Source organism: Ptychodera flava, chromosome 9 (genome assembly GCF_041260155.1).
Source record: "Ptychodera flava strain L36383 chromosome 9, AS_Pfla_20210202, whole genome shotgun sequence".
Classification (NCBI taxonomy): Eukaryota; Metazoa; Hemichordata; class Enteropneusta; family Ptychoderidae; genus Ptychodera; species Ptychodera flava.
Window position 1 is genome coordinate 27,699,229 of NC_091936.1, and position 52,295 is coordinate 27,751,523.

At 39.3% G+C, this 52,295-nt stretch overlaps 3 protein-coding genes across 8 annotated transcripts; 1 reads left to right on the top strand and 2 right to left on the bottom strand.

Annotated features, from left to right (window-relative positions):
* Positions 1-2,931: 2,931 nt before the first annotated feature.
* Positions 2,932-15,041, bottom strand: LOC139140530 (inositol hexakisphosphate kinase 1-like). 2 transcript variants are annotated; one of them, XR_011554010.1, is made up of 7 exons: positions 14,975-15,041; positions 13,036-13,341; positions 11,260-11,470; positions 10,077-10,249; positions 9,482-9,657; positions 6,831-7,815; positions 2,932-6,540 (listed from the first exon to the last, which is right to left on the bottom strand). XR_011554010.1 is itself a non-coding variant. In XM_070709862.1 (6 exons), exons 2-6 carry the CDS (start codon positions 13,229-13,231, stop codon positions 7,378-7,380), a joined length of 1,194 nt encoding a protein of 397 aa, XP_070565963.1. In that variant the 5' UTR covers positions 13,232-13,341; positions 14,975-15,041; the 3' UTR covers positions 6,734-7,377. The 2 variants fall into 2 exon arrangements, 1 of the variants encoding a protein (XP_070565963.1); XM_070709862.1 differs by lacking the exon at positions 2,932-6,540 and having other exon boundaries at positions 6,734-7,815.
* A 2,556-nt stretch (positions 15,042-17,597) lies between these two features.
* LOC139140534 (oxidoreductase NAD-binding domain-containing protein 1-like) lies at positions 17,598-30,915 on the bottom strand. Of its 5 annotated transcripts, none has more exons than XR_011554012.1 (8): positions 30,682-30,915; positions 28,428-28,500; positions 27,180-27,286; positions 26,644-26,785; positions 23,605-23,847; positions 22,702-22,801; positions 17,899-18,783; positions 17,598-17,789 (listed from the first exon to the last, which is right to left on the bottom strand). XR_011554012.1 is itself a non-coding variant. In XM_070709868.1 (7 exons), exons 1-7 carry the CDS (start codon positions 30,801-30,803, stop codon positions 18,617-18,619), a joined length of 954 nt encoding a protein of 317 aa, XP_070565969.1. In that variant the 5' UTR covers positions 30,804-30,915; the 3' UTR covers positions 17,598-18,616. The 5 variants fall into 5 exon arrangements, 3 of the variants coding, with proteins under 3 accessions (XP_070565969.1, XP_070565967.1, XP_070565970.1); XR_011554013.1 differs by having other exon boundaries at positions 30,585-30,902; XM_070709868.1 differs by lacking the exon at positions 26,644-26,785 and adding an exon at positions 26,477-26,618 and having other exon boundaries at positions 17,598-18,783.
* A 20-nt stretch (positions 30,916-30,935) lies between these two features.
* On the top strand, positions 30,936-51,347 carry LOC139140531 (corepressor interacting with RBPJ 1-like). Its single transcript, XM_070709863.1, has 6 exons — positions 30,936-31,127; positions 34,305-34,399; positions 35,761-36,007; positions 36,593-36,739; positions 46,579-46,664; positions 47,300-51,347. Exons 1-6 carry the CDS (start codon positions 31,056-31,058, stop codon positions 48,117-48,119), a joined length of 1,467 nt encoding a protein of 488 aa, XP_070565964.1. The 5' UTR covers positions 30,936-31,055; the 3' UTR covers positions 48,120-51,347.
* The last annotated feature ends 948 nt before the right edge of the window (positions 51,348-52,295 follow it).

Consider the following 52,295-nt stretch of genomic DNA (forward strand, 5'->3'; position numbering starts at 1 on the left):
TTCCGCTGTGGACCTATGCGCCCAGGCATACACTATATGTACATACGTCTATGGGGTGCATAGGCCCAGAGCGGAATAGATCACGGTTGACTGTGTTCGAAGATATAACTTGGTTGCACAAGTTCGAAATTTCGAAATGGACCGTTGTAAGGTCATGTGACGCATTCATAGCGAAAACAAATTTGTCCATGTGATGTTGTGAATTGTATTAACGGAAGTGCATATGAAAACATCGCACGTGCCCACAGATTCCCATCATGACTAACTCGAACACTCCAAAATCCATCCGATCGTTGAGGGCGCTCAGTAAATTGAACGTACGACCTAATCTACCACCATGCATCATGGAGGAGTTTGAATGTGGTCTGACTTATTATATAAGAGTAAAAAATTGTATTGCTGTACAATACCAGAGTCATTCCACTCAAAGTCTCAAAAATTCAAAAAATCTTTCTTTAAGCGTCCTTTTAGAAGAAAATGTAATTTTCCAGGAGTTACAATGGAGTATGTCTATATATGGATATCTTGCATTCTGCATTCATTGTAATTAATAGTTTTGACACCAGATCAATTTTCCACAACTATCCAGGAAGATCACATATATTACAATGAACTTTAAAGCCAGACAAACCTTACTATACTATCTGTGATTGTTTTTACTCACCCTTTTCAATTCAAAAATTGTTATTCAGTATTTGATGATATCAATGCGTATGACAGTATGGGAAAAATGTTGAAAATGTGTTCATAAGAAATGTTGTTTGCCAATATGTGCCAAACTTCAAGAATAATGAATATGTTAATGATCAAAAGTTATAGTATAAAGTAACAATAAAGTATAAAAATCTCACCAAGGAGTGATCAGACCGGTAGAATTTTACTTCCCACATAGATCGCTGTGATGACGGTGATGGGTTGGTCATGCTGATCACAGCAATAATGTTGCTATCTTTAAATATTCTTATATCATTCTATTATGAGCTTCATTGTAGTTTCCGCCTTGAAACAGGAAGTTTGACACTTTCGCTCAAACTTTGTTCAGGAAATTTTTAGTCTCTTTTATAATCAAGAATAAAAAAGAGGGAACAGAATGCGAATTTTGGGATTAGAGAAACAAGTTACCTAAAACTCCCTACATTTGACACTCAAGACGCAAAAATGACCCTGACTTTCACACAACAAGACAGTGTAAACTTCACCTGCTTCATAGGCTTCAAACCCAGTCCACACACACAGCATACAAACGAAGTATTGTAAAAAAATATTGGTCTTTTATTTGTGTTTTTGATCTTTAAAATGAAACTTTATTTCTATTTGTGTTATTGGTTACTGAAAATTAGATTAGAAAAGGGCAAACACACCTATCAGGGTTTTTTAGAAGACACCTATCAGATTTTTTTTTTCAGATTGTCATCGGAAGATGGTGAAAGTGCGCCCCCTAGAGCTTGTATATAATTCTCCTATCAATGTTTTCTGCCTGGCGATTGTGGGGAGGGGAGGAGTGCGCTGGGGAAATTGATCCACAAATCCTGTGCCAGGTCTGGAGAATTTTATCACTACGATACACCCGAAAGGGAAGAATTGGACAACGATGCAAAATGGTATCAGGGCAGGGACACTGAAACATGTGTAGTGTGTTCTGGTTGCCATGACTATCAACATGCCAGATGTGTTGACCAATCAGAAGTTCAGATATATTTGGCCATTTTGTTCCTTTCATGGCTGTATGAAATTCAGCAGGTAGTCACACATTGATTTTTGTGATGTTGATCATTACATTGAAGGTAACTGAGTGTCCTTCAGAAGTATTGTGACAGATTTCAGACACGGTATTTACTGTTGCATAATAGAGTGATGACCTTCATTTGGAATAGGCTACACACGTGAACTTATATACACGTGTACTAAAACACATTGTATATATATCAATAAACATGTGTTACTTGCTTTTCCCATTAACAATACACTATTATAACTTTTCTGATCGCTTTTTTTAGAAATCATAACTGAGTTGGAGTTCCTCTTGATTGCATTTCATGAGACCAATGCCAAGTATTTCACACATTTACACAACACAAGATAAAAGCCACTGGCTTACACTGATCTCAGCTGGCAAGTTGTAACATGTTGACATACAAAATAAAAGCTACTATATTACAGCTAGGGTGTCTCTGTTGACAGTTACAAAAGGCAAAACTATGAAAAAAGTGACATGTATTTGTGAAATAATCTACATCTGCAGAGTGCATCAGATGTAATGCAGATGTGTGCATGGTTCAATGCTTGCATTACTTTTTTCTATTTAGCGTTTAAAGTCTGCTAGATGTCCTTGCCACTCAAGTCAGTTGAGGATGAGCAACCATCATCCTAATTGCAAGGTTTCTTTAAATTATTTGAAAAATATTCGGAAACAAACCCCCTCCAAGAAATAGCTGCCTCCAATTCAATACGGTATAAATTCAGAATTGTACCCATCTTTGAATGCAAAAGGGTGTTTCAGGGATCAGGGACCCTCCTCTACACATCTTGACCTTGCAGGACACCTACATTAAGCTGTGTAACAATTTGCACACTGATTTATACCAATATGTTACAATGAAATAATTTGACAGGAATTGCACACAGATTTATACTTATATCAAATGAAATCATTTTCAGTAAATTCATGGGGACTTGACTGGCCAGACAGAAAAACCAGATGACATGATAATACCGATCAAGTCCCGTCCCTGCACAAATCAAATTAAATATAGTATACACACACATGCGTCATTTATTACCCACAACTGTAGCCAATTCCACAAGTGATCATCACTACATTATTGTTACGCGCACAACAGTACATATTTACTGCCTAACAAACTGGTTACAGTAAATGATGCATGTAACTTTGTGTACAAGGGCTAACAGACAAGCATCATACACAGGATATAGATTTCTACATAATCTTTTAATATACCTGTTTACAGTAGACCATTTACATAATATAAAGCTTTGAACATTCAAAAGGACAGCTGTACACCACAATGTCCACAATTATGGAAAATAAGTGTAATGATAATGAAAAAAAGAAAATCGGCCAAAAGTTTTTGCAATAAAGTTACAGGTAAGTTTTATACATTAATGGCAAGTAGTGAGCACTTTGAACAAGACTCAGTAAAAATAAATGGTTTCATGCGATATACAAGCTCTTCCTAAACTGACCAATTTGATATCAGCATTGTCTGCAAGGTAAAGGAACTCAGAACACTGTAGACACATTGGCCTAGCTTACACTTAAAATCAAAGAATATGGTGATAAATTACAGAGAACGTCAAGAAATGCCCAGCGCTAGTCTGATTGGAATTCTACTGTGAGTTTGCTAAAGATACGTGATCAACATAGTGTCTGCAGACACCACTATATACAGATATTGAGATGCTTAACTGCATGGCCAGCTAGAATATCTATATTATTAGCAACTATTTCCTACTTGCGATGTACTTGACATTTACAGAAAATCATGTAACTGGTTGGTCATTTTGAATTGGTGAGTTTGTAATGAAATATTTCAAATAAATTGTGTCAATTGCAGGTTGTCTTTGCAGCAGACACACAAAAAAAACTTTGCACAAAACTTGCCCTTTTGAAGTGTACATGCACTAGTGCAATTATCTACATCTATACAACAGCTTGGACAAAGCATCTTGAAATGAGTAATTTTACATGCTTGCTAAGATCATTACAATTACAGAGACTCCCATAGACTCTCATTGGTTGGTTAATTGTATAGATTAAATTTTCCTATCACAGAGTTTCTTGAGTATCAGAGTGGAAAGCACATCCACATGGGAATAAATACTATGATAAATAAATCTTTTCATCACATATCACATCCTACCACACTTACTTTCTCTCAGATTTTCTCTTGTATCAACAGTACTTTTTTAAAAATTCATATCACTGTAGGGTTATGAACACAGAAGAATAACCCTTTTCAGTCAGTATTTCATCACAGCATTTCTTACACTTCTACACCTGTCACTGCATACCACTTTACTAAGTTACACACATTTCTGTAAGGTGTAACTAGTGAAGTTCAGGGTACATCAGTTTTTTTTTAACACAATTACCATGCCATTGTTTTAATCCATGTGAGTTCATATGGTACTTCCAAAACTGTTGAAGTAAAATCCATAATTTATGAGTCAACATTTCATAATCATTTCCTTATGTATGAGGAGGTCAGGTGGGCTACGGTATAGGTGGGATTAATGCATTGACTGCAAGTCTTTTGTCTTGAAATATCGAATCTTGCACTGCTGTGTATCATATAAGTGACACATTTGTACTTTAAGACACATGCAGACAGAAAATGTCCTAATGGAATGCATACAACAAATATCCAGGCCGTCATTTATGAATTAAAACATGCATACATATCAAGAATCAGCTTATATTACACAAACAGTGCTGTAATAATAATGCATATTAGAATTATTTCACAATTGTGCAAATCTAATGCACAGTCTCTGGTAAAATTACAAATTTACAAGTTCTTGGTCACAGAAGTTCATGGCGAGTACCAGAAAAGAGATATGGTGACAATTTCTACTATCTGGGATTTGTATGAAATCATGCGTGACCGCAAAATCACAAGACTGGTCTTCTTCTATTATGACACTTTGTAGCAATTACACACCCTTGCACAGTTTAACATCAGACAGGGGATAAGCCATGGCAAAGGCCAAACAGTGCCTGTCAGGGGCCAATGGCTGTATTGACAAAATTCAAGCTCTCTTGCTTGCCTGAACGAAACAGTAGTAGTGATCAAATACTATTTTCAACAATTGTTCGTCACTCAATCAAGTATTTCACATCTCTTGGTTCTTTGATATGTGACTCTGACAAAATGCCAACCCATCTTTTGAAGAACACCTACCGAAGTGGTGGTGGTGGGAGGAGGGAAGGTGAGAGACCATGACAAGCATAGAAAACTATTAAGCAGCCAGATTGATGAAAAGTACCACGATGTAAAACGAAAAGATACTCACTATCTTCGAGTTGTTACAGTTAAAAACGGATAAATTTCATGAGACATTAAAATACAATTATAACAAGTCACGAGACAAATGGAAAGCTTTGCTACAAAGACATTTCAAATCTTAGGGGAAAAGTCTTGGATGTACAGGTATGAAACACAGGCAAGACGTTTCAGAGAGTCAGATAAAAAATACTCAACAAGGATTGATAGATGTCTTTCCCATATTGCACTGAGGTTTCCAAAATAAAAATGTATTCTTTTATCACATGGCAGAGTTGTCTTCAATGCCATGTTTGAAAATGCTTTGAAATTCTTAAATGTGACCGCAAGCATGGTCAGGATTGCATTGGGGATGAAACGTACGCACATGTACACACAGACAAAAATTTAAAAGTACTTCCATATCCTCAACCTGAAACATTTCCTACATCACGTAATGCATTTAAGGAGAAAAATGTACAAAATAACCAACACCTGCACTACTTTCTGAACACTATAACATGCATACTGCAATGACAAGACACTTTGTACAGGTATACATCAGAGATCATGTCATACTCTAGTAACTGTTTGGTCACAGTTTTGTGTTGCACCCCAGGTGTCCATTTTGAGAAGAAAATGTTTACAGAACATGAAGTTTGCAGGATGTAAACAGCCGTTAGCTTCATGCAAATCCATTCTCCTTTCATAACAAAAGGTGTCACATCACATCGGAATAGGAATCTAGGCTGATCACGGACTATTACAAGTCTCAACAGACCTTCTTCCTATTGGAACCTCTCCATACTAAATAATAGTCTACAATTTGGCTTTTTCTTTAACAACTACACGTATGGATCCATGAACAGTTTCAATATGCCTGAAGTGCAGCAATTTGCGGTAACAATGGCAAATTTCCATCCCACATGATTATTCAGTGTTTAAAACACTTCTGCAGGTTTGTAGCTGGTTGAATCAGCTATCCATTACAACTGATTGTGTCATCTAAATAAACTGAAAAGCAATAACCTTCTCAAACTTCTTGTTTACGATTGTTCTGCTGAAAAGAGGGCACACACAGGTTACCTTTTGTGTTCAATATCAGACGATGGCTTTCCCCTTAATAATTTGTAGACTAATCAGCAGTGAGAGCATCTTTGTACTATTCATTTTTAAATATGATTGGTCCCACCATAATACAGTATCAGGATTTCCCGGTGTCTTTGGCGATATGTTTACATCATGATATCACCATATAATTGGTGATGCTCAGAATTTTAGTAGACTATGGTATGCACCAAATTACATGCATAAACGAGCATTTGAAACAAATAAATATTTGTGAACATTTCTGTGGGGTTTCTGTATTGCCATATATCTGTAAGAACACATAAGTAGCCAGTGTGTGCCATGTTATTCCACAGTGGGCATACATTTCGACCAAGCTATTGTTCATTTGACACTGTGTAATACCACTTGTATGGGACTGAAATTCATGTAATATCACTTGTATGGGACTGACAGTCATGTAATAACACTTGCATGGGACTGACGGTAATGTAATATCATATGGGATTGACAGTCATGTAATAACACTTGTATGGGATTGACAGTCAGTATTCAAATATAGCTCTATGTCCTCACAGTTCTGCAAATATGCTACCTAAGCTCTGGCTTTAATGTGAACATTATTTACCACAGATAACATGAGTACTCACAGCTGGGGGAACCAAGCTATTGTTCATTTGACACTGTGTAATACCACTTGTATGGGACTGAAATTCATGTAATATCACTTGTATGGGACTGACAGTCATGTAATAACACTTGCATGGGACTGACGGTAATGTAATATCATATGGGATTGACAGTCATGTAATAACACTTGTATGGGATTGACAGTCAGTATTCAAATATAGCTCTATGTCCTCACAGTTCTGCAAATATGCTACCTAAGCTCTGGCTTAATGTGAACATTATTTACCACAGATAACATGAGTACTCACAGCTGGGGGAATGCAAGTGTCCGGGGGACTCTTCCCTCATAATCACACGATTCAAAAAGAAGCTTTAGAAGCATTTTGCAGAGAAGACAAATATTGAAGGGGAACGTTACCTGGCAATGTTTACAAGTATCAACATCGTTCGTTTCCTTAAATGTTGCATGCTTCAGAAACATGCAACACAGAGATCACTTTAGACATATAAAATTGAAATAAATACCAAAGCTCAAACATAAATACGCTCATTTCATGTTTCACTCTTGTTCCTATAAATGTAGGAATGTAACACTTTGATGACACAAATCTGCAAAGATTTCAAGGACCGACGACATTCTCACAATCATGCTGACTTTTGGATCACATCCTAGATCTTAGGAATGTTCGTCCTCAATTTCTTGGAAAAGTCGGATGAGGTTTTCCAGCCCATACAGGTATCCCGTGTCTGGTCCTGAATGTATGTTGTTGTCCCCACGAAAGCCTTTGTGAGTGGAGTGAGCAAAGTCAATCATGCGCACATCTAGCTTTGGTCCTACTTCCCCTAACCAATCGCCGTCGCTGCTCAGGTACTGTCCGTCTTGCCCGTCATACATGATCAGCAAAGAACTACTGTAAAATCGGAACGAATGTTTGTTTTCCAAAATGTTTTTCAGTTCTATAAGTCGTTCAATGATGGCTGATATCACATCTCTCCGCACTTGGATACCGCTGTACAAAAATTCCAGAAGAGCCTGCTTGACTCCCTCCGCAGAAAGGCGCCTGCCATGGTACTTGTTCCGACAGTGGAATCTTCCAGAGTTCAGTCTGTACACCTGTTGAACATGAGAAATGCAATAATGTCATCAGAATTCTCACTCTAGACTTTGAAACTTGTAACGATAGATATTTAAGCAATAAAGCACACCCAGCGATGGTATACCACGAGATTTTGACCAGTTCACGACATATGTGCAGGAGCGATAGCGAGTGCATATATGAAATGAAATGGTCAAAATCGAGTGGTATACCGTCGCTGGGTGTGATTTATTGCTATTATATCATAACATTATATTGAAATTTTGGCATTGAACGTCATAAAAGGACTTTTCCTCAAGCCGAGAGCTAGTGCGCATGCCAGCCGTGGTATATCGCCAATATACCAAGGTTCTTTTTGCGTCTCGACCAATCAGATCGCTGTATTTGCACAATCAATATACTGGTATGATATACTTTGAGATAATGCTTTCTGCAATTAATTTAATAGACTCTGATTGACGTGTTGTATCTGATGGGGAACGATACATTATCAATGGACCTGTTAGTGAGAAACAAGAAGTATCAATAAACCCCTTAGATGATTGGTTTGGAAATATAGCCCACTTCACTTTAACAATACTGATCAATCAACTTGTGGCCTGAAATTGATAAGACATATCTCAGGTTCATCAAGGCTGTCTATTAGCTTCAATTGTAAGACACATTAATTGCTTTGCATTGATTTCTCAAGTGTAATTTATCACTGTACACTGTTCCAATCAGATCTGCATTGTCTGTCAATCACTGATAATTGGAACTGCAGGCTATTTTTGGCTTCACTTCTGTCAATCAACAAAAGACCATTGTACTGCGTCAGTTGTCATGTTCTACAGATTTTAGACTACAGAAATAAATCTGTGAATGTCTTTTTAAGGGTCGGGATTTAGCCAAGCAGTTTTGACTGTGATGTCTCCGATGGGTGACTGGGTGCTGTACATTGTGAGTTTGACTTTGAATCCAATCAAGAATTTACAGAGTCGATACCATTGGGCTCATAGGTCTAAGATTTGTTAGAGAAAACTTTCTCATGTGACAAACCTAGTCAAACAGATAGCACATTAATTGTTACACAACTTGTCTGTGGAAGAGAGTACATCCAAAAGAAACACGCATGTCTTACATTGGCTTACAGAGACCAGCAGGGCAGATTGAGGATTTCAAAAACATACACCTGGCTACTTTTTGCTCCGTCACAGGTACATTGCTGCAAATCATCAAACTGCAAGTCACAGTGCGCCAGACGGCAATATAAATCAACCCATTTTTATCACGCTATCAGCTGAGGTGAGTGACTTGGATATCAGACCATCGTGCCACAAGAATTAATGACCTCTCTAAGCTGTCAATTTAACAGCTTGACAACCTGTGGTTGATTGCCCTCCTCAGCATGTTGAGTTACCTTGCGAACACCAAAAATACGTACACAATGGACGCTATATGATCAGAATTTGGGTAAATACTACTTAAAATAAACATCATTGGTGCAACTTACTTGCGACATAAATTTTGTGAGTAACTAGAACAAAGTACACAAACTAAATATTTCTAAGCATGTCACTTTAGTTTACAATGACCAACAAAGCTAAAAGAAGTGTGTCCTATGGAGATGATCATTGTCTGTGTCCTGATAAAGGCAAGTACTGTGTGACTGAGATGATATTGCACACTAGACCTGTTATATACCTGCATGCCACAAACTCTTATTCCTAGGGTACTTGACGTTGTGGCTAGACATTTAGCCATTTGCCGCTCTCGCTTCTCTTCTGACGCGTCATCTCCATGGACCCGCGTACCCATTTTCAAATCTAACACACACGGATACACAAACTTGGACGCTACATTTTCAAGCAAAATGAATTCTGTGATCTCTGTTAAGGCAAATGACAAATTGACAAACATTCTGATGCTCTCTTGTATGTAATACTTTACACTAAATGTCACTGAAAATTTCTGGGATTTAAGCTACTGATAATTTTTGCACATCAGACTATGAGGTTTAATTTTCTTTCTGGTGTCTGCATGTGTTAGAAATGTATGCCAATGAGTAAATAACTGCTTTCAAAACAGCAAACTTAAGACATGGTGCAGAGTTGTTTTGTGACACTGAAGTCATACAGTGTGTAAATAATTTTAGTTTGTTGTTGACTTTGACAGCTTATTTCAAAGCAGAAAGAGCAGCAATTTGAAAAAAATTATGAGTATTTACATTCACTAAAGATCTATGTTATAAAACCAATACTGACATTCAATACGCCAATTTGACTGACTGGAAGGATACTGTAAAGTGTGTTATTTGCAGAGTTGTTCCGCATTTTGGCAACTTCTATTTTGTGGCAGTGTAGACTCCATGGGTTGTGAGCATCGCTTCGATGTAAGTTCTCCGACTGGTCTTCAAAGTAATTGTCACAGGCCTTGCTCATATCCATGCTACCACTGTGTAACAGACGTACTCTGTGTATCAGATATAAAAAACAAAGACAACAGTGTGAGATTCACCTGAAAGTAGTTTCACAAAGACGTACAGTACTTTTGGAAAGCTGGGATGGTTTAAAGTAGATACGCCTTAATAACAGTAATTTGGAGTCAGAATCTTGCAAATCATTGCCAGTCTACACCTTGTGGAAACATATACCTGCAGTGTCAGCTGCCTTGTTTTGTACAGGAAATTAAAACTAACCGTCACCCACTAAGATTAGTAAGAATCACATTAAAAATAGGGGCCAACTTCTTAATTCCAAATATATAGGTCAATGTGTCATAATTTACATTTCTAATCCAAAAATTCACATGGTAATGCCTGATGTCTTTACTTTGTTGTTCAACACAATTCTTTTGGGTCTGTAAGGTAAAATTTAGAACTCATTTTGAGTGGGGAATTTTACCTTATATACAATTTTTAATTACTCCATCAACTATGAAAGGATGATGTACACAATACCCACTACCTGGTGAAGCAATGAGGAGTAAAGTGTGTAGCTCGCGGGCTCAACACCATGCACAAGTCTCGAATTCATTATCCTCTGATAGTGAGTTTACTACTCTGGCCATACCAGGGTCTCAAACTCTCCATCGTAGACCTGTTACACTACCGACCGGGTCAAAACGCCTTCTGAACTACATGTAATACTACACTCAACCAGGGTCATTAAGGTTTATTTTCTGTCTATAAAAAGAACTATGATAGTAAGTGTCTTCAATGGCAATGCAGTGCAATAGATCTTGCAGGTCAAGGTTATAGAACTTAGAAGGTATTTATTCTCATCTCTTACTGGATGTTGGAGTTCAATGACACTTGTCAGTCACATGTAATGATAAGGTGAACACATTCTTAGCTGCGACACAAGATTCCATGGCAGGTCCAGAAACATTATGTCAACAGACCTCCACAGAACAGCATTATCAAGTGCCGTCATTGACTTGTCTAGACCCAAGTTAACACATGCAAATACTGATATACTCACCTATTGCGTGATTTTTTACTGTGTTCATCTCTTCTTTTTGACCGCCTCTTTGGGTTGCTTTGTGGTGAATCACTGTCCTCGCTTGACTCTGCACCTTCTCCTCCTGAACCTGAAGAATTTCCGCTAACATCTTTCACTTTTTTATGTGCAGGATATGCCAAAATGTTCAATGACCCATCTTGACTTTCCTCAAATGTAACTTGCACTAAACCTGTTAAGAGATGAGGAGTATTTGCATTTAACTTATTGTAAATATGCACTGGTTTGTAAAGCCTTAATTTTCAGACACACATTTATCACTGCTTAAAATTTTGTCAACAGAATTCTTGTGACAGATGAAAGTTAACTATTTGCTGACTGATTTACTATTTTTTTACTTTTTAATTATCAAAACTTTTCATGGGCAGAGATGCTTTAGAGAAATATTCAACATTCCTGTGAAACCTACTTCATGTTTGCAATATTTGTTTAGTATTTCATATGTTTACAATTAAGACACTGTGTTCCGCAAATCTACTTCATATATGTGATGTAACGATTCTAACAATATTGCCACTGTATTCCGCATTTCATATGATACAAGATAATACTGTGTGTTCTGCATTTCATAAAATTGATGTCATCAAATGACCTCAGATGTACAGATGCTGTTCCTGTTCTCTAACATTCTAAACACTGTATGAAACCGACTTTGGAGAAAAAAAACCAACTTCCAAAGGATAATATCGAACATGAATTATCTACAACAGTGAATTATGGTTCTCTATATCGGTTAATTAAAGTGCCATATGTACGAATATCTTCCAAGGAGGAACAGGACACTTGCAGAAATTCTTAAGTAATGAAAATAGATTTGAGCATTCTCAGAAGTAGCAAATTTACATTTTTACATAAAAAGATTTATATACTCACAAACCAATGAGTATTTCATAATATAACTGTCTTGAAGAACAGTAAACTATTATGTGAGCCACCATAATCTAATTCTATCTATCAGGAATAAATTACTGGATTTCAATAAAGTACATCTTACAATAAACCATTTAACAAAACTGAATAGTTTGTTGTTGTGGATTCAGATTAATAACAGAAGGTCAAAAATTGACCATGCTGTCAATAGTCTAATGTACAATCAAAGTTAAAAACAGGTATTTTGATGCAAACTATACATTTCTCTTCAGAAATGAAATTAAAGAAGATTATTAAATCAAATAACAATGCTGCTTTAAACGATCTGCCTTATGCTTTACCTACAAACATATAAAATTTTTACCTAGAAAGCACAATATTCCAACTTTACCGCTGGTATGAAATTAAAGCCAAGTTTATGGTCTGAATACAACTGTTGTTTATATATAGATTTCCTTAGACAATGTCAATGACGTCTGTGGCCATACAAAAAACTGTTTTCAATCAATAAAAATTCCATTGGCCATACATCACTTGAACTGTGTGACACACACACCATTGGCAACAGCAGAAGTCACTGAATCATTCACTGATGTTAAAAGGTTTACATCCATCCATTACATGATAAACATAGTGTCAACTTTTGAAACATTGTTTGACTTGAGCCACAATTGTAAAACGGAAAAATACATGATATTTCACCGACAATGGGTTTTTTCAAGTGTGAACAATTTATTCATGGTTTATTAGAGCATAATCACAATCTACTCCAAGATTTCTTTATGAAGTTTTGTCAAAAATGTAAATCTGGCAATTCGATATTGTATGGTAATTTAGTGTCAATTAGACAATATGATGTCAACTTACCTCTATATTGGGGAGTGAACCTCCTTATGTCATTCGGCAGTGACTCGTAAAAATAACGTTCCCTTGAAATCAGGGGTTTACAAATTGTATGTTCATCAAATTTCATCATACTGCAGTGTCCACCAACTTGGTGGACAAAAGGTTCTAATGGCACACCTCCTTCCAATTCCATACGGTCCATATCTTCTTTGCACATGGATGACAAATACTTGACACAGGCACACCGAAGAATAGTCTCCTTTACATTAGTGCACACTTCACGAAATATGTATCCTCTCACTTCCTCGGCAATTTTGGCTGTGTGTTCTAAAAATAAATACAGAACAAGATGGAAATGTCGGTTGTTTGACATAAGGTAAGTTTCTCTCAGTAGTGTTTAGGGGAAGACGATAGTGCGTGCACTGGAAAGGTTACAGTTGTTTACTTTCCCTAGAATCTAACATTGAACGTGGACAATGGAGCAGAAGATACTCCACTATTGATTGTTGATGTGGAAGGATAACTGTAAATCTAATTTACATAAAATACTAGACTATGGCCATGACACTGGCAAAATTTACATTTATGGCTGAAAAACACCAACAAGGCTAAGGAACAAAGACTTGTACTTCACTTTCTGTGTGGCAGGAAAACATTTTTGTTTAAAAACCAAATGGGAAATGCCTTTCGAAAGTTATATCTCTCAATTACCAATGACAATGACTGGTACCCTGAATCAAGTATTTTTTTCTTTTGAGACTGTAAATAAATCTACTTTGTTAAGGATAACCAGTCTGCATGAAGAACATGATCTATTAACAATTTTTACCGTATCTTTGGAATCTGTGGAAGAAATTTAGTAAACAAACCTAGATTACAACTTATACAAGTACTCTGCACGAACCAATGTTAGAATGTGGGCCATTCTGGGAAAGACTCCAGAAGTCGGGCGAGTTCAACTCTATATCATATACATTGCATATTTATGGGAGGTGTTTTTCACCTTGGAGAGCAAACTTGCATTTACACCACAGAAGTAGTTCTCTGATTTGCCAAACTGTGCCTAAAAATGATACTCCGTAGGCAGTACCCTGGGCACTGACCGAACGAACATTCTTGCGTAATGACACTCAGATAAACACCACAGTGTTTGTGAGCATAAGTTTGGCCTAACATCGCTAAGAACTATTTCCTTTTTATAATATTGGAATCCCTATATACACAGCATAGTTCCACGGATTAATACCAAATCTTTTAATAACGTCAATTACAAAATAAACACCCAATAGTATTTATCTGTACCTAGATTTAATAATTTTGAATTTGTCGTTTTGTGGGAACAGAGTTTAAAGGGAAAATCTAATTTCAGTGATACAGGCATCTGTTTCTGCAACGGCTGGCAATTCTGATGAACTATTTATAACGATAAAAACGACTAAACAACGATACTGAAAGGGTCCCTTCGAAATTAAGCATAAATCTGATCAATGTAACGAAAACAAAATTTCACTCGCGTGCAAATGGACGTGAGTAAAACGTCCTTTGCTTCACTGTTTACAATTTTCTTGCGACAAAGTGAGCTTCGGAGAATTCATGTGAAATACTAAACATTTACAATTTTCACGAAAAACGAAATTATTTTAACGACTGACTGCTTATCTGTGCAAGATTCCATCGAAATATCATATATTTTGGTCAAGGAAATTTCCGTCAACTGTCCAGTCCACTTGAATGTCGTCAGCAGCAGCTTTGTCACCGCCGGCTGGATTATCGTCGTTCGACGACGGTACGGCACTCGGTGTGACGCATAAATCACGCACGTGAACACAAAAAATCAACTGGCATGTTGTTAAAACTATTGCGGTTGATCCCATACTAGGATTTGTGGGTACGTAATACGACAAAGTTAACAGTCGCTGTATTTGTTCACTCAGAAAAACAGACCGGCAATCCCACTTACCTTCTCGAGAAATACAAAATGGCTGCACAACGTAACTGTCACCTGATATCCCGATTTAACACCCGTGATGCACTGCGCTATTTTCTCACAGTTAGAGCTATTTGCACGATTTGTACACAATGGGGGAAGCGGTGACTTTACTACGTCATCAATTCATGTTCTGGTTTGTCTGCTACATGAGTTTGAAGGACTTTATGAATACGAGTATGAGAGAAGAGTACGATGAGAACACTTAAAAAAACCCGTAAGGTTGTCCTAAAACTACTTTCCTTTTTTTCGTGGAATGTTCGTTTTTTATTCACTTTTTCCTGATTTTTTTCTTACATGTGCTACTATCGGATTTCGCTATGGAAAATAACCAAACACGTACACTGACACACTCCCGTGGTTTGTTATTGATTGATTGGCGAAACTTTCAGAAATCCGGTTTCCTCGTCTTCCGCGCCTGGGGGGCTGTGCCGACTGAAAAGAAATGTCGCGCGCCTGGGCCGAAGTGAGTGCCGCATGCCGCAATGTTCAGGACTTTGGTTGCTGTAAAAACCCACTGGATGACAGTGGATGTTGTGGATTGGGCTAGATATATGTGTTGCGTAAATTACAATAATAAAGAAATATGAAAAATAATATTACTATTGTTGTTAATATAAAGAAATAGGAAATATATGAAAATTGTTGTTGTTGTTGTTGTTATTATTTTCATCATTATCATCATCATCATTATGAAGCACCATTGGCAATGTTGAAATATAAAAGTTCGCTCGGGTGTATGTCAATAGAGTACTTTTCGCTAGGCTGACAAACTTTGGTAGGAGTTCATTAAAACTTTGGTAGGAGTTCATTGTTGCCAATGGTGCTTAATAATGATGGTGATGATAGTGAAAATAATAACAACAACAATAATTTTTATATTTTTCATATTTCTTTAATAATTTCATATTTTCCATATTTCTTTATAATAACAATGATAATAAGAATATTTTTTTCATATTTCTTTATTATCATTAATGACTACTGAAATACCCTATGGTCAGCCAAGGTGACAGTTAGTCAATTCGAGATACTAGTATGAATATGGGAACATTTTAAAGTGCATTGATTAATTTTTCAGATGTCTAGGCTATACATACAATAGATAAAAAAGCTGGTAACATCATTGGTGTTTGCCTTGAAGAAATGGCTCTTCTTTGCAGAACTTCCGATAAGCATGTACTGTTTTATTTCCCCATTTCCTGAGTAGATATGTCAGTGGTGCTGTGGGTGACGTTACATTTAACTTTACAAATTTGAATATTCAGCTAGTATACCAAAAAATGCCTTGAACACTTCAAAGTTATCTAACGAAGCAATACAACTGGACCTGTATTTATTTCCACTTGACTTTGAGTTTTGACATGTGGGCAGGTAAATGCTAGTTGCTTCAATTAGGCATTTATGCATGAAGAGATGAAAACCAACTGCTGGTGCAAACAATTGTAATTCTCTTCTAAGTGGAATTTTTCAAAGTTAGAGTATTGTTACTGGCAGATAGGATGTTATTGCTATACATGTAGTTTCAATGCCTTGGTCTTTGTAAGGGAGGCTATAAGCACACCTCAATGGCCTTTGTATGTGCCCTCACATCATTACAATGAAGTAACGGGAATTATCCATGACAATGACGGCAGATATTGTCCCAAGACAAAAGCCAATCTGTTCATTCATTTACAGATGCTGTCAGGGAATGAAAGTGTTGAAACATGTTTAAACGTGGAGGGTATAGTGGCCCAGCTGATACAAATGTCATGAATAATTATCAAGTAAAAAAAGAAAGGGGGTCATCTTCATATTCGGGATTTTACACAATTAACAGGGAGTAACTCTTTCCTTCAGTATGAACACATAAATGTGATGAAAAGTATGAGCATTCTATTTTAGGATCATAGCTGTATTCATGGTGTAATTTCACTTACTGTAAACCTTCACTATTATAATGTATATTACCAACATTGTAATATTCAGTGCCTTATCATTTCTTATATTACCACTTGTATAGACCTCCGATAATACAATCCGGCAGTTATATTAGACGCTGGTTGAAAAACTTCCATTACAAAATGGTACTTCGCTGGATGTCCTACCTGATAGATTTGTTCTCGGCAAATAGGGAATATTAGTGCTAATAAATGGTGGTACCGACCACAGTCCCCCTAGCGAGGGACCATGTACCTACCCTGAACAGATCATAGTAGTAAATGTCTATGAACAGATGAACTTTTCAGATTTTCTCACTCCAAGCACTGGCTGATCTAAATATTGCTTGAGGTGAGACTATAGCACTAGACCTAAATATATACACATACTGGCACTCGCTGGCCTTGATCAGGTATTGTAGTAATTTGTACCAAGCAGGGCATGTTCCTATTATTATTGAGATAGCATTGTTCATCAACAGTTGTTTCCAGCATGTTGACACATGCAAATAGACTAGTGGGGAATATTGTCAACCAGCAGATGATCTGGGTATGAAGGTAGAAAGAAGGGGTAAGCTTGAAGTGCATAGAGTGTAAATAGTAGAAAAAGGGCAAATATGGCAACAATGCCTAAGATGTAATGGAAAACACTGACAACTAACACTATAGAGGCGTATATTGATACCCAATTTAATTATTATTAAAAACCATAAAAACCAAAAGATAGTCAGCCTGGATGCCTCGAAAAAACAAATGCTCCCAGTGTTTTTGTTATTATGGCAGGCAGGTAAACATTTAATATATTGACACTGGGGAGAGTTAAAATTGCAACATTGTTCCTAAAGGAGCTGCATATATTTCTTACCCTTACCAAAACATTGACTCTTTATTCCATTATTTTCTTTCATACACTGGTCTCATTGCTGTATCTGAGATAAGAATATCAATGACAGGTTATAAAAAGTTAAATGACACATTGAAATGTTTTTTCCTTCCATCAAATATTGATATACGGTTTAAAAGTGATACATCTTCTATATTATTTCTCTTTTTTTGATATTATTGCATATTGCAAGCAGTCTTTCACACACATTCAACAGACACAGACAAATACTTTCTCTGAGAATTGCCACAGATTGAGAAATACCTGACTTGGCCTGAAGGGCCGTTGTAACTATCTGAAGGCGGAATACAGACTTTGACAAACTTCACCATTGTCATTTGATAAAACTATTCAAAAGTAACAAAATTCAAGTGCGAGGCAGAAAAAAGCAAAATTGAAGTAAAAAAATAGAATAATGTTCATGATTGGTCTAGAGTACCCCTTGATTCTTATAATATTAATAGAATTTCTAGTGCAGATCACTATGAACAAAAACACACAACGAACACATGAACACCTGAGCATTAAGTTGGTGATAAGGTCGTGTTTTGCTCAATGACAATCTTGATTGTGTACATTTGAGCAACAACTGAAATACACAGAGGCTAAATAGTTATCAAAAGGGAATGGCCGTTGTGTTTGCTCACTGACAATCTAATCTTGACCAAGGAGACAAAACTTGTGAATCTCCTTGAGGACTCTGCAAGGACACAATATTTATCTTTAGATTTGAACTGTAAACACATTGCTGACTGCTATGAACTTTGCATTTCACCCAGAAAGATCCGTTTGTATATGTGTACACATCGATCACCACCATTTTTCATATGCAATTTGTGTTTTGGTGACTCCCAATGTGACCAGATATTCTTCCATGCTACTTATCATCGGCGGTGGTCCACATATGTAGCATTTCAGGTTCTCTTTGTTCATGTCTGCCAGCGCGGACTTCAGTTTTGACTCGTTGATGCGACCAACTGAAAATTAGAAAGATGGTAGAAGACTGTGATTATTAAAGAAATGTTTAAAGGGCCAGTAATGCTAACTTGTGATGCTTTTTTCACTATTTTTGTTTTTTCAGTCAACCATAATTTCTTGTTCTACTTTCCACAGCATGTTGATATACACAGTGTTCACCTTGTTAACTCAGCCTGTGCATGTGTGAACTGCATTGTTATTGTTGAAATGAATTCTCGTCAGGACTAGAATTCAAATGTAAACAATAACAGTGCATTTTACACATATTAACACTATGTTGAGAACTTAAATAGTGTGTGTCTCAGAATTCTTCTGGAAGCTAAGAATGAGACATTGCAATTGACATAAAAAATAAAATTATGAAAAAATTATCAAAAGTTAGCATTATTGGCCCTTCAAGCTTTTTCATTATTTGTCATCGACAAGGGTTTATTTTCAAGTCTAAAAGGTTACTTCTTTGTATAAACCATATGGTAGTATATTTTGGAATTCATGGAGATAATTTCTCATCTGTTCTTTACAGGTAAGACAGAATGCGCCTCATAGAAAGATTTCCTATTCATGAAAATAAACACAGTTTGTGCTACAGAATACTGTGAGTGTGGATTCATTCCAAAACCTGACAAAAAATAAGAATTTTGCTGTCACATGTTAACAAAGAAAGTGATGATATTTTGCTCACTGAATTTGCATGGTTATAAAGTCTTTTGCACTCTGACCTTCTGGCTACTTAAACAAGTCAAGATTTACATCCCAACATGATATAAAGAGTTAAAGTCCCAGTAATTGTAACTTTTTGACAATTTTTGTCAGGTTTTCATGCAGAAGTCGCCGATAATTTCTAGGTCTACTTCCCACATTGTGTTGAAATACCCAGTAATCAGCTTGTCATCAGTGACTTTGTATGTGTGTCCTGCATACACAGTGTTGATATAGTTGAACTTGGGGCCGGACCCCCAGACAATGTCTGTCACAAACAGACCAGCAACATGGACAAACTGAAAAAAAAACTGAGTATTACAAAATGCTGTGGGAAGTTTACAATGAAAGTACATACATTTTCAAGGTGGCCGTTACTCAGAAACATCTGGCACATCACTTTCCGAATAATTACATGACTGGAAGGGTCAAAGGTCAGCAGCAGTTGCATGAAGTTGGCAGTCAGGTCTTTAAAATAACTGGGACATGTGTATCTTGGACACAATTTACAGAGTTTGTTTTTTCAAGAATTTTGAATTTGTCTTTGATCACAAAAAACCAGCTTCATATTTTACTTGACTCTCACACTGCATCAATGGCTGGCTGTGCAGTGATCTGAATTTGGGACTAGATGGCGTTTGATCAAAAATTTCTCATTACATCCTGCTTTCATTTCAAAAGCGTAGAGGACAAGAATTACATAGTTCCTACAGAGCTAGCGATAAAAGAATGTATACAGCATTGTAGAGTAACACTAATAGAAAGCAGAGCATAGTTGTTATTGCAAACAGATCTCCGGTGGAATGTATTTAAGATACAATAACTGTTACATCAAAAATATTATGAATATATACATAATATATGAAGTATGCTTGTATCAATACAAAATAAATTGGGAAGTTCTGAAAACATGCCACTTTATTTTATTTCACATTATGATTTTGTCATTGGTATTTTGGGAAATGTAGGTCATTGTATTGTTGAGTTCTTTGTTTCTGACACATTCATGAAGTTCTCACTTTTAGACCGCCACTCAGTTTGACCGTTTGTTCTGCATGATTTTTTTTACCGCTAGAATGTGGGCGTAGGGCTGAGAGCTGGAAAGGGGAAAAATGCCACCAAAGCAGAATATGAGACCTGCTGTACTAGCTGCATACTGAAGTGTGCAGCCGTCCAGCATGTGGGCAAACAACTTGGTGACGAGGTCATCAGAGGTCACACGCAACGCTGGAAACAATTGGCGTGGGTGAAAATGACGCAATGCTTTGAGTACACACACTGTTAAAAATAAACTCTGTTGCATGGGCTTGGAATGTTTCATTTCCCACACAATGTGTCCTATATTTCATGTGTAGTTGCATAGTTCTTTCATTGTAGAAATGACGGGACTTTACGGTGATTAAGCACTTATCACTATGTCAGAAAAGTATGATGGGGCAAGTATGCTCAGGTTGTCTATACTTATTTGGTGACAGAACTGAGCTCAGAAAGATCACCTTGTGCAAAAAAGCTCCTTGGAAACGCTGATTTTTTTAAAAGTTGCAACTAAGCAAAAGTCAAAGCACTGTAGAACACGTAGGAGTATTTGAAGTGAAATCTTTACTGTAGAAGAAGTTGAAAATTCAATCATAATCCTTGGCGGAAGAATGGTAGTACCATAATGAGACAATGAAAAAAATTTGACTTAATAATGATGGAAATACACAGGTTTGTTTAATCCCTGGGTTTAAACCATACAGTAATAGGACCATATGGTCACACTTATTTTCTGCTAAGATTGTTGGCTAGGTGTTAAGAAGGTTTTTGGTTGGAGTATTTTAACTCCTTGAATGCCAAAGTAAATTTTTGTGGCCTTTATAGAATAATTTGCCAACAACTTTTTCAGATCTAGACAATTTTTTTTCTTCAGATTTTCCCCCAAATTTTGCTCAAAAGTTGTAGCCAATGAAAAGTTATGTCAATTTGGTCTAAAACTATCAAAACAATTACAGAAAGTTCATAAAAACTGCTGAAACGTTACACAGAAATTTTGATGGGGAAAAATTACAGCACTCAAAGGGTCCATTTAAATGTATCCCAGCTACGGTTGACTGAAAATTTCATCCAGGGGAGGACAGGCCCATTGTTTGTGCAGCATGGTGCCTGACAGTAGGGCTTTGTATCAATGATTCATGACTCACTGTGTCTGAAGAAAATGAGCTCAGTTACCTAGATCTTTTCATGATTTATGGGTTCAGTAAACTTTGGTAGATTTAAAGGACACCGGTTCATGTAAAATTTCCCTGTGATCAGATGACTGTCTTAAACGGTACTCTCCACCTTTTGGAAAATTTGAGCCGCATTGTCTTGTTACTATTCCAGATATCCTGTTGTTCAATGACTCAACCTGCTTTCAAATTTTACAATATTGCAAATTAAACATAAAATAAAAAGATTTTACTAATAATGGTTATGCATCTCCAAATCCTGTGACTAAAAATTCATAAAAGTTTGAAGGCTGGTGTCCTAGGTTAATGAAGACAATGACAGTATGAATAAATTACAAAGTATGAAATTTTAGGCAGAATAATGAGTTTAGTCTCCTAAAAAATATAAATGCCAAGCAAAAGAATATGATTGTATGTAAAATGTATGAAAAATATTAAGCAACAAAATATTACGTCAGATAGACAAAAGTATATTTTACAACAGCAATATATATATTGTCACAATTTCCAATACTTTTGTACAGATTCCACAGATGTCAAAGGGATGTATGCGGATGTCTGAAATGATGATGGAGCAGGACTTGTGTCATTGAGAAATCAATGGGTGGGATTCTAGGGGTAGGCCATACCACTAGGTATAATCTGCACAATGAAGGCCCCAACTACCTGTACATTAATTGTTTTAAAAATATATTTGTGTCATGTGTCAGCTATATTTTTTGGGAGTACTCCTCAAAGCATGTTGAAACACTCAATATTTGCCTAGTCTACATAGTGCAGATGTTTGTAAGGAGCACTGTTATATCGGCAATTGAATTCAACTCTGGATGCTAACTCAATTGTCAACATTGATAATACATCTGACAGGTATAAAAGCTCATGTTGGCAAGCTGAATACTGGGTGTCTCTGTATGATGTAGGCAGCAAATCAACAGTATAGTTGATATTAAAACAATATTGAAAACATTTTTTTAAGTCACAGTTACTGAGGCTTCCAAACTCATACTGTACCTGATACATCTTGTACGCTGGATAGTGACTGTGTTTCCTTGGTGACAAAGAACTCGCAATGTATATTTGGTACATTTTGACAAAGCTTCACTATATCATCCTGAAAAGAGAAAGTAAAATATGGGCTATTATTATTATTTACAATAACTATTGCAGGATTATTTTAGAATAGTAAACAGTTATACAATGCAAACATTGATATCGCACTACTGTATTCAAATCAAGTCTTTTTTGCTTTCAACGGTGTACATAATATGCTTACGTATATACTTTTACATTTTCAAACCGAGACTATTCTTAAGAATATCTTTCTCATCCAATTTGTCATTGCATCTCATGTTCCCGTCTAGCGAATACGTTCTCACACTGAAATCTATGTTTTCTTTTTGTAATCTGAGCTTAGATACAGCATATAACATGCCAACTGGCTAGCTATCACATTCGTTGTCAGCAAGGGTCTTCATTAAAATCCTTGAGTTGTGAGGTGTCTGGAATCACCTCTTATAGTGCACTTGAAATTTGATGCTTGGATCTCAAAGTTTTGCCATGAAAAACTTCACCAGAAAAAGTAAAAAATGTCAGTATCAAACAGACATTCTGTGAGCACAGTATCATGGAAGAGAATCTAGAATAACCATTAAAATGGTGTAAAAAAATCTGGATCTTTTCACAATTGCAATAGGGAACCGTATTTATTATATAGACACTGAGGGCGCTGTTTGAACTTCTAAAGATATCTGAGCTGATTTTGTTGGTTACCTGAGTTGGGTATTGGATTTTGAAATGCAAAAAACAAGGACAGTGTAAATGGGATTTTTAACCTAAAGATGTCAATCTCTTGGAGATCTACCCATTACACTTACATAGTCAGACATTTTGAAAGGCAAACTGTCTTATATTTACCTTGAAGATAAGTTCTGCCTCTGAACGTGCACTGTACAGCATGGTCACCTTTCCTGGTTTGTGGACATTCTCACCCTTTGCGAGTGCCTCATGTAGGTCAGCAACATGTAACAGCATTGCATAGAGTGGATTGATCCCAACGCCACCAGCAATCAACAGAATATCGGCAGTAGGATCACTGGGTTTCGGGTCGTAGTAAAAGTTACCGCCAACTCTGATTGATACCTGGCTGTCTACTTTGCACTGTAAAAGATGAGTTCATACTGAAAATCAGCATCTGGTATAAAATTCAACTTTCAAAGTTACAACAAACTTTCAAGTGGAACAATAACTCATTGTATGAAAAAATACTCTTGCTTGTTATGACATATGAATTTTGCAAATCTTGATGTCAAATTTTTTTTTCTGTAAATTGAATGCTAGAAAATAAGTGAATACTGCCGGCATGTCTGTATTCACTTCAAACATGTTCTTAAACCTGCATTGCATATATCATTTGAAATCCATAGGAAAGAAAAGGAAGCAAGTTTTAAGATTGCACCTGATTTGATCATTTAAATGACAGCTGGTTCACAATCTTTATTACAAGGGAAAAAAACGGCCAATGCATGTTGCATAGTTTCTACTCTATTAGATTTCTGAATCAATGTGTAGAATTTTGAAAATTTAGTTATGTCTACTTTTTACCTACTACCGGTAATGCATGAAAAATCAAACCCAAGGAAAGTCCAACTACAAGTACACATGCGCTGTTGCCTTCTGTGGAGTTTAAGGGAGCTTGCATTGAAAGGTAAATGTATGTGTAATTCACCAGGAACGCTCTTACATAAATAAATGAACAGATATCAACTCTATCTTGTGTGGCCGTTTCAAAAATTTGAATACATTGCACTCTATTTGTCTGTTTGGCGCCCTCATGAGACTGTTGAAAGTATTCTGCGTGAACTATTGCATGGGGTGAAAAAAATGGTTTCATAACTACTTGTATTATTTATTTGATGATTACAGTTACACTTGGGCCAGTCATATGGGAAATCAAAAGCGCATAACTGTAGATTCAAAATCTGTTACATGTATGGCTACCCATTTATCACATCTCTTTTTGGACAGCAATCACATGGGCCATATACAGAGTGAGCTGAGCACTTGTGCAGGTCAGCCTGGGATCTGGACCACTCCAAAAATACGGTGTCATCATCATGTGCTACAGGGATGTTAGGAAATCATCACGGAGTGATCAACAGTAATCAAGGTCACCACTATGAATGTTAATTGCTGCTACTGGGAGGGCTGCAGAGAATCACTGTGATATTGAAAAGTTGAATAATTTTGAAACAACAGTGCTCTCAAAATGCTAATTTTTGTGGATTTGACAAGGATTTCTGAAGGTACCACCCTTTACAATACAGACTTTGTGCTGTGATCAGTCAGTTACACATAACAAGCAGTACCATGACCAAGAGGAAACTAGTGATTGTGTGAAGTCGTAGCTTAGTGCGATCTTCAAAACAACATCTGAAATCATTGTATATGAGTATATCAACACACAAGTATTCCCAACTACTGAATAGGCTTGGTCCCTCAAAACCTGCATGTTGCCCTCTCTTGATTCCACCAATCATGAACTTTCATATGCTGCATCCTAATTTAGCTTTGCCCTGCCTTTCTCTTATATAAAAATGTCCAGAGGAACAGTCATTGACCCATCTTTCATTTGATATGTCCCATAAATACACAGTTACTGTCCAGTACGTGACAACTACGGTGCATGGCGTATCATTGGCCAACGTCATCTGAGTTGACTACTTGCATGACTGCTTGTCCTTCAAGCTCCAGCTAAGCATTTCATGACTGATATGCTTAGTATACTGGGAGTGAATGCACATGTTTTATGATGTTATGTTAGATGTTCACCCAGCGCTTGTATACAAATCATTAGGCAGCAAGTAAATGATGATTGCGTGAAGCATGCCATTTAGCTACAGCATTATATTTGTTTGCAGTAAGCCATACAGCTTTAGCATGCAACATGATTTTCATATCTGATATTCACCTTCTTTTGTTGCTTCTAAGTTTATGACATTAACATTGTGCCTTTCAAACTTCTGAAATGACCTTTGGTAAGAGTATTAATTGGGTATAATTGGGTAAAGGATTGGTTTTTCATCATGATCATACAAAAACATGAAGGCAGTGACATTTAGGTACTTGATCAGAGTTTCAGGATTCAATTTATAACTAAATGGTGCATGCCTGTACGTTTGGCCTAGATTGTTGATGTTGATTGTTGATTTCCTGCGAAACGGCAGGAAGTGAAGTTGTTGGAACATCAATGTGAAATTGTTACTGTAGACATCTAAGATAACAATAGAGTTGTGACTTGTCAGACGACTTGAGAAGTGGTAGTTTTGACTCTGACAAGTGGAAGTAAAGAAACCAACCAACTTGACAGTGCAGCTTGCCAAGGCAGGGTGATATGTCTTGACATCAAGCATTCCAGTGCCATAAAGTACAACATTTCCACCAACATAACAATATTTCCTGTCGATGTTATCTTACTGTCTACACTCTTTGCAATTACCAGTTTCTAGCTTTTGTTCATTAAAATTACTATTTTGTTACATTAAGTTCTTCTGGTGTGTATCATGTATTGCTCCTCAGACTGTAGCCCAGACTGTCTATGCCAATGCTGTGTCTATAATTCAAGGGTCATTTGAGTGAAATTAATAATGACCTTCTTGTGCACTACTTTGGTGCTGGATTTGACTCAGAATGGAGAACAGTTTTATGATGAGGCTGATATTTTGTGCATGATTAAAAATCTATACACAACACCACCATTGCTCACACCAAGGATTTTAAGTGAAAGTACCTTTTTATGAACCCAGAATGCTGGTGGATGCCGAGAGAATTTAACAGCCAGTGTTAGCATTTTGTGTGATGTCAATAGCTTGGGTGTGGAGCACATTGAGAATCCACCCACTGTTGTGACGGTTGGGATGAAAAAGTCTACCCTGTAAAAGAATGGCAAACATCTACCTTAGTGTGAACCCATTCAGTGGGAGGGTAGTCACTGAATTGAATAGCAAGGTCAAGCTGTCCTTTCTCAGTGAGAGTTTTAGGTGCTGAACACATTGAGTAGCCTGTGAATATTTCAACACCAGGGATGAAATAGTCTACCCTGAAAGAACATAAAACCAGAGTCAGTTAAACGTCGTATGCATCTTTTTATCCCGGTGTGTTATGTCTTTATAGAAATGATCTCAAGAATATTTTTACAGCAGTGATATATTGCCTAATGTGGTCATGTTAAGTTTCGCAAAATTTTTTTTATTAATTTCTGTCACGCCCCCTATGGCATATATCTTGACCAAGAAAAGTCACAGCTGGTTTTATGAATAGTGAGAGAAATGAGATAAATATTTAATATACAGTGGCAGGGACATTTTAGATGTCAGTCTTTGGTTGCAATAAAGGCCAACATAATTTCATATTTTCAGGTATCATAACATCAAACACTTGGCCTCTTTTGAGTTTTACTGGTGAAACATGTACATGTACATCTCGATACTCACCATTGCCCTGCTTTGAATGATACATTGCTGTCATTTACTTTCAAAGTCAAACCCTTGACAGTGTCTGATATCTGTGTTATAGAACTGACAACAGCTGGAGTGACGGTCTGAGGAGAGAAAATAAATAAATATGTAGGCATTTAGATAAAGGTAAGAATGCACCTGGAGGATAGATATCCGGATTCTTAACTTTCTACAAATACTCTGATCTACCGCTGTGGGAGCTCATTTTGAAGCTTGTGGAAAAATTACATTTTTACTAAAAATTTAATTTGTCCTTGTAGAGTTAACACAGAGACAGCAGCCATTTTCAATGTCAAATATCAGTAAAGTTAAGGTAATCTGTTCATCTGGTGCCAAAAATTGCACAGTGATCCCATATCTTTAAAAGCTAAAGGTTGTCAGTTGTAAATGTTCCAAGTTTATAGTTTAGGAAATATGATTTTTTTTATGACAGATAATTTTTCAATTTATAGAAGATTCGTAAGATATTATCTAATAGTTACCTCCACTACACAGGGTCAGTATGATGGCAAGTTTTGATTTTACAGATACCAAAATAACTCCATTTACTTTGATGAATGTCTGACAATCCAGTTCATACAATCATGAGAACTTACATCCAAAAACGGAAAAAGAGGAAAGTTATTGTGTACTTTTCTCTTGTTTTGGGCTTGTCAGTTACTGATATTTTCATCAAACATGAAACTATCTGTACCAGCTTGCCAATTCAACAGTGAAGTTGGTCATCTGTTGTGCCAGTGTGTTAAAACAACTTTCAAGACATTTTTTTAAATGATATACATGTAGACTTTTATATTGTGGAATACCACCACCAAGGACAGACAAACATTACAAATTCTCACATGAGATGTACATCCCTTTCTTTCCAACATTACAGTGACAATAACAATGACAATCTCATATAACAACACAGAAATGCTTTTATAGCAAAAGGTTCATACACATACATGAATGTGACAACAACAACTATTTCAACTCATTAGTTCTCATGTGATAGACAAACTGAGCACCAATCTACTGGTACTACTATTGGACTAGATTACAGATCTATTTGTATATATTGAAAATAACAAGTTGTAGAGGCTACATTTTCTACAGATGTCATATTTGAAATAGTGCACTGCTATGCTGACTATAAATATTACAATCTTACTGTTCAACTTTTGTCTCCCTTTTTTAAGTTGATACAACTCATATAAACCTTACAATCTTTGCAATACTTACATTCTGCCTGAAATCATCCTGAGTCCTGTGAAGATGGTCATCCTTGCTGGAATCTGATACGGATGACATCTTTCTGAAAATTGTCAATAAACAAGTATATTTGACAAAACTGTGTGATGAAAATGTAGGAACAAAGGGCACAATATTTCCACTTGCAAGATATATGATAATAGCATCTGATATCTGATTGTTATAATGAGCACTAATGGATTTTCATGACTTTGATTGATGGTATTGTGGTAACGAGATTTTAAAAATTTCTTTCAATTTTTTATTTGAGACTTGGTTTGCATACAGTAAAACAACAGAACTGTTCTTGGTAAAAAGATTTCATGAAGTGCGTAGGTACTTTGATACCAGTGAAAATTAACTAAAAATGAACAAATTTCACATTTGAAATTGAATGGAAAATTGCATAGCATATACAAGCTTACAACAGTTGGCAATAATATTTGATGTTTTTAAGTTGATGTGATTATTTTTGATATTTGCATATGTGAAGTACTTTTAGGAATATTATTCAATTTTTTTACCATTTCTGATCTATTCTTTGCTGTTTTGTGGTATTGTTAACAGGCAAATAAACATAAGAACAAGATAATAAATAAATCAATCGACAAATTATCTATCTAAACATTCGAATATATCATAACACACATAGACATACATACGTATACAAAAACACATAATTTGTTTATGAAAAAAAGAGGGGACAAATGTCAGGACAAAAATATGGTTAACAAATAAAATGCAACAACTTAACTAAACTACTTCAGATAAATTGAAGTGATCGAAATGCCACTCAAATGTGCAACTTATTTAAAATTTAGCTGGCGCCCTCTGTGTCAGAGTTGGAACTGCTCAACGAAGTTTTCTAAATTTGGCTGGCGCAGCTATGCTGTAAACTCCTGTTCAAATTAATAGCCTGTGCGTTTTTTCATGAAATCGTCCACAAAATCATCACACACTAAAAACTTTTCTACCTTATTTTGGACTGGTAATGACAAACCCAACTGCTTGCCAGTTTTTCTTTCCTCATCTAAGAGCAGGACCATTTGATATCCAAGGACAACAGGTGATCATATTATGAAATGGTGACAAATTTTGGAAAGTAATATTTTTGATCAGATTTTCCTTTACTCAAAGGAAAAAAACACAACCTTTTCACTCCACTATTACTAATATAGACCCAACAAAAATGTGATTATTTGCCAGTGTCAGCCATATGTGGTGTTAGTGTCCCAGGGGTTAGTGTCCCCTTTGAAATTTGTATCCAGTTTGTAAATTTGTATAGGAATAAAGTTGACAACCTACCACATATACCCCTTTGTAGGTCTCTGATCTCATTTAGATATATTCATATCATGATAAAATTATTACAACTGTGTCATTCTATCATTTTCTTTCTTATTTGGGATGAGATATCAAAGTAGAGCTTTACAGTGTATTGGTCTCAAGGTTGCATGTAATGCGTCAACATTATTTTTTCACCCCAATTATGGCAGTACAAGATAAAATAACCAATCATACGACAGCTAAGCTTATGAGCAGTAAATGTTTGCCTGGTAAATTTTACAGCAGGCTGTACAACAATGGGGTGAAACTTAGTTTAATTTATGACCACAATTGTTTTGTACTATCACAGCAGCGAAAGTAAACTTGGTTTTCCATCTCTTTTGTATTACAGAAATTCAACTATTGTATATATATATATATATATATATATATATATATATATATATATATATATATATATATATATATATATATATATATATATATATATATACTATACACACACACACACACACACACACAAACACATATGATATACACTTAAGTTTCTTGCATCTATCCTCATGCTGTTGGGATGGAGCACAGAAAGTTTTTGAATTTTTACATTGAAAGTTTACAGCTTCTTCAGCATTCCGTTACTTACACAACTGCCAGTTTCACTGTGTTTTAACCATGGACGTAAAAAACGTGACCTGCTTCAAAACACACTATTTTACCGCCTATAATATGAATAATTCTGAGCCATTCGTTTCTATTTTTATGTACTGATTCTTTCGGTAAGTAAACTACTGCTTTTAATGTCCGCTGCCAGTTCAAAATGACGGGGCTCTCATACATGTATACCCGTTGTTACATACTCACCTTCAAAGCTGACGATGGTGGCCTTCCAAAGTTATCTAAGTGACAATAGTGGGATAGTACTAGTGGCCTGCCTGCTTGGTGAACAACTTATACTTACTTGCTGGCAGCTGAAAATCTGTCTGATAATGGCGTTAAGGTCCCTCGAAAGATTTGTTTGATTTCGCTAATCATTCGCATCTCGTGCAATGACCTGAATGTTGACACGACATACTTTGTCATTTTAATAAACGGGTAACGTCACTGGGTTCGACATCAGTCAGCGGGCATGCAGAGTTTCCAGTATCCGTGCTGTTTACCAGTCCGCTCTGACCAGACCCTCTAGGGTCATATGTCATAGGTCGAGAGTAATTTCCCAGCGTGCAATACTATAAAATGGCGTATATTCTGTGATCGCTAAAATCGAACCAAAACGTATCACCTCTGTTTTCCCCCGTCAATCTGATTTCAGTAGTGGAATAATCAGTAAAAAACATGGGGAAGTCCTTCGCAAACTTCATGTGCAAGAAAGATTTCCATCCCGCCTCCTACGCGAACGTAAAACGGGTAAGTCCGCATAACCCTTTCTTAAGTTCTTGTCAACACATAGCTGCAGTACAGTAGCTCAAGGTTTCGCCTGGGTATTTGGGTCGCTGGGTATTTGGGTCGTCCGACCCAAATACCCAGGCAAAACCTCGAGCTACTGTACTGCAGCTAGTCAACACACTGAATGTATGTACGTACGCACATACATCATCCGTGCACCGGCGCTCGGAATGTTTGCAGGACAAGACTGAATATTAGTGGACCCTAAGAGATTTGTTTCAATTGTTGGTAACCTGAAGGAGTCCACCATTACCATCACTCCCATCAGAGCCTCTTAAAAAATACCATTTTATTCGTAACCAAAGGTGTGTCCACTAATCTGCAGTCATACTAGCCTCGCCCTGCATACAGCCTACAGGTCTGTGTGTTCCCGGCGTTACAGGGCCTCCACCACAGCCCTGCAACTGTCCATGGAGATAACTGGGGAGTCTGCGGTCCGGATCCGGACCGCAACGAAAACATGGTCTTTTAGGCTGAAATTCTGCTCTATCGGGGCAAAATCCTCTCCCTGCCTACCTTTACCTCCTAACCGACCCCAGCAAAGATGTGATTAACTTCTCCTAACGTCCAAAACTGCTCGTTTTCTGAAACATATCGTACTGATACCCATGGAGATCGCCATTTTGAATCTTGCTGCAGAGTCCCCAGTTTCTCTGTGGACCATTGCAGGGCTGTGGTGGAGGCCGTATAGCGCTGGGAACACACAGACCTGTACGCAGGGCTATTTGCTATACTCATAAACAATGCTTTGCCGTGATTGGATTACAATCAACTCGCACCTTTTCCAACCCGCCCAAAACCAACTCGCCCGATACCATCTCATCCAATAACAGTTCGCCCGATACCAACTCACCTAATACCAACTCGCCCGTTGTTTGAGATGTACAAGTAATATAATAATATATCTGGTGTTATAGATACCAGTGTTCTCCCCAGAGGGTTTTAGCGTATCGGGGCCGATACGCTTTAATTTTGGCTGATACGCTTTCACACCAGCCGATACGCTATCCGATACCCTATATTTGAACCAACCGCCGTGTACAAATGACCTGCTAATGGGTAGCTGATTACCGTGCACCAGCAAGTTTATTGTCAGTGACGGACAAAAAGTGTACTTCACAAGTTTATTTTTAAATAATTCACAACAAAAAAAGGTGTCAAACGTGATTTGATGTTGCATATGGGACAAAGAGATCGACATTTGGTAACAGACAGACGGTCGTCCGTAACTTTATCAAGAATGTTGACAGCTGCGTCCGGGCAGCTAGGTTTGAATTATGGTAAACACAAACCATCGACCGTTGACAAGTTTGTTTCCTGTGGCAGACATGCTAAAATAGACTCTAGGGCCTACAGTCACTATTAATTTGTAACTGAAGAAGTAAATCAAGGTTGTAGGGCCTCAGAAATTCAGTGGTAAAAGCATAACGACATCTCTGAAGTGTCAGTGTCTCTTGTATGTCAATTACTATTACACGCGTACGCTGTACTCAGTCTCAATTGAACGATACGTGCACACCGTCTTTCAGTCAATGATAATATACAAACCAGCCATTTACAAACCTTTTGTTCAAAGAATTCATCGTTTTTTGGTCCAAAACAATATAAAATGGATAAATGTGGCATTTTAAGTCTCAAAGTTTGACAAGAAATCTCAACGGCATCCAAACAACAACACTGCAGCCGACATATTGACAGGCCATATTGCTGCGTCACAAAGGTAGACACCCTAAGATGCCGGTTTGTGATTAGACTCCACAAGTCCTTCGGAATATGTACAGTTCAACACGAACACAGAGGAAATGACACTATACAATATATCATCTTCAGGTTTAAATTTTTTTCATAAATTTTAACGAAAATAATTAATTAAAATATTCATGACTTATTGTTATGTAAATTTATGCTAATTAGCCGATACTCTATGATTTTTTTCTGGGGAGAACACTGGATACTGTGCACCTTATGTTTTAAAATTTACAAACACTGACAGGCGATTGCCCAAAATTGGGAGCCTGAAATTGGCTATTGACAAACAGGACTTTTTTCGCTAATATTCACCACATTTCAGCTAAATAAACTGCTCTTCTTCCACTTGAATGAAGAAAACAATGCTCTACCATGTGACAATTACAAGATAGTTCCAATACGTCACAAATTCAACATATTGTACACAGTAGCAAAAGCCGTCATATGCGGTACCAGGGTATCGCTTGAGCAATAGCATTGCGTTAGCCACAGTCCTGAACGTGTATTTTGGTCAACTGTTTGTCGATTTTAAGTATCGTACGTCTTAAAGCCTTCCTTTAACTGGTTGGACGTTATTTAAAGTCGATGATTTGTCAGGGGGAGGTTACTCATTGAAAATTACAAATTGATTTTGTGCGAGTTGGTATCAGGCGAGTTGGTATTGGATGAGTTGGTATCAGGTGAGTTAGAATCGGGCGAGTTTGTTCTGGGCGGGTTGAAAAAGGTTCGAGTTAACTGGAACCCGCCTTGATTGACGTATACAAAGCAACAATTTGTTGATTCTTGTCCGTGTACTTTACAGCTTCTCTATAGGGCTTCGGTCACTGTTTAGTTTCATATCGACTTGGTTGCGAGATTCTTCACACAAAACCAAGTTGCACCTTGTCCCATACTACTTTGCTCCCAGAGTCACTTCTCACCAAAATCATTTTGCCCAAAACAACTCCATTTCGCTCCAAACTGACACCAACCGATAAAGCTGAAAATTACCCAACAGTGCCCTTGAACATTTCATCACCTGTCTAGCCCGCTACTAAAGTCTTCAAAGTGGACATATTTTGAGAAACGAACATTGCGCAATTCCACGCCAGATACATCAAGGCACACTAGACCAAACCTAATCGGGAGAAAATCTCCTGATTGGGACACTTCATAGAAATGTTACATGTATACAGCTAATTGAGTTCGATCGGCAGCAGCTTTGCACTGACCACTTGGCAGTCTGTCTGCGTTTTTGCAGTCGGAAAAAACTAAAAAATGGCATTTTCTGGAGCGTGCACCCGCATTTTGCCTGTTTGGTGTCCACTTACACAATGAACCCTGCCATAGCTTTGCTCCTTTTTATAGGGAGGCTCCACCTTTAACATTTTTTCAATATATACTGAACAGGTATGGATGGCGGAACAGAAACTAGAACATGAGAGGAAAAAGCAAGAAGATCTGAAAAAGGAAATGGAAAAAGAACAAGAGCTTTACAAGAACAGGTGGGAGATAATGTAATGAATGACAAAAATATGTTAAGATTGCTTGTAAAGTTCAGTGTTCTCCCTGAATAAGGTAACAGGGGCGTGGCGCCCTCTTGTAAATTCCGAGCGCCCCCTTGCCAGAAATGAAAAAGATTTATTTTTTTTGAAAAATAAAACAATAAAATGTACGGGAAAAAAAGTTGACAGTGATTTACAAGCAAAATGCGAGCGTGAGCGTCGATCCTGCAGACTGCAAACGTAATTCTCATCGATCTTGCAAATCTCGCGAGTTTGTGATGTCATCCGAGATCATAAGCCCATGTGCAACTCATCGAAGGCAGCCATATTTGCATGGCTCAGTCCGTAACGTTACGTTAGCCACGGTCCCTCCATAGGGACCGTGCATTAGGTAACCGACTTAGCTGAGTAAACATGGCAAGGAGCTGGAGGGTAACAAGGACAGCAGAGTACACTGAAGTTTTTATAGGAGGTTAGAATTTCGTTTGTGTATTCCTTCCCAAAGCAAAACAACCTAATTTTAGGCTCGGTCGGTCGTGTATCAGGATGAGAACACGTGAGTGTTATGGTGATAATTTTGACATCGATGAATAAATGTATGTCTCTAGACTCGCTATGTTTTCGTTTTCAAAAAATGTAGTCTTCATTGAAATCCGTGAACTGTAATAAAAGTTATGGAACACTGTTTCAGATCTCTTTTATACGAAAAAAATCTGAAAAAATGCTCCCCAAGCCTGAGTTTTATGGTCACCGTGATCATTTTGACATCGATGAATAAATGTATGTCTCTCGCTATGTTTTCGTTTTCAAAAAATGTAATGTTCATAATTGAAATCAGTGAACTGTAATAAAAGTTATGAAACACTGTCTCAGATCTCCTTTCCTTTGAATTTTTTATACGAAAAAAATCTGAAAAAATACTCCCCAAGTGCCACCAAATAACACCATTTTAATCTCTGTTTTTCAAAAGCTCCAAGGCAGGAGGGGGGACACCCCCCTCCTGACCTCCCCCCGCGACCGCTTGCGCGGTCGCTTGTGGTGCTTTGCACCACGTCTTCGCCCTCTTCTAAAAAATTCCTGGGGAGAACACTGAAGTTCTAATGCACAGTATTCAATTTAACGAAATTAACACGGATTCTGGTCACTTTCCTTTCTGACCTCTTTTTTTTATATTTCTATTTCAAACGTGTAAATTTGAAGTAGTTTACTTCTTAAGTCTAAAATCTAGTGAAGTGACCCAGATATTATTTTTGATGATGATAGGCAAACTCAAGTTTCTGAAAGTGACATTTTCTAACAACTGAAAGACATTCTCTTTTGAGGCGTGCTTTACCATATTTTCTATATATGCTGCCCAATAGGTTGTTGATGGGAGACAAAAAGGTGAAGCAGGGCTTGAATTTTATGTATGAACCCCCTAAGGGAGTGAAGAAGGAGAAACTGAAGGAAGATGGCGAACCAGAGTACAAGTTTGAGTGGCAGAGAGGAGCCCCTAGGCAGGCATATGCTAAGGAGTTAGACATTCGGGATCAGCCGTTTGGCATTGCCGTGAGGAATGTGAGATGTATCAAGTGTCACAAATGGGGACACATCAACACAGACAGAGAGGTAGGCATGGTAGAACTCATCTCATTTACATCTTTTTGACACAAAGGAGCATCAAATTATTGAATATTTTCTGCTATTTTTCGTGGGGCATGTTTCAAATCTTGGAAGATTGCAGAAGATGATGGTTGCTGCGTGACAGGAGAACTAATAACCTATCTCTTTCTTGTGTATTTTTCCAAAAGATGATGTCCAAAGGTTGTTTTGATCAGACAAGCTCTGTAAATGCTTATTTCAAATTGCTACGTAATTCAGAAAGTTATCTTTAAAGATATCAACAAAGATATCAATCACAACAGCATTATGCTCATTACATTATGCAAATGTGTTATTGTCTACATAAAATGCTTGTTTTCCTCGTTGTACATAGAAGACTGTGAAACAGTGTGTGGCACTGAATTCTTGAATACGCATGTGCAGAAAAAATACTTTTACATTAAAAAATTGTGAGCCCGTGACTAGTTGTTACTTAAGCTTTCATTGTACCAAATGGTCTATTAGTTATACATGTAGCTTGAGTTATTGAATTGCTATTCGTACAGGACTTTGGCAACTTTTTAAGTCATTAACTTTTGTTCTTTTTGCCAGTGTCCATTGTTCAACAAGTCTGCTACCTATGATGTGAGTGGCCCGTCTGCTAACCCAGCTGAGTTGATTGACGGGATGGAGAAAGATGGACTGAAACTGAAACAGAGTGTGCTTGGGAGGAGAGTTGATCCAGGGGATAAAAATCAGGTGAGACAATAATATGCATATGGTGATCAACAAAATCCACGGAAGTGTAGCAATATAGGATGATTAGTAATACTGTTGAAGTAGCTTTAACCCTTTTCCTGCCAAGTCGGTGAAAATCCGCTTGAAATTCGGTGTAGCTAGAATCTGAGCAGCCACGGCCGTTATCCTGCCAAGGCGGTGGAAATCGGGCTACTTTTTGGTACCCCCTTTCCTGCCTAGTCGACGGAACTACGTGTAGCAAATCCTTGCTCACGCTAGGGGTCGTTCGAGGACAGGTTTTGGGCGAGGAACGGCGTTTGCTCTCGAAATGGGTTCACAGAGAGTCCAACGACAGGGAAAGGTGCAGAAGCTACCCAGCCAGTCCCCACCCCGTTGGGGGACTGGTTTTTTTGGGGGGGGACGAGTAGCGTACTTGGCAGGTTAGCACGGTGACGTATCCTAGCGGAGTTTGGGCTAACTTGGCTCTGAGGCACTACATAGATTGCGGCCGAAATTGACCGTCTCGGCAACGCTAATCTGTAAGGCAACCGCCTAAGACCGCCTCAGCTGGCGGTGCAATTTTTGCCAATGGTGCGAGACGAAAATCACGGACTTAGTCCTGATTGACGGGAAGTGCGGACGGATTTGACGGACTCGGCTGGATTAGTCCCTGACATGGAACTGATCCGAACGGACTTGAGCTACATTTGTGAAGGGTAACCACCGCTTTTAACCGACTTGTTACCTTCTCGAAAAGACTACCCACTCAGATGTCGTACGTTGTTGGCTGCACTTGGCTCTAGACGTTCAAGCCGTGCAACGAAACACACCGCCTCAGCCTTGCCATTCACGAACATGGCCTCAAAATTTGATACCATTGTTCACCGACTTGGCGGCTGCGGTTAGGTGCGTGAACCGTTGTTCACCGACTTGTTACGCCTATGTTGTCCCTGTGAGGTTCGGCTAACGGCCGAGTCTAACGGGAGTTGGCAGACCTGTGTTTGGTTTATACCGTAGTATGACCGACTCAGGTAGAGGTACCTGTCGGTATATTCCGAGTTTTACGCACTCGGGCGTCAATGACGGGTCGTCATCACCGCTGATGACGTAGACGTGCCGGCCACGTTATTTGAAGGAGCCATGTTTGCCCAACGGATGAGGCCGAGACAGCTGTTGACAATTTTGGCATCCTTCATCTTTGACCGCCTTAGTTGGGTAAGCCGCTCGGCAGGCGACGGTTATGACCTAAACAAGCCGCTGAAGCACTGTTCGTTGCCGTACAAGAACGAGACGGCCAGTCCATTACTGCTTAATGGGCGATCTGTCGGGTTGGCTTGTCACCGACTTGGATGACAATACGCCCTGCGCAGGCGTACTTAGAAGGGACATGAGGTTAAAGATACGGGTTTCCCACCCGTACTAAACATGGGCTTGGGCCAACGTCCTTGGGTGGCAGGTGCGCATGCCACGTACCCAGCTGGACGGAATGTCAAGTTGAGATGCTAATGACATTGACTATGTTATGCTAAGTGCTCGAGGGATTTGCATTGCAAATGAGTATTATTAGCATATCAAATGGTACGGACAGGCAATTTACATGACGGGTAGGAATGTCAGCGCCGGTTGGTGGACTGATTGCCGTAGGTCCATTATAATAACAGGTGGCTGCATATATAAACACCCCTGCGTCCAATCATGTCCAGGGCTTTGTTTCCCTGTGGCTTTAACCCTTTTCCTGCCGAGCGCCCCTGTCCGTTATCCTGCCAAGTCGGTCAAAACCGGCCCCCTTTTCCGTGTCTACAGAAGGTAGGCTCTCCTGCACGCTTTCCTGCCAGGCATTTGGCGGGAAAATACCGCATTTTCGGGGTACGATTACCGACCATATACGTGTTAGACTTCAAAAATTTTTGCATGCCCGTATAGAGGGGCAACCGCTGATGAGGTTGTGTCGAGAAAATGACGAGGTCTTGGGCGTTGTTTGCCCCGGGGGACGTGCACTTTTATGCCCTTTTCTAGCTTACTTTTGCGGAAGTAAAGCTCGTTCGCTGGCACGCACGTCCACACCGGGGAAACATCACCTCGCTCGTGGGTTAGTAGAAGACCCAGGGGTTAGTGCTATGGGTGCGGCAGCACCCTCAAACCTGTCCTATTTCCCCTGGGTTGTGTCACTTGGCCACGTACTTTGAACGACTTGGAAGAGTCGCACAGTGCAGTCTGCTTTGACGTAGTGTCAACGACATAGCTTCGCCATTGAAGGAAGGCGTGTACGTAGTTTGGCCAGTTCAGTGCACACTTAGCTCGTTAGTGTTACCGTTTCCTAACAGGTTAGTTGTGCAGTTGTTACTAAGGTGCAGTTTTGTACCACCTTAGCTCTGGACAGTGCAACTGCTCTATGCACTAACCCAAACGACAGATGGTTGGTACAACGTCTACGTCGCACGAGCACAGCCTCCGTTGGGCTGTGCCCCTCCCACGTGATACAACGCACGCTCATCCATTACTATAGCGTCCTTACGGATCTGCCAAAAACGAAAGTGGGGGTAAAAACAAAACAAACGAAAATATGCGATCATAGATAGTATTTTATTCGGGAATAATTTACATTATGCCGAACAATAAATCTCGGAGTCTGTCTCGACGTCCGAGTGCATGGTCCGTGTTTCAAAAATTACAATCGGGGTGGCAGATCCGTGTTTCAAAAATTATAATAGGGGGAATTGTACAAAATAATCCGTCTAAACAAAACAAACGAAAATATGCGATCCATAGATAGTATTTTATTCGGGAATAATTTACATTATGCCGAATAATAAATCTCAGAGTCTGTCTCGACGTCCGAGTGCATGGTCCGTGTTACAAAGATTACAATCGGGGGGGATTGTACAAAATAATCCGTGTTTCAATTTACAATCAGCGGGATCGTAAAGCACAAACAAACGGCACAACCGTGCTCAAAATGTGATCATGGTCCGTGTTAAGAATACAGTCAAGCCACTGTTAGGCGAAGCTGTCCCCTGTCCGTTATTTACGTCGGGTTCTCTTGCTGATGGGTGTCGTCGGGGCTGTGTGAGTAGAGGTCTGCACGCCAACGCTCCTCTTACCTCGTAGCATCATGCGATGATGAAAAGCCGCAAAACACTCGCCCTCGTGAAGATGAACCCCACACAGACTACATCCTTTGGACGTCTCAGACAGTCGTCCGCTCGCAGTGGTCTTACCCTCTCTGCTGCATACTTTACAGCATTTCTGCGGCCCCTCCAAACGGCTGACAACGTGCATCGGCTGATTTTGTGGATTTATGTACGAGGCAAGAGAAACGGTGGCCTCGACCTCTCTCACACTGGGCTGCGATCGCCCACAATAACCGCCAATGAGTTGTTTCCCGACACGCAGATGAAACATCTTATGGGTCAGCTTACTATCAGGGTGTACATGCTTGAAGCATATATATGCATTTACCAGGGCAACATCAATCAGGTAACATGCCAGATATGTCCACCATCTGTGGTTCTTGCGCCCAGTGTGAAAGTACTTGCGCTTCTGGTTGGCTCGGTCGACGCCTCCCATGTACAGGCGATAATTATACAGCGACAGAGCAGTGTTCTCCCTAGGATCAAGGGCAAGCATGTCGGAAATTTGCATAAAATTTACATAATTAATTTGCATACATTAACATATATTTAAATACATATACACACATAAAACAGTCACTGCAAATTGTTGTCATTTAATATGCCTTTTATTTACTTACACATTGCTTCATGAACATACATATCAGGGGAATAAACAATTAAGTTTACAGGTGGCACCATGAACTGCAATGAATTCATACATGAAAACTGAACGGTCACATCTTGCTTTCTTCAGCAGTCCAACTTCAGTTGTAAAAATTCAACTCGTACTCTCATTGCATGGAGAAACATTGCGTCACTTGTTTACGAAATTATACAGAGCAACGAAGCCACACAATCAGGGCTGTGTACCCCAGCGAGTTTTTGAGCACATTACGGTCACGGTCCCAATGAATAGAGGGACTGTTACGGTTTACCATAACAGAAAATTCAGACGTATTTACACGAATGATCGTCACCAAAATTTATGGAACCCCTGTCGTTTCAGTAACTTTCCTCCTTAGCGAACCTGAAACGAGACCTTAACTTGAAAACAGCGCGAAACGCTCAAAGCCCAAACTTCGACCGCCATCTTGGAAATCGCCTGACCTGTTTACGTCACATGGCACTGTAGACATCATTTCGCGACCAAAAAGTTAATCCAAACTCATATTTTTAAAAACTTTGCGCGAAATAAAAAAAAGACGACAAGAATGCAAAAGAACGATTGCACGATTAGCCAAAAAACTTGTAAAATGACAGTGACCCCCAACATCGAGAAACTAGGTCAAGTCAGCGTAGCGTAATATGACGCACACGTGACGTGTGCTAGCCCACGAACTCTACCGTTCTCCTGCTCTGATACTTTCACCGTTTGTCTCAACAACAAGAACAGAAAAATAATTAAAACACAAATGCGCATTCGTAATACTGCCATGGAGATTTCATGTAGACTAACCGTCATCAGGTATAGACGCCTTATAAACCTTTTTTGAGGGTCGCAATTTTGACCGATAGCTTTGACCACCAGCATTTTCACGGCGTCGACGTCACTGTAATCCCCCACGTAACTTGATAAACGGCCATTGACACGGCGCTCGAACCACATGATCAAAGTCGCGGCCACACCGATGTGCCGCTCGGCCGCTGTTTTTCAACACCTATGTACGTGTCAATTGGTTAATGTAAACTCGTCAATCGACACGAAAAAGTCTATTCAGGACTAAAAACGATGTTGATAAGGCTAGTTTTGGCAGATGTCCCATGCCAATGAATACACTGAGCTGTCAAGCGGGGCTGTCAATCAAGGGTGTCGGGAAAAATCTGAAGCGTCACGGCATTGTAGCAAGCGTCACGGCGATCAAGGTAAGCGTCACGGAGACGTGATGCTTGAAGGGCCTAGGGAGAACACTGCAGAGGCACTTGTCGCTGCTCGTCTCCCTCCCCCACTGGCACGCACTCCAAGGGTGGATAGACCGTATTCAAGATCAGCACCTGAGCGTTACTATCCTGATAAGCAGTGATGTTAAGACGAGAGTCCGTTCTGGTCGTGGCTTTCATATCCCCAACAGACAGAGGAAGGCGCTTCCTCTTACCCGGCGGAATTAATTGAGGGGGCATGGTGCGACGATTACGGCGGTTAAAACTCCCGACCATGTAGATCCCGGTCTCCATCAGCTCTCTAGCAGTAACGACCGTGCTAAACAGGCTATCACAAATAGGCTGTGATTATATCCACAGAATGGCTGGACCAGCTCCATCGTAATTCTTTTCACCACACCTCGCTCCTGCCGTCTCCCATCAGTCCGATCCCGAAATTTCACACCTAGGTACGGTGCAAAGTTAGCGATGTATGCAGTGCTGGAGTCGCACAGCTGCCATATCTTGAAACCGTCTCGATCAGGCTTATGCGGTAATCTCTGCTTAAATTTAGAACGGCCCTTAAATCGCACCATGCCCTCGTCGATGGAGATCTCTCTACCCATCTTATAATTATTTACGCACCTGTCAACTATGGGCTCCATCCATGGATTGATTTTATAAAGGGGATCCTCCTGACACCGACGTCGGCGGCGTGCCTCATCAGGATCACGACGTGGATCGTTCTCTGGGTCTGCCAGATGAAAGTATCGCATAAGCTGCTGAAAGCGACTGCGGGTAATCACAGTAGAAATACCCTGGTTTCTCAGAAAGGGATCGCTAGACCAATAATCCTCCACTGATGATTTACGGTCGATACCCATACAGACTAAGACGCCAATGAACGCCTGCACCTCTCGGTAGTCAGCGTTACGCCAGTATTTATCTATTTTCCTAGCGATATATCGCTGGTGGAATTTGGCGTATTTATTAGTCTCGTCCTTGGCCAATCTGATCAGTGTAGCTGGAATAAACTTAAAAAAGTAATCGATCTCACGGGAGTGGCTGGGCAAGGTGAAAGTCGGTCCTCTCTCATGGTCAAAATCGGTCTCCTCAAATATATTAGCATCGGTAGTTTCCGACATACGCCAGACAGGAGGGGTGTCGTCCTCCGCCAACACAGCAGCAACGTCATCATCGTCGTCAGAGCTTGCCTCACCTACATACTGCCTGTCATAAAAGTCATCGTCCTCTGCCGCATCCTCGTCAACCTCCGAGTCGGACTCAGCGGTGATATCACCGTCGTCTGGGCGTCTGGGCCTGAACTCGCCCGTAGCGGCATCAAGGATCATATCTGGCTCAAAATCAGGTGGGCTATCCTGATAACGAACCCTCCGCACTATCTTTTTCGGCGGGGACATCGCAGCACACGAAACTATGGCAGGAGCGGGCTGGGCAGCCTCTGCTGATGACGAGGACTCAAGCTCTTTCGCACTGGGCACAGGAACCTCTCCTGACGCAGGATGAGGGCTCATGGTGCACGCAACAGGTGGTGTCTCTCCCGGAGCAGCCGGGGGAGAACCAATGGCATCAGCCGTCTCGTTACTAACTGTCTCACTAGCAGCAGCAGACGTAGTCTGTGCAGGTGAAGTATCTCCCACAAGAGCAGATGTAGTCTCTGCAGGTGAAGTAGTCTCTCCCGGAGCAGCCGGGTGAGAACCACTGGCAACCGGTGACCCATCATCATCCTCATCGGCAGAACGATCAGTCTTACGTTTACGCTTACCACTGGGTTTTTCAGCCGGAGATAGCTTCGCCTTACGGGAGCGTTTCTTGCGCGACTTCTTAGAACGTTTACTAGGGACATCACAACGATCGCTACCACTACCGCCCGGAGACTCTGCATCTTTGAGCTTCAGTCGTCTGCTCGCCTTCAGAAAACTTTTGCGGTCCGTCAAGCTCATGTCTGGAACAGTGTCGACAGACTAGCAGGTCCCACCCTTTTAACCCTTTTCCTGCCAAGTCGGTGAAAATCCGCTTGAAATTCGGTGTAGCTAGATATAATCACAGCCTATTTTGTGATAGCCTGTTTAGCACGGTCGTTACTGCTAGAGAGCTGATGGAGACCGGGATCTACATGGTCGGGAGTTTTAACCGCCGTAATCGTCGCACCATGCCCCTTCAATTAATTCCGCCGGGTAAGAGGAAGCGCCTTCCTCTGTCTGTTGGGGATTTTAAAGCCACGACCAGAACGGACTCTCGTCTTAACATCACTGCTTATCAGGATAGTAACACTCAGGTGCTGATCTTGAATACGGTCTATCCACCCTTGGAGTGCGTGCCAGTGGGGGAGGGAGACGAGCAGCGACAAGTGCCTCTGTCGCTGTATAATTATCGCCGGTGCATGGGAGGCGTCGACCGAGCCAACCAGAAGCGCAAGTACTTTCACACTGGGCGCAAGAATCACAGATGGTGGACATATCTGGCATGTTACCTGATTGATGTTGCCCTGGTAAATGCATATATATGCTTCAAGCATGTACACCCTGATAGTAAGCTGACCCATAAGATGTTTCATCTGCGTGTCGGGAAACAACTCATTGGCGGTTATTGTGGGCGATCGCAGCCCAGTGTGAGAGAGGTCGAGGCCACCGTTTCTCTTGCCTCGCTTATAAATCCACAAAATCAGCCGATGCACGTTGTCAGCCGTTTGGAGGGGCGGCAGAAATGCTGTAAAGTATGCAGCAGAGAGGGTAAGACCACTGCGAGCGGACGACTGTCTGAGACGTCCAAAGGATGTAGTCTGTGTGGGGTTCATCTTCACGAGGGCGAGTGTTTTGCGGCTTTTCATCATCGCATGATGCTACGAGGTAAGAGGAGCGTTGGCGTGCAGACCTCTACTCACACAGCCCCGACGACACCCATCAGCAAGAGAACCCGACGTAAATAACGGACAGGGGATAGCTTCGCCTCACAGTGGCTTGACTGTATTCTTAACACGGACCATGATCACATTTTGAGCACGGTTGTGCCGTTTGTTTGTGCTTTACGATCCCGCTGATTGTAAATTGAAACACGGATTATTTTGTACAATCCCCCGATTGTAATCTTTGTAACACGGACCATGCACTCGGACGTCGAGACAGACTCTGAGATTTATTATTCGGCATAATGTAAATTATTCCCGAATAAAATACTATCTATGGATCGCATATTTTCGTTTGTTTTGTTTAGACGGATTATTTTGTACAATCCCCCTATTATAATTTTTGTAACATGGATCTGCCACCCCGATTGTAATTTTTGAAACACGGACCATGCACTCGGACGTCGAGACAGACTCCGAGATTTATTGTTCGGCATAATGTAAATTATTCCCGAATAAAATACTATCTATGATCGCATATTTTCGTTTGTTTTGTTTTTACCCCCACTTTCGTTTTTGGCAGATCCGTAAGGACGCTATAGTAATGGATGAACGTGCGTTGTATCACGTGGGAGGGGCACAGCCCAACGGAGGCTGTGCTCGTGCGACGTAGACGTTGTACCAACCATCTGTCATTTGGGTTAGTGCATAGAGCAGTTGCACTGTCCAGAGCTAAGGTGGTACAAAACTGCACCTTAGTAACAACTGCACAACTAACCTGTTAGGAAACGGTAACACTAACGAGCTAAGTGTGCACTGAACTGGCCAAACTACGTACACGCTTCCCTTCAATGGCGAAGCTATGTCGTTGACACTACGTCAAAGCAGACTGCACTGTGCGACTCTTCCAAGTCGTTCAAAGTACGTGGCCAAGTGACACAACCCAGGGGGAACAGGACAGGTTTGAGGGTGCTGCCGCACCCATAGCACTAACCCCTGGGTCTTCTACTAACTCACGAGCGAGGTGATGTTTCCCCGGTGTGGACGTGCGTGACGGCGAACGAGCTTTACTTCCGCAAAAGTAAGCTAGAAAAGAGCATAAAAGTGCACGTCCCCCGGGGCAAACAACGCCCAAGACCTCGTTATTTTCTCAACACAACCTCATCAGCGGTTGCCCCTCTATACGGGCATGCAAAAATTTTTGAAGTCTAACACGTATATGGTCGGTAATCGTACCCCGAAAATGCGGTATTTTCCCGCCAAATGCCTGGCAGGAAAGCGTGCAGGAGAGCCAATCTTCTGTAGACACGGAAAAGGGGGCCGGTTTTGACCGACTTGGCAGGATAACGGACAGGGGCGCTCGGCAGGAAAAGGGTTTTAAAGAGAGCTGTCACACATGGAAACTGGTGAAGTGAGAGTTTCACAAATCTGGTAATCTTGTGCATCTATTACTTTGTAAACAGTGTTTTCACTCCCTGATTTGACTACATGTAAGAGTTCAGGGACAGTCCAAAGAAATATTGTCATAATCTGATGATCAGTGAGCCCTTCAAAGGAACAGGTTGTTTATAAGCTTGACCTCTGTCACAAATTGATGACTGGACAGAATTTTCAATGGGGAACAAAGGACAACATTAAAATACTCAACTTCGACACACATTAATTTGAGAACCAGGAATTTACGACTACCGGTTTCAGCCTATTGATGGACCACTGGCGCAAGTCTGTTCTCTGTGACTTACAAACTTTTTAAATATTACTTTACATGCAATAGTATAGGACTTACTTTAGGAAATTTAAAAAAATCGAAAATTGACCCTTTGGTGAAATCTTATCAGTCAGAGGGCATGTAGCTAATAAACAAGTTTGATTATACTTCAATGGCCTGTTCAGTGTCTTTGATACCTGTACTGATGATACAGTTATGTTATGCGTGTTTCATAAACTTTGTAGTATCACCTAGTTGCATATCTAAACCCTTATTGAGTACAACTATTTACATAAATTTGAATATTTAAATATAGCAACTTGTCGGCAGTGATGATGAAGAGGATCCAGAGGTCACTTTCTTGAAGTCTCTGACAACCAAACAGAAGAAGAAGCTTCTTAGGTGAGTTTGACGGGCTATGATTGTTGGTTCATGTGATAAATTTGCTCAGCAATATTCTATATTCAACTCTCAGGATATTTGTGTGCTTATGAATTATGTACAATTTGATTGGTGTCAATGCAAGCTGTTTCAGATGATGATTTCGATCATTGGCAGGGATGTCGTCATTCTGGTCTTTAGTGGTCAGCCCCGACTGGCACTCCAGATTGGTGACCAGTGCTAATGAGTCGCCAACCAGGACCAAGCCGTGCACTTCTTTGAATATACCGTATATGATATTTTTTAGCTGAAGGAATTCACAATATTGTGCCCAGAGGAGATGACAACAATGGGAATAATGACTTTTTTATAATAAAGTTTCACTTAATACAGTACGGGGAGTAAATTGTAGGATGTTGGTTTTGCATATCTCAGGGGAAAATCCCTGCAGTCAGTACATTTACCACATAGTTGACTTTGTCCAAGGTTTCCAAACAAGCATAAAATCAGCAGAATTGAACAAGTAGACATACAAGTCTGTATCCTTCAAATGAATGTTTAAAGTCAACATAAATTCAAGGGGTTGTAATGAAAGAGTTATCTTATCTACCTATTGCAGTATTTGAATGATCTGAAATTTATTCAATCAAATTCAGGAAACTTGATAAACTGGAAAAGAAGGAAAAGAAAGGCAAGAAAAAGAGCAAGAAGAAACGGAAGAGGAAACACTCATCATCTGATTCTGACGATGACACTGCAAAGACAAAACACAAGAAGGAGAGGAGAAAGAAAAGGAAGAGGTCGGATTCATCAAGTGAGGATTCTAGCAGCGACAGCAGTGATAGCGACGACTCCGAACTGATGGCAAGGAAACGAAAACGGAGGAAGTCCAGTCCGGAATGGATTGAAATCACACACAGTCCAGAGAGAGGCAAAGGTGATGATGATGCAGGCCGAGAAGGTAAATCTACAGAAAGTAAGACAGGTGGTGGAGAAAAATCAAGAGATAATCAACGCAGCTTCGAGAATGACAGAAATAGACATGAAAGGGGACATGAAGGAAGATATGAACGAACTACTGAAAGGGACAAGGGTAGGCGTGAACATGAGCAGAGGTATGACCAGACAGAGAGGAGGCATGGAAGAGAGAGATTTCATGGAAATGAACATGAGGATAGACATGGCAGCTCTAGAAATAGGGACTCACAGAGGTCACAAGATTGGAGAGATGAACGCGGAGAAGAAGGAAGAAGCCGAGACAGACATGGGCAGAGAGAGGACTACAGACATGGTGACAGAGGGAGAGACAGAGAGGACCACAGATATAGTGACAAAGGGAAAGACAGAGATAGAGACAGGGAGCGGTACCAACATCATGACAGGGAGAGAAATGATAGAGATCATGATAGGGGTAAATATAGAGAGGACAGAAACCATCAGAGAGACAGAGATCACAGGGGCTATGATAGGAAATGAATTGTAGCATATTTCATTGGTTGTATATTGGGCTATCTGATTTGGAGTTTGAGGATATAAACAACATTTCTTATGGAAGTCTTCAAACAGTATCATATTCTTGCTTGAATGTTGTGTCAGCCATTTATCATGATGCAGCTGTAGAGAACATGTACCCTGATCTGCCATGCGAATCCATCTTCACTTACCTGAAATAGATGTTTGAATGGATACACGGAATCTATCACTTTTTTATATCACAATTGACAGCTTATTATGAATAAAAACACATTTCATCAAGGATGAAAGGCTTATCTTTTCACTGTACCTATGATAATACCACCTACCCTCATGTTTCTTGTGTTAGTGAACACTCAGAGTCAACTTCAGAATATCAGGATATTTTTGTGAGGCAGCAAGTAGGCTAATGTGTAGTATCACATAAGCTGTTCACTTGTCATCTTAAACTGGTAGTTATTGAATCATTTTCAAACAGTCAATCAGGTAGACAATAGCCCAGACTTCTTAAATTGCAGTAATAGTAGCCATCTTCCAAATCAGATGTAACTTTCAAAACAGCTGCACATCAGCAATAGGAAGTACATTACCTGTACATTGTATGTGTAAAGTTGAAAAGTAAAATTTTCTCGCATTAAAGAGAGATTTTCGCAGTCAGTGGTATTCCAATTTGGCGTAGTGGGATCACTTTCAATGTTACAGTAAACAATAGAATTGGACTCTGAATTAGGCCATGACAGGGATTTTGATGTTTTGGGATCTTATGCAGCTCATGAAGTACATTGGTTTCCATAGTGACAGGCTAGGGATCAGTCACAATGTCTCTGTAATGATAACATGTACAGCACCTGTTGGCCTACTAGGTGTGCAAAGGTCAAAGTTGTATTGCTGTATCTGATGAAGTTGACATTGTTGGCCCCCAAAAACCCTATTGTACTTAACCTTCCTTTAAAAGTGTGCAGTTCATGACGTACTCTTGGCTGCATTACTCTGGAGTGCATTGACCTTAGATGTGGACTCGAGGCAATTCAATGCTCAACATATCTATCAAATACACATCACCTAAGTGGAAAGGCATTGCTGACATTTTGAACTTGGCAGCCATCTTGGTTACCAAGATACCACTGCATGGTGGATGTGGCATTGGGACTGCTGAGAATGGCTTGGCAATGTCTTCTGCTCCACAATCTATTGTTAAAACATGACTGTCAAACTACTGGTGTTACTCTTGGGGAAAAGGCATAGCTGATATTTTGTACTTGGCTGCCATCTCGGTTACCCAGATTGCATTGCATAGTGGGATGTTTCTTAGACAAATGGTGCAGAAGTATTATCCTTGTCAAATATTTCAGGTCTTACAAAATGATGCGTCTTCAGACTTTTGCCTGCCTTTCTCTGTGAAATCACAATATGGTTTATTTTTGGGATAATGATTGTGTACCAAGACTTCAGATATGAAGACAGCCCTCGCCCTTTACAGATTGAAAAGAACATGGAAGTTTGCCCCTCTGCTTTAATTTGCTTTTCCATTACTTTTTGTCAAGAAATTTGTTAAAGACACCCAGTACCCACTCGCACAGGATAATTTCCCATTTTCAGTGAGTTCTTTAATCATTTGCAGGCCTCTGTTCAACCACCATGTAGAGCAAGGCATTTTCGTGATGAGATAAAACAGAAATCAAATGATGCCAATGGCTTTAATTTAATGGCGAGCAAAGGTTTGTAAGATGTCAATAAGATAGATACATACATAGCTGCAGTACTGTAGCTCAAGATATTGCCTGGGTATGTGGTTTGACCTATATAGCCAGGCAACACCAAGCTACAGTACTGCTGCTAGGTACACACATTGAACAAAAGGTGTACCGTGTCAAGAAATGTGCCTATTAAGTTCAGGTGACCTCAAGCAGAAAGTATGTGCTACTTGCAGAAGGTGACCGCGTCCTAACAAAATCATGTTTAGTAGATCAGCCAAATGTTTAAGGGTGTGGATTTAGCAGAGCAGTTTTGACTCAGATGTCTTCGCTAGGGTGCCGTATGTTGTTATATTTGACCTGAAAATGTTTCTCATATGTTTGCAATGTTAATGACAATAGTATTAAATGAACACCTTGCATTGCTATGTGCACACCAGTGAAAGAGATAAAAATGTTCACTGAAACTACACCTCCATGAATATTCCCTGTTTGCCAGACAAGGATAATGTAACTTTAGTTAAAAAATGAATCACATTGCATGGGTCATTTTTGTTCAGAAAAAGAAGATACTAATGTTTACAAGTGGCATTTGCTCAGAGGCCTTGGTTAAACCAACTTTTGATAAATATTGTGTGTTTACCAGACAAGTCTTGCAAGATAACTGTTTGGTGAAAATCTGTCAGACAAAAAGCAAACAAACTGTTGTGCTCAAAATTTACAAGGTCAGTTCCAGCATTCTCGGGGGGTCAGTGGTTCCAGGCAACTCAAATTATCAAAATATAATCAGTAGGCCAGATTAAAAGCACATATGATGCCAGTACATGTTATGATTTACAGCATTGGATATTGAACCAGTCATAGACCCTTGAGAAAAAGGAGGGTCTTTGACTAAACTATTAAATGTGCGCTTGACCCTGAAAGCCCATATCAACCCCCTCCAAATAAAGTTTGAAAATTTAGTAATGAAATGAACGTCAGTCCAAAATAAAATCAAGTAAGATTGTAAATGACCCACTTTTGAAAAGTTGAGATCATACATTTAGCTGAATCAGAGTGACTATGAAAAGTGTAAATTGTAATTGGCTGAATTATTAGTACGCCAACTGCATAAAGTTTTCGCAAGACGGGTATTTGTTGTAGGAATGCATCTCTCAAGAAGTTACATGTTGGCAGGTTTTACATATGAAGAAATGATTTTAAAAGCTACACAGCATTCTCTGATATATTGTTAAATAATTTTGCAAGTCAGAATTGTTTTCAGTACTGTATTAACAGCAAACAATTACATGAACACTTACTTTCTTCAGTGCAAGAGTGTGACTATTACAGAGTGCTGTATGATTTTAACCTGTTTGGATGTATGACCTCAATAAATTTGCTGAGTGTGCAAGTTATTTCATAAATGGTAAACTATTAAAGCTCACCAGACTTTCAGCAATAACGTAACTGCCTTTGAAGTCCAATGGAATTCAACATACTCTGGCAGTTGTGTGTAGCCAACTCTCAAGAGACAATAAATATATAAATTATTCAATGATCAGCCTACGGTACATACCCTAGACTGAAGTGGAAGCATAAGTGAACGTACCGTGACCCTTGAAGTGTGATAAAATCATAAAGTGCATTCAGTTATAGGCTGTGTGATTTCAAACATTATGTGAATAAGCTAATGACCATGCTGCAGTATCCCATGCCCACAAAACCTTCGTCGTACTGCAGCAAGAAACTATACGGTAAGTAAATGTAAAACCCACACTTCCCAAACCTCAGGCCTATGTCAGAGATTTGGAAATCAGTCTTGTGAAATTTGCTAAATATCCTATACCCATGAGCAAAACCCCCCAGGTATTAGACAATCACAAAAATCTTCACCAAAGACAAGCCAATTTCCGTATGATTACCACTCCAACAAAATGGATCCTAGAACCCTGCCCAGTGAAACACCATACATCCTAGAACCCTATGCCTGCTGAAACAACATACAGGGACACTGAATGATGTAATTGCCCAATCACCTCCAGCTCAGTTTCATGGAAAACTCCATTTGTAATAATCCCCACATTTGTCCTGTACTTACTGACATGAAAGTATACTTTGAATCATCAGCAAAGAGGTACAAAGATGAGATGAACATGTTGCTGATCTACAACATATAGCTTTCAAATTTTGGTTAAAGATGCCAAAGGATGACTTCAATCAGATTTCTTCATATGACAGTGAAATTTGCACGTAAATTTTAGTGAAAATTTCTCAATTTTGGTCAAAACATCATTTTTTCTGTTATTAAACTACAAGTGTGATGGCTTTTAAAATTTGTGTTGGGATGACTCTACTAAGATGTGTACAGCTGGTGTCAGTATATTTATACATGTAAATTTTGGTGGCATTTAGCTTTATCATTTCTTGTAAAAACATCACACTCTCAGAATCTCATTGTCTGATATACATGAGCATAGTGTGAGGCATAACCCCATTCTCTGAA

What these genes read in the sequence shown, in the direction of transcription:
- LOC139140530 (XM_070709862.1), bottom strand. Translation starts at nt 13,231, where the DNA reads ATGTGCAAAGAAGATATGGACCGTATGGAATTGGAAGGAGGTGTGCCA. An exon ending in GTTCACTCCCCAATATAGAG is followed by an intron (nt 11,471 to 13,035) that starts GTAAGTTGACAT and finishes ATCTCTTAACAG; the next exon opens with GTTTAGTGCAAGTTACATTT. An exon ending in TAAGAGTTTGTGGCATGCAG is followed by an intron (nt 7,816 to 9,481) that starts GTATATAACAGG and finishes CATGTTCAACAG; the next exon opens with GTGTACAGACTGAACTCTGG.
- LOC139140534 (XM_070709868.1), bottom strand. Translation starts at nt 30,803, where the DNA reads ATGACAAAGTATGTCGTGTCAACATTCAGGTCATTGCACGAGATGCGA. An exon ending in TCATTCAAAGCAGGGCAATG is followed by an intron (nt 26,619 to 27,179) that starts GTGAGTATCGAG and finishes ATTCTTTTACAG; the next exon opens with GGTAGACTTTTTCATCCCAA. An exon ending in AGGCAGAACTTATCTTCAAG is followed by an intron (nt 22,802 to 23,604) that starts GTAAATATAAGA and finishes TTCTCTTTTCAG; the next exon opens with GATGATATAGTGAAGCTTTG.
- LOC139140531 (XM_070709863.1), top strand. Translation starts at nt 31,056, where the DNA reads ATGGGGAAGTCCTTCGCAAACTTCATGTGCAAGAAAGATTTCCATCCC. An exon ending in ACATCAACACAGACAGAGAG is followed by an intron (nt 36,008 to 36,592) that starts GTAGGCATGGTA and finishes TCTTTTTGCCAG; the next exon opens with TGTCCATTGTTCAACAAGTC. An exon ending in CAGAAGAAGAAGCTTCTTAG is followed by an intron (nt 46,665 to 47,299) that starts GTGAGTTTGACG and finishes AATCAAATTCAG; the next exon opens with GAAACTTGATAAACTGGAAA.